The sequence below is a fragment of the Anomaloglossus baeobatrachus genome, chromosome 4, assembly GCF_048569485.1.
Source record: "Anomaloglossus baeobatrachus isolate aAnoBae1 chromosome 4, aAnoBae1.hap1, whole genome shotgun sequence".
NCBI lineage: Eukaryota > Metazoa > Chordata > Amphibia > Anura > Aromobatidae > Anomaloglossus > Anomaloglossus baeobatrachus.
The window spans coordinates 471,441,302-471,502,249 of record NC_134356.1 but is presented as its reverse complement, the minus strand read 5'-3'; the positions used below and the strand labels follow the sequence as shown (position 1 = coordinate 471,502,249).

At 49.0% G+C, this 60,948-nt stretch overlaps 1 protein-coding gene across 1 annotated transcript; it reads right to left on the bottom strand.

Annotated features, from left to right (window-relative positions):
- Positions 1-8,877: 8,877 nt before the first annotated feature.
- Positions 8,878-41,324, bottom strand: TM2D3 (TM2 domain containing 3). Its single transcript, XM_075342724.1, has 6 exons — positions 41,225-41,324; positions 34,463-34,555; positions 22,869-23,026; positions 15,560-15,740; positions 13,131-13,206; positions 8,878-10,468 (listed from the first exon to the last, which is right to left on the bottom strand). Exons 1-6 carry the CDS (start codon positions 41,301-41,303, stop codon positions 10,303-10,305), a joined length of 753 nt encoding a protein of 250 aa, XP_075198839.1. The 5' UTR covers positions 41,304-41,324; the 3' UTR covers positions 8,878-10,302.
- Between the last annotated feature and the right edge of the window lie 19,624 nt (positions 41,325-60,948).

The following is a 60,948-nucleotide window of genomic DNA, read 5'->3' as shown; positions in this document are numbered from 1 at the left end:
GAAGCAAAGTGTTGGGCAGTTCTATTCACCTGTTTGTCTGTCAGAGCTGTTCATATCGAAGTAATAGAATCTATGGACACTTCAAGTTTCATAAATGCACTTCGACGCTTCATCGCTATCAGAGGCCCTGTGAAGCACATTCGTTCTGATAGAGGCACGAACTTTATTGGAGCAGCAAGAGAACTCCAAATCCCTTCCAATCTAGACATTACAAATGTAGAGAGGTACCTAGGTGAGCAAGGATGCACCTGGACCTTCAACCCGCCACACTCTTCGCACATGGGAGGCACCTGGGAAAGAATGATAGGAATTGCACGCAAGATTCTAGATTCTATCCTCTTGCAAGCAAACACCAGACTTACCCACGAAAGCTTGACTACGTTCTTGGCCGAAGTTACAGCTATCATGAATGCTAGGCCATTGACAGCTCTTTCTGGAGATTCTGGAGACTCAACAGTTCTTACTCCTGCCATGTTACTAACACAGAAAACCTGTGTCCCAGGAGCTCCACCTGGATAATTCACCGAGAAAGACTTCTACAGAAGACAATGGAGGCAAGTACAAAACGTGTCCAATGCCTTTTGGGACAGATGGAGGAAACAATATCTCTTCACTCTGCAAACCAGAACAAAATGGCAGAAAGACCATCCAAACATCAGACTTGGCGATGTGGTACTTGTAAAGGACAGTCAATCACACCGAAATGAGTGGCCACTCGGCCTGGTCACCAAACCCTTTCCCAGCAAGGGCGGGAGAGTACGCAAGGTAGAGGTCAGAGTGAGCAAGCTCGGAGAGAACAAACTGTTCACCAGACCAGTCACTGAACTTGTGTTGTTGTTATCCCCTCAGGAGTCCAATAGTGGCATTGGTTAACGCCAAGCGGGGAGTGTTCTGTCTTCTATTCATTAAATAGGATAAGGGTAATATCGTTTGTTGCCCACAAGAGGTCACTGTTGGCTTTCTTATGTTTTAAGTGTTTTCCTCATACATCTCCACAGTATTTCTGTGGGTTGGAGCCTGTTGCTTTAAGGAAAAGATACTTCCTTGGACTGCCCTTTTCCCTTCCCTTCCTGAGTTGGAGACGCAGATGTCTTGGTGCCTCCATAGGATTCAGAGGTGCTATAGCTGGCTCCAGTTCCTTTTCTTCAATCGTTCCTCCTGACTAGTGGTTCCCGGTAGGAATCATTGTACTAAACTACATATTTATGTTAGTATATGTGTACAGTTGTTATGTAGGCACTGTGAAGTAACAGTGGGTCTACTCAGATTACATAGGCCGTGATACATGCAGAGCAGGTGTAGGGCAGCATCAGCAGTGTAAATGTTGTATTCAGTCATATGCATTGCTCTCTATGTTATGCAGATTCTGTAAATACCAGTACTACTATGTATGTCATTCTGTTATTTGTGATATGCCTGTACGGATTTGGATTTGTATCTTTTATTATAGTTTTTACCAATTAATCATCCATTTCTTATGATCATCCACCTATCCATCATCATTTAATAAAAACTTAAAGGCAACACAGTCTGTTTATTGAAACAGTGGATGAAGGTTAGCTGTATGCCGGAGTCCACACAGCTCACACGTGGACGAAGGCAGAACATCTAGTGTTAAGCACTGGAAATGCATGTAAAACGCGGTCAAAAACACAAGAAAAACGCATGCGTATTTCCTGCGTTTATGTGGTCAAAACCAAGTTTGACAATGACAAATTCTGCCAGAGGATGCGTTCATTTCTGCAAGATACTGAACACAACGTGCGCACATGGCCTAAGGCTATGTGCCTACGTGGCGTATTTTCATGCAGTTACGCTGCGATCTGCACCGCAGCATATCTGCATGCGTCCTGCGTCCCCAGCATAATCTATGAAGATTGTGCCTAATCCATGCCCACGTGGCGTATTAGAACGCAGCGCTTCGGCTGCTGCCAAATCGCTGCGTTCTAAGAAGTGACATGTCACTTATTCCGTGCGCTTTGCATGCAGCTCCCACTCTGGCTATGGGAGAGGCTGCATCCCGAGCGCATGAAATCGGCAGTCACCGAAGCTTCAGAACGGAGCTTTTCAGCTGCGCTCTGAAGCGCACTTGCAGTGGCGTTACGCAGCAGTCACACACGTGGGCACATCGCCTTAGACTGTCTCTTGTTCAGGTCAAGAGAACAAATACAGATCAGTCTCTAATGGTAGTAAGAAACAGACTTTTGTATGAGTACAGAACCCAAAAAAATATATTACATATCACATGTATACAATAAACAATATCCCGTGTTATACATTCAGCTATTTTCTCAGAATAAACGCTCTATTGGTATGTATATTACATAGCACAGAAAACAAAACAAATTGTCTGCTACTGGTCAAAAACTAAATTGAGCGTGCCTATTCCAATTTGGAAGTCAGAAGTGTTGAAACACATTAAGGAATTTTGTTCTGCATAAGTTTGCCCAACTTATTTTAGCAATTGAAAAGCTTTGAATAATTTGCATAGAACGCGTTTTACTCGAACATTTACCTGACCTACGTCAACGTTTTCGCAGTAAATAGTATATGGAAAATATAATGGAATAACAATTTTTAATGTCTCATATTCCAGTTTAAGGCTATGTGCGCACTAGAAAGAAGAAGCAACATGCTCATTAATTCCGTAGCGGAAAATCCGCGGGTATAAAAAAAAAAAAACAACGCAGGATGCGCACAGCATTTTTTAAAACCCATAGGATTTGCTGGGGAATGACTGCAGCAATGTTAGACACATTTTCTGCAGCAAATCTGCGGTAAATCTGCAGCGTGCGCACATAGCCTAAGTCTTACTTGAGCAGTGCCCAGTACAGGTAAAGGTGCTCCAGGCATCTGCTTTGGCACTTGTGAGCAGTCATATTTGCATGATGCAAAAGAAGGGAATTTTGTTACTTACCGTAAATTCCTTTTCTTCTAGCTCTTATTGGGAGACCCAGACGATTGGGGTATAGCTACTGCCCTCTGGAGGCCACACAAAGCACTACATTAAAAGTGCAAGGCCCCTCCCCCTCTGGCTATACCCCCCCCGTGATATCACGGGTTCTCCAGTTTTAGTGCCAAAGCAAGAAGGAGGAAGCCAATAACTGGTTTAAACAAATTAACTCCGAATAACATCGGAGAACTGAAAAACCGTTCAACATGAACAACATGTGTACCCGCAAACAACAAAAAAACATCCCGAAGGACAACAGGGCGGGTGCTGGGTCTCCCAATAAGAGCTAGAAGAAAAGGAATTTACGGTAAGTAACAAAATTCCCTTCTTCTTCAGCGCTCTATTGGGAGACCCAGACGATTGGGACGTCCAAAAGCTGTCCCTGGGTGGGTAAATAAATACCTCATGTTAGAGCTGCAAAACAGCCCTCCCCTACGGGGGTGTCACTGCCGCCTGCAGGACTCTTCTACCTAAGCTGGCATCCGCCGAAGCATAGGTATGCACCTGATAATGCTTGGTGAAAGTGTGCAGACTGGACCAGGTAGCCGCCTGGCACACCTGTTGAGCCGAAGCCTGGTGACGTAATGCCCAGGACGCACCCACGGCTCTGGTGGAGTGGGCTTTTAGCCCTGAAGGAACCGGAAGCCCCGCAGAACGGTAGGCCTCTAGAATTGGTTCTTTGATCCATCGAGCCAGGGTGGCTTTAGAAGCCTGCAACCCCTTGCGCGGACCAGCGACAAGGACGAAAAGTGCATCGGCACGGCGTATGGGCGCCGTGCGGGAAATGTAGATTCTGAGTGCTCTCACCAGATCTAGCAAACGTAAGGCCTTTTCATACCGGTGAACCGGATGAGGGCAAAAGGAAGGCAAGGAAATATCCTGATTAAGATGAAAAGAGGATACGACCTTAGGAAGAAACTCCGGAATGGGGCGCAGCACAACCTTGTCCTGGTGGAACACCAGGAAGGGAGCCTTAGATGACAGAGCTGCCAGCTCAGACACTCGCCGAAGCGATGTGATCGCAACAAGAAACGCCACTTTCTGCGACAGCCGAGAAAAGGAAACTTCCTTCAGAGGCTCGAAGGGCGGCTTCTGGAGAGCAACTAGTACCCTGTTCAGATCCCATGGATCTAACGGTCGCTTGTACGGGGGCACAATATGACAGACCCCCTGCAGGAACGTGCGCACCTTAGGAAGACGTGCTAGACGCTTCTGAAAAAACACGGATAGTGCCGAAACTTGCCCTTTAAGGGAGCTGAGCGACAAGCCCTTTTCTAACCCCGATTGCAGGAAGGAAAGAAACTTGGGCAATGCAAATGGCCAGGGAGACACTCCCTGAGCAGAGCACCAGGACAAGAAAATCTTCCACGTTCTGTGGTAGATCTTAGCCGAATTCGACTTTCTAGCTTGTCTCATTGTGGCAACGACTCCCTGAGATAATCCAGCAGATGCTAGGATCCAGGACTCAATGGCCACACAGTCAGGTTCAGGGCCGCAGAATTCTGATGGAAAAACGGCCCTTGGGACAGTAAGTCTGGTCGGTCTGGCAGTGACCACGGTCGACCGATCGTGAGATGCCACAGATCCGGATACCACGACCTCCTCGGCCAGTCTGGAGCGACGAGTATGACGCGGCTGCACTCGGATCTGATCTTGCGTAGCACTCTGGGCAAGAGCGCCAGAGGCGGAAACACGTATGGGAGCTGAAACTGCGACCAATCTTGAACCAAGGCGTCTGCCGCCAGAGCTCTTTGATCGCGCGACCTCGCCATGAATGCCGGGACCTTGTTGTTGTGCCGGGATGCCATTAGGTCGACGTCCGGCACTCCCCAGCGGCGACAGATTTCCTGAAACACGTCCGGGTGAAGGGACCATTCCCCTGCGTCCATGCCCTGGCGACTGAGGAAGTCTGCTTCCCAGTTTTCTACGCCTGGGATGTGAACCGCGGATATGGTGGATGCTCTGTCCTCCACCCACATTAGAATGCGCCGGACTTCTTGGAAGGCTTGCCGACTGCGCGTCCCTCCTTGGTGGTTGATGTATGCCACCGCTGTGGAGTTGTCCGATTGGATTCGGATCTGCTTTCCTTCCAGCCACTGTTGGAAGGCCAGTAGAGCAAGATACACTGCTCTGATCTCCAGAACATTGATCTGAAGGGTGGACTCCTGCGGAGTCCACGTCCCCTGAGCCCTGTGGTGGAGAAATACTGCTCCCCACCCTGACAGACTCGCATCTGTCGTGACTACTGCCCAGGATGGGGGCAGGAAGGATCTTCCCTGAGACAATGAGGTGGGAAGGAGCCACCATTGTAGAGAGTCTTTGGCCGTCTGGGAAAGCGAGACTTTCCTGTCCAGGGACGTTGACTTCCCGTCCCATTGGCGGAGAATGTCCCATTGAAGTGGACGCAGATGAAACTGCGCAAAGGGAACTGCTTCCATGGCTGCCACCATCTTCCCTAGGAAATGCATGAGGCGCCGCAAGGGGTGCAACTGGCCCTGCAGAAGAGATTGCACCCCTGTCTGTAGTGACCGCTGCTTGTCCAGCGGAAGCTTCACTATCGCTGCTAGAGTATGAAACTCCATGCCAAGATACGTTAGTGACTGAGTCGGTGATAGGATCGACTTTGGAAAGTTGATGATCCATCCGAAAGACTGTAGAGTCTCCAGCGTAGCATTCAGGCTGTGCTGACATGCCTCCTGAGAGGGAGCTTTGACCAATAAGTCGTCTAGGTAAGGGATCACCGAGTGTCCCTGAGAGTGCAAGACTGCTACCACCGCCGCCATGACCTTGGTGAAGACCCGTGGGGCTGTCGCCAGACCAAATGGAAGAGCTACGAACTGAAAATGGTCGTCTCCTATCACAAAACGTAGAAAACGTTGATGTTCTGTAGCAATTGGCACGTGGAGATAAGCATCTTTGATGTCTATTGAGGCAAGGAAGTCTCCTCTGGACATTGAGGCAATGACAGAGCGGAGGGTTTCCATCCGGAACCTCCTGGCGTGCACATGTTTGTTGAGCCGTTTTAGGTCCAGAACAGGACGGAACGAGCCGTCCTTTTTTGGAACCACAAAGAGATTGGAGTAAAACCCTTGCCCTTGTTCCTGAGGAGGGACTGGGATCACCACTCCTTCCGCTCTTAGGGAGTCCACCGCCTGCAGCAGAGCATCTGCTCGGTCTGGACGTGGGGAGGTTCTGAAGAACCGAGCTGGAGGACGAGAATTGAACTCGATTCTGTACCCGCGAGACAAAATGTCCGTCACCCACCGGTCTTTGACCTGTGACATCCAAATGCCGGAAAAGCGGGAGAGCCTGCCCCCGACCGGCGATGCGGAGGGGGGGGGCTGGAAGTCATGAGGTAGCCGCTTTGGAAGCGGTACCTCCATTTGCTTTCTTGGGGCGTGTGTGAGTCCGCCACGAATCTGAGTTTCTTTGCGTCCTCTGAGTCCCTTTGGACGAGGTAAATGGTGTCTTGCCCGAACCTCGAAAGGACTGAAACCTCTGCTGCCACTTTTTCTGCTGAGGTTTGGATGTTCTGGGTTGTGGTAAAGAGGAGTCTTTACCCTTTGACTGCTTAATGATGTCAGCCAATGGCTCGCCAAACAGTCTATCTCTAGACAAAGGCAAACTGGTTAAACATTTTTTGGAACCAGCATCTGCTTTCCAGTCCTTTAACCACAAGGCTCTGCGCAAAACTACCGAATTGGCGGACGCCATTGAGGTGCGACTGGTAGATTCTAGGACCGCATTGATAGCGTAAGACGCAAACGCCGACATCTGCGTGGTAAGGTGCGCCACTTGCGGCACTGCTGGATGTATGATAGCATCCACTTTTGCTAAGCCAGCTGAAATAGCCTGGAGTGCCCATACGGCTGCGAATGCCGGAGCAAACGACGCGCCGATAGCTTCATAGACAGATTTTAACCAAAGGTCCATCTGTCTGTCATTGGCATCTTTAAGTGAAGCGCCATCCTCCACTGCAACTATGGATCTAGCTGCAAGTTTGGAAATCGGGGGGTCTACCTTTGGACACTGTGTCCAGCGCTTGACCACCTCAGGGGGGAAAGGGAAACGCGTATCTTTAGATCGTTTAGAGAAACGCCTTTCTGGGTGAGCGTCGTGCTTCTGGATTGATTCTCTGAAGTCAGAGTGATCTAACAAAGCACTCAATTTACGCTTGGGATAAAGGAAACGAAACTTTTCCTGCTCCGCAGCCGCCTCTTCTGCTGAAGGGGCTGGGGGAGAAATATCCAACAGCCTATTGATGGCTGAGATAAGGTCGTTTACCATGGCATCCCCATCCGGGGTATCCAGGTTGAGAGGGGTTCCAGGAGTGGATTCCTGATCACTCTCATCAGACACATCACAGGGAGACTGATTGCGCTGAGACCCTGAACAGTGTGAAGACGTCGAGGGTCTTTCCCAGCGAGCTCGCTTAGGGTGGCTGGGGCCATCATCTGAGTCATAATCCTCGGCCTGTGAAGCCGGGGACCCCCCTGTGGGCTGGATACATTCCAAGTAAGGGGGACCTGAGGACAGAGGCCTCGCCGTGCCCAGGGACTGAGCCCCATGCATAGATTGCAAGGTTTCAAGGATTTTTGCCATAGATACAGACATGTTATCTGCAAAAACTGCAAAGTCCGTCCCTGTCACCGGGGCAGAACTTACAAGCGTCTCAGCCTGGGTCGCTACCTCTCCCGACTCCGGCTGGCGAAGCAGCACCGGGTCGGAGCATTGCACACAATGGGGGTCATCGGAGCCTGCTGGTAGATTAGCCCCACATGCAGCACACGCAGTATACACAGCCCTTTTTGCCTTGGCCGCCTTGCGTTTTGAGGATGACATGTTGCTGCTTCCACAGAGCGATCTGGGATATGCAGCCAGAAGCGCACCTCACAGTGCAAGAAATACAATATCTATATATCTGTACCCAGTACACTGATACACAGTGAGGCACTAGAGGGACCAGCACAGAAAAATCGCTTACCGCCCGCTTAAAAAGCGGGTGTGTGGTCGCCAGATAGCCCCTAGTCCAGGTCTCCCAGAGCCTTGCGTCCTTCCTCCAGCCAGGCATGCATGTAATGGCTGCCGGCGTCTCGAGAGAGGAAGGGGGGCGGGCCCTGGGCGTTCCTGGCCAAGAGCGGGAAGCCTGCTTCCCTCTGTGCCAAGTGAGAGGGCTGGAGCATGTAAAACAGGCTCCAGCCCTCGTCGCTGCTAGCGAACAGCGTCTCTCCCCTACCCTGAATGACAGGGTGGGGGCGGGAACGAAACGGAGCTGCCGGCGTCCTAGGCCCAAAAAGCCGGGGACTAAATTTATAACCGCCGCCGCCGTAAAAGCGCGGACGGCGGATCCCCGGCGCACCACAAGTCACAGCAGCGCCGCCCGGTCCAGAGGGGGTCGGCGCTGCGTTCCCAAACACAAACAATCCCCCAGTAATCTGTAGGGACACCAACTCCACGTTGCGGTCCCCGGCGCACTACAACACCCAGCCAGCCCGGAGTGTGTCTGTGCCTGCCGGGGACACAGAGTACCTGTATGATGCAGGGCCTGTCCCTGATCGTACTCCTGCTCCGTCTCCATCAGGTTCTAATGGGTCTGTGGATGGAGCCCGGCATCAGAGCTGAGAGGCCGGCAGGATCCCACTTCCACAGAGCCCTACAAGGGGATGTGGAAGGAAAACAGCATGTCAGGCTCCAGCCCTGTACCAGCAATAGGTACCTCAACCTTACAACACCATCCAGGGGTGAGAAGGGAGCATGCTGGGGACACTATATGTGTCCTCTTTTCTTCCATCCGAAACAGTCAGCAGCTACTGCTGACTAAAATCTGTGGAGCTATGCATGGAATGTCTGACCTCCTTCGCACACAAAGCTAAAACTGGAGAACCCGTGATATCACGGGGGGGGTATAGCCAGAGGGGGAGGGGCCTTGCACTTTTAATGTAGTGCTTTGTGTGGCCTCCAGAGGGCAGTAGCTATACCCCAATCGTCTGGGTCTCCCAATAGAGCGCTGAAGAAACCAGCAGTAGCCTTTTGCTTTCCATTACATAGGATGCAGATCACTTGGTGTGTCGCTAACGCCAGACTTAAGTTGTTGAGCCTCGTTGTAGAAAATTCCATTGCCGAAGTCTAGAAACTAGATCAGTAGTTCCCAAACTCCAGTCCTCACGACCCCCAACAGGTCATGTTTTCAGGATTCCCTTAATATAGCACAGGTGATGCCTTGATAATGATTCCATCACCTGTTCACTAGTAAGGAAATCCTGAAAACATGACTTGTTGGGGGTCGTGAGGACTGCAGTTTGGGAAACCCTGAGCTAGATAATGACAGATCTCTTACCAGATCATCTAAAATCGGATTAGCTCAGCAAGTGCATCTGACCTTCTGGTTGTTGTGGATCAGGAAATACATCATGCCAATCAACATCTTCTTCATGAGGATCAGAACCGTTAGGGGCAGCCACTGGTTTCTGTACATTGTGTGGTACTGGTATAAGAACAGACTCACAAAATACACAATTTGTGACTTGATTCTCTGAATTTCCAGCGATCATGCAAAAATTAGTCTGAATGAGGATTTTTCTGCTCACGTCAATTACTGACACTGCATAAACCATTCCTTTCCTTTTACCATTCAACCACTGCATTAGCCCAGAGCAACAGTGCAACAAACAGGAGGTGCCCAGCTTTTCTCTTCATCTCCACTTTGACAGTTAAAGACTTATAAGCAATATACACTCACTTTGTCAGATTCATGCATTGATCATAAGTGGTGGATTTACCGCATATATAGCAGAATTTGTCATCACATTTGCATATATCCATCTTGAGTTTCAAAACTGATAGCACTATACCAGATCATTTTATCAAACTTTATCCAGCTTGCCTTCTATACTTACTGCTGACATGAGCCGATAGACCTGTCAGTGCATTCGGGCATATCTGTTGGAATATTCCTAAAATATAATGCATTATGATATGTGAATAGACTTTGCATGTATAACTTAAAATCTATGTGTCAGGGAAATTCACAGTTCATATATGGCATCAGTGTGTTCAATTTAGTATGAATCACATGTTTTTCTCTCAGTAGCAAAATCATTGTGGAGCGGTGTTATGGTATAGCACATTTACACCAACCTAGCAAAAAATATGGTGTTTTTTATAGAAAAAAAACAAAAAAAACCCCAAAACAATTAAGATGACAGTGAGTGATAAAATTGCTTGAGAAAGCCAACCTTAGGAAAAGGCAGATTTAGTACAGATACTGTACATTACAGAAAAAATATACAAACAGAACAAGCAGAGGCTCCAATGTTCAGGAATGCTTGTTCTCCTGATGTCAGGCTCCATTAGATATATAGAGACCCATCTGCAGGTCCTACGTATCCCACACAGATTAAAAACACATCAATCAGTGTCCAAATTCCAAGTCCTCCAAAACTGAAGAGCTTTCCGAGTCCTTCTCTCCACTGGCCCAAGTAAAACCGGTCAGCCCCAAAGCCCCCGAGGGTGATACTGGAGGGAGAGAACAAAATACATATTACACATGACCCTGCACACCACATACTCAGAAGTCAAGATGTAAATATTCACACTACAACAACTATATAAAAGAGCTGACTGTGGTGGGGTATCATGTGCCGTGCACTGTGGTGTCTGATGAACGATCGGGCAGTTTGTCAGTGAAGCTACAGTATGATGAGGTCAGTGCAATCTGAAAGGAACAGCTGTCAAGTAACCGGTCAGGGAGATTTTATGAACTAACAGAGCTCCGCTACCTCCATCAGTCTCAGAACTGGCAGTGGAGGGGTGCATGCATGATCACTGCTCCATTCAAAAGGGGGTAGGGGCATTATAATAATTGGTGAGCATCCCAATGAATACAATACAAACTCATCCCTCAAAACACAAAGCTCTTCACAGCTCTGCACCACCATATATCTAATCCCTTATCTCTGTCTATCATCCTACCCGCCCCCTTCGTTCCACAAATGATCTTAGACTAACATCCTCCATAATACGAACCTCACACCTCAGTCTCCAAGACTTTTCTCGTGCCACACCATTTTTCTGGAATGCACTACCCCAAAGAATGCGACTAATATCCAGCCCCCAAGTTTTTAAGCGTACATTAAAAACACATCTCTTCAGACAAGCTTATCATAATAACTTACTAACCTAACTCTCCCCCGTCCCACCTACTAAATGCTACTCGTAACCTTCTCTCTGCTATTTCTGTCCTCACATCCTACATACAACCAATAGCACGTAACGGCACCCAAAAGGTTACTGTCTAAAGACCAGATCATTCATCTTTATATGTAGCCAATAAACTAATATAACGATGGCCGGCCAGATATACAAGTGTCCTTCACCTTTTGTGTCCTCTTTTTCCCCATAGATTGTAAGCTTTCGAGCAGGGCCCTCATTCCTACCGTAGCTGTTGAATTATGTACTATTTTGCTTTGGTCTATACAACCCCCCACCAGATTGTAAAGTGCTGCGGAATATGTTGGCGCTATATAAATAAACTTTATTATTATTATACTTAACTAACACCTTTGTCCAACCCCAGGTGTGTGACAGCACTTCTGTATTAATACAAAATGTAGCTCCCATTTCTCTGCACTATGGCAGCATGGAAGAGAAGTAGTGCCCAGCAGCCGTCACTCTTAGGTCGGAATCACACTTGCGAGTGCCTCGCAAGTATCACGCCTGAGTCTCACATTGCATCACCCGGCATGGCCGCACACTCTCCTGAAAGGAGCAGGTCGGTTGCATGTATCTCTATGCAGCTGAGATGCTAGTGTCTGGAGAGCTTCAGACCATGCCGGGTGATGCGATGTGAGACTCGCGCGAGTTACAGGAGAGGCACTCGCAAGTGTGATTCTGGCCTTAGGAGTAGACCCTGGTGAAGTATTCCCATATCAGGCAGGGCAGATAGCAAGCATTACAACTGAAGATGAGCGAATCGACCATGACCCAGCATTCAGGGCAGTATTCCAGGTCAAAGGATGGAAGCGCTGCACTTCCAGCTACCCTCGATTAGTCAGCGTGATGAGACATGCGTACGTCACAAGAAAACGACTACTATGTCGCACCAGGCTGAGTAATAAAAATTTGTGCATGGGATGCACAAAAGGTACGAGGCGGTTCACAGGCGTCCTGTCATGGAATAGTGACTATGATATCGTACCAGGGTTCTGCAAATCAATTCACTCATCTCTAACTACAACTGCTACATCTGAGGTCCACCATATTAAATATTGGTGCAAAAAATGGCCTCAGAGGAAATTAGTCAAACTTTCACTTTCGAAAAGTAGCTCCTTTTTCCCTTTGCAATCCTATACATAGAAATCTTATGTCAAGGGAATTCATGTAATCGCAGTGTTCACAATGAATGTTTCTACCCAATCCATTATACAAACACCAGTCCTCATATGGGGCCCTCATATTAGAGCATGATTGATAGAAGTCTAAAAAGGACAAATATTTGGTCTCAACATGAGAAAATGTTATAACTGCCTCTCATGAGGAGCACGTGAGGCACTGAATAGACCTGAAAGACAAAACACTCAGAATGGCCTTGGCAAGGTTTACCCTGAGCTCCAGAGGCGCCACATACCTTGTTCCGGTCTGTACTCTGGCTTATATTTTTTACTAGCTGTAGTACTCAGTGTTGTCCGGGATAGTAACTGTCTCTCTGTCTCTATGTCTCTTTTTCTGTCTCTCTCTATCAGTCTCTCCACCGACATCATATTACCTCACACATAAGCTTCTTATACTAACTATTTTGTTCCTAAAAGCAACCACTGACAGTTGCTATTTATAGCATGTAGCTCCCACCTACATTCAGTTTAATAGAGGCAGAATTTTTGGGGAGTAACTGTAAAGCGCGGGGTTAAATTTTCCCGCCCAAACATAGTCTATGACGCTCCCTGAGTCACATGGGGTGTCTGTGCAAAATTTCGTGATTGTAAATGAAAAGGTGCAGATTCCTTTAGCGGACATAGACACACACACACACACACACACACACACACACACACACACACACACACACACACACACAGCTTTATATATTAGATTGTAAATGAGCCCACAGACTGTATGATTCAGTTCTTATTTCTTGCTCTATGACTAGATGAAGCTACACATATCATGTAGCAGGCCTTACCTGAGGGTTAGGGCCGTGGACCACTTGTAGCCTCCTGTCCAGTTACAGTACAGCATCTTGAGAAACACACGGTTACCTGCAATTTAAAGAATTTCCAATTACTAGAGATTTACCAAAATACCATAAATACATAAGGGTCGATTCATTAAGACTGACACAGAGCACACCAACCAGTCTTACTGAAGAGCTCACTGCAGTACACTGACCAGATTCATTACATGTGATCGTCACTTAATGAATCAGGCGCGTCTGGTATCCAGTATACGGCACCGCTGCCAGTAATGTAGAACTTTAGTGGCATAACTTATGATAAATTTGATGGACAAGCCTGACCATTCCCAGTCCCACCCACACCTTGCCTATACTGGTGTAGCTGGCAGGGACTGGCATGCAAGAGACAAAAGTCACAATATTTTGAACAACTTATTAAAGGGGTTTATGTCAGATTTTTAGCATAAGCACCTTGATGAATCGGCCCCATAATCCTTTTCGATAAAGTCTTCACATTTTATTTAGCCGTTGTTCAAAGATTCTGATTTCCAACACAGGAAATGCCCTAATTCAATTACAGCGCCACATAGGCAGACGGTCACATGTTCAGGCCCAGTAATTACTATAATGTAATTTATGATTTTTCAAAATAGATTTAATATCCTGTCCTGAATGGCAGACCCAAGAAGCACGTTTAGGCCTCCGGCTGCCATAGCAATCACATCGGTGCCACGTGATCACCCTGCGGGGTCAATGGGGTGACAAAGGGGGCATGTGTGCCCTGTGAGGAGTTAACTGACCAACTCTGGAAACAGACATGACATTCCCTGCTGTTGTATGTGTGCGAACGACATGCAATAAACGGTTAGTAAGTGAGACACAAAATCACAGGTCCAAGTAAAAAATGCAGGTTGTGAAAAGATAATGTAGTGACAAAAGCAATATTTCTTTTGGCAACATTTACCATATATACCCACTATGAAGAAGCTGCACCCCCATCCCCAGGGGTTCCACTCTATTTTACACTATGCCGCCAAACTGATAGCTCTGATCATGGAGGATTAGTCCCTTAGATCAGGGCTGACAGCACGTTTTGGATGGTTGAAAGTTATAGTCAGCAGAAATGTACCCAATGTGACTCCAGCTTTAAAAGAAACATATTTAATCTTACATACGGGGCTACCATTTTACTGAAATGCTAATGGCCATTTCTGGAAGTCGTAATTCTACTGACCCATAGAACAACAATGTCTTTATTATGTGATCGCTGTAAAAAAAGAAACTCAAACTAAGTTTTGGAATTTGTATCCCTGTGGATTCCACTTCGGTTGGGCAGTTAAAAGGGGATTTTTACCCCCCAAATGAGACTAATTGTGTCAAAATACAAATTCACTGCAGAAGGTGAACCTGAGATTACTTGTGGATTCTCTGGAAAATCAGTGTGCGCACATACCCTAAGGGGTGCTTCACATACAGCGAGATCGCTATCGAGATCGCTGCTGAGTCACTGTTTTTGTGACGCAGCAGTGACCTCATTAGCGATCTCGCTGTGTGTGACACTGAGCAGCGATCTGGCCCCTGCTGTGAGATCGCTGCTCGTTACACACAGTGCTGGTTCATTTTTTTTGACGTTACTCTCCCACTGAAGCACACATCGCTGTGTGTGACAGCGAGAGAGCAATGATCTGAATGTGCAGGGAGCCGGCGTCTGGCAGCCTGCGATAAGCTGTAAACAACGTAAATATCGGGTAACCAAGGGAAGCCCTTTCCTTGGTTACCCGATATTTACCTTCGTTACCAGCGTCCACTGCTCTCAGGCTGCCAGTGCTGGCTCCCCGCTCCCTGCACACGTAGCCGGAGTTACACATTAGGTAAATAAGCAAATGTTTGCTTATAAACCCGATGTGTACTGTGGCTAGGAGTGCAGGGAGCCAGCGCTAAGCGGTGTGCGCTGGTAACCAAGGCAAATATCGGGTAACCAAGCGCTTAGTTACCCGATATTTACCTTAGTTACCAAGTGCAGCGTCGCTTCCACGCGTCGCTACTGGCTGGGGGATGGCCACTGGTGAGATCTGCCTGATTGACAGCTCACCAGTGACCATGTAGCGACGCACCAGCGATCCTGACCAGGTCAGATCACTGGTGGGATCGCTAAAGTGTGACGGTACCCTTAGTGAATGAAGCTCCTACAAAAAAAACATTCAGGGTAAATAGAGATATCAGCTTTGTCTTGGTTTGTACTATTTCGCTGAACAGCAGACATAAATAGTCGCTATTCTGGAGCCAGGCTCAGCAAACTGATAGTAAAACTTGCCACTACATTACTGATAGACCAGCTGATGATTGGAAAGGCCATGTAGGATGCAGAGTACCTGTAACAACAGAAGAGCTTCTGACAGGAGTAACAAAGTACAATGCATGTCCTTGAAGACACGTACCTAAGCAGTGGACGTGATCCCGTACAGTGCACGTGGCATTATAACGCTGCCGAGGACAGGATACAGTCATGCAAATACTAGAATTGGATTTACTACACTCATACTCCGATGGAGGGAGCTGCCAGCAATACTGACAAGTCATGTTAAAGGTGAAATTTTCTTGTCGTTGATGGTTGTCATCCTGTGTATAAAGCAAAAAGAAGTATGAGAAACAGAAATAAAGAGAATTTTGTTTACTTACCGTAAATTCTTTTTCTTATAGTTCCGACATGGGAGACCCAGACCATGGGTGTATAGCTTCTGCCTCCGGAGGACACACAAAGTACTACACTAAAAGTGTAGCTCCTCCCTCCGGGCTATATACACCCCCTGGATGACAATCTAACCAGTTCAGTGCAAAAGCTGAAGGAGGACATCCACCCATAAGTAGAGACAGAGTAAAACTCGGAAAAACCGGAACCTCTGTCTACAACAACAGCCGGTGAAACACACGGAACAAGAACTGCCAACAGGCAACAGGGAGGGTGCTGGGTCTCCCATGTCGGAACTATAAGAAAAAGAATTTACGGTAAGTAAACAAAATGCTCTTTTTCTTCATCGTTCCTTATGGGAGACCCAGACCATGGGACGTCTCAAAGCAGTCCATGGGTGGGAAATAAACAGAACTGAGAAGTAGGTAAAACCTAACTTCACAAATGGGCGACAGCCGCCTGAAGGATGCGTCTGCCCAAGCTCGCATCTGCCGAAGCATGAGCATGCACTTGGTAGTGCTTCGAAAAGGTGTGCAGACTAGACCAAGTGGCAGCCTGACAAACCTGTTGAGCCGTAGCCTGGTGCCTGAAAGCCCAGGAGGCACCGACAGCTCTGGCCGAGTGCGCCTTAATCCCTGGCGGAGGGGGCACCTGAGAACACTGGTAGGCATCAGAGATGGCCGACCTAATCCAACGAGCTAGGGTCGGTTTAGAAGCCAAGAGACCCTTGCGCTGACCCGTGGTTAGCACAAAAAGTGAGGTGCACCGCCTAAAAGCGGCGGTGTGTGACACATAGATTCGGAGCGCCCGCACCAAATCCAAGGTATGCAACGCCTTCTCAAAGCGATGCACAGGGGCCGGACAAAGGGAAGGCAATGAAATGTCCTGGTTAAGGTGGAAAGAAGACACCACCTTAGGGAGAAACTCCGGAGTCGGACGGAGAACTACCTTGTCTTGGTGAAACACCAAAAAAGGTGACTCCGAAGAGAGCGCAGCCAAATCAGAGACTCTCCTGAGAGAAGTTATGGCTACTAGAAAAACCACTTTCTGTGAAAGTCTAAACAAAGGAACCTCCCTAAGAGGCTCAAAGGGGGGTTTCTGTAAGGCCGTGAGGACCAGATTAAGATCCCAGGGATCCAAAGGCCGCCGGTAAGGAGGAATGATGTGAGATGCGCCCTGCATGAAGGTGCGCACCTGAGCCAGTCGGGCGATACGCCGCTGGAATAATACCGACAGAGCCGACACCTGTCCCTCAAGGGAATTGAGGGACAGTTCTAACTGCAGACCGGACTGTAAAAAGGACAGAATGGTCGGCAAAGAGAACGGCCAAGGAGCATGGCCGGAAGAGCGACACCAGGACAGGAAAATCTTCCAAGTCCTGTGGTAAATCTTGGCCGAGGAAGACCTCCGAGCCTGAGTCATAGTGGAGATGACCTCAGAAGGAATGCCTGAAGCTGTCAGGATCCAGGTCTCAAGAGCCACGCCGTCAATCTGAGAGCCGCAGAATTCTGGCGGAAAAACAGACCTTGAGAGAGAAGGTCTGGGCGGTCCGGGAGATGCCACGGCATTTCTACGGACAGACGGAGCAGATCTGGGTACCAAGCTCGCCTGGGCCAGTCCGGAGCAATGATTATGACCCGACGGCCCTCCATTCTGATCTTGCGCAGAACCCTGGGCAAGAGAGCCAGAGGGGGAAACACAGACGGAACTGAGACCAATCTTGAACCAGCGCGTCCGCTGCGAAGGCCTGAGGATCGTGGGAGCGAGCCACGTAAACCGGGACCTTGTTGTTGTGCCGGGATGCCATTAGATCCACTTCCGGAGTGCCCCACTTGCGGCAGATTGACCTGAACACTGCCGGATGCAGGGCCCACTCGCCGCTGTCCACGGTTTGACGGCTGAGATAATCGGCCTCCCAGTTTTCTACGCCTGGGATGTGGACTGCGGATATGGTGGACTTGGAGTCCTCCGTCCACTGAAGGATTCGTTGAACCTCCAATATCGCCAGGCGGCTGCGAGTCCCGCCCTGGTGATTGATGTAGGCAACCGCTGTCGCGTTGTCTGACTGGACTCGGATGTGCTTGCCCGCCAACAGGTGGTGAAAGGCTACGAGAGCTAGAAGAACAGCCCTGATTTCCAGCACATTGATCGAGAGGGCTGATTCGGACGGAGTCCAAGTGCCCTGTGCTCGGTGGTGGAGAAATACTGCTCCCCAGCCGGAGAGGCTGGCATCCGTGGTGAGGATCACCCAGGACGGAGTCAGGAAGGAGCGTCCCTGTGACAGAGAGAGGGGCCGAAGCCACCACTGAAGAGAGCTCCTGGTCTGCGGCGACAGAGCCACTAGCCTGTGCAAGGAAGAGGTCTGCTTGTCCCAACAGCGGAGAATGTCCAGCTGCAGGGGTCGCAGATGGAACCGCTTCCATTGACGCCACCATCTGACCCAGCACCTGCATGAGGTGCCTGATGGAATGACAGCGGGGCTTCAACAGAGAGCGCACCGCCAGATGAAGGGACTGCTGTTTGACTAAGGGCAGCTTCACAAGTGCCGGCAGAGTCTCGAATTGCATCCCTAGGTACGTAAGTTCCTGGGTCGGGGTCAGAGTGGACTTGGGCAGATTGACAAGCCACCCGAATTGAACAAGCGTGGCGAGAGTGAGCGAGACACTCCTCTGGCAGTCTGCACTGGATGAGGCCTTGACTAGAAGGTCGTCCAGGTAGGGGATTACTGCCAACCCCTGGAGATGCAGGACCGCAACCACTGCTGCCATGACCTTGGTGAAAACACGAGGGGCAGTGGCTAACCCGAAGGGGAGAGCCACGAATTGGAAATATTCCTCTCCGATTGCAAAGCGTAGCCAACGCTGGTGTGAAACCGCAATAGGCACATGCAGATAGGCATCTCTGATGTCGATGGATGCTAGAAAATCTCCTTGGGTCATTGAGGCAATGACCGATCTCAGAGATTCCATGCGAAAGCGCCGCACGTGAACATGCTTGTTGAGAAGCTTGAGATCCAGGATGGGCCGGAAGGAACCGTCCTTCTTGGGGACTAGGAAGAGGTTTGAGTAGAAACCTCTGAACCGTTACCGGGCGGGAACCGGAACAATTACCCCGTTGGCCTGCAAGGATGCCACGGCCTGTGAGAAGGCGGCGGCTTTGGAGCAGGGGGGAGCGGACAGAAAAAATCTGTTTGGCGGGCTGGGAGAAAATTCTATCCTGTAGCCGTGGGAGATGATATCCCGCACCCACTGATCGGAGACGTGTTGAAACCACACGTCGCCAAAGTGGGAGAGCCTGCCACCGACCAAGGACGTTGCTGGCGCAGCCAGATAGTCAAGAGGAGGCTGCCTTAGTGGCAGCGGCCCCTCCGTTCTTCTGAGGACGCGGCTTCGCGCGCCAGTTGTGTTTTTACGATCCTTGGCTGAGGTAGCGGACGAAGCTGAGGGCTTAGAGGATGACCAGTTAGAGGAACGAAAGGAACGAAACCTCGACTGGTTCCTGCCCTGGACAGGTTTCCTGGTTTTAGTTTGTGGCAAGGAAGTACTCTTCCCGCCAGTAGCTTCCTTAACAATTTCATCCAGTTGTTCACCGAACAGCCGGGACCCAGCAAAGGGGAGCCCAGCAAGGTACTTCTTAGAAGAAGCGTCTGCTTTCCACTCTCGAAGCCACAAGATCCTGCGGATTGTGAGAGAATTAGCGGAAGCCACCGCCGTGCGGTGAGAAGCCTCTAGAATGGCAGACATGGCGTAGGATGAAAAGGCCGAAGCCTGGGAAGTTAAGGCAACCATCTCGGGTATAGAGTCCCTGGCGAGGGAATGTATCTCCGCCTTGAGAGGCAGAGACTGCCTTAAGAGCCCACACTGCTGCAAAAGAAGGGGAGAACGAGGCTCCTGCCGCCTCATATACAGATTTGGCCAGAAGGTCAACCTGGCGGTCAGTGGGATCCTTAAGAGAGCTGCCATCGGCCACAGATACGACTGTCCGGGCTGAGATTCTAGACACCGGAGGGTCTACCTTTGGGGACTGAGCCCACTCCTTAACCACCTCAGGTGGAAAGGGAAAACGGTCATCATAACTACGCTTTGGAAAGCGTTTGTCAGGACAGGCCCTGGGCTTGGAAACAGTGGCCTGAAAACTGGAGTGGTTAAAAAACGTACTCCTAGCTCTCTTAGAAGAGGTAAACTGGTGTATTTCTACCAGAGAGGCTTGTTCCTCTGACACTGGTGGATTGAGGTTCAGTACGGAGTTAATGGATGCAATCAAGTCACCAACATCCGCATCACCCTCAGATAAGTCAATGGGGTACATAGAGGTAGCGTCTGAACCCACAGTAAAAGTATCCTCCTCGCCCTGCACCTCAGCTCGTGAATCAGAGCCGTGGGACGAGGAAGGAGAAGGGTCCCTGCGTCTCCGTTTAGGAGGACGGGGTCCTAAAACATGCTCTGAGAGCTCTGCAGAGCTCAGAGCAGCAGAGGCGCCCTGAGAAGGGGGCTGATGCATGGTCAGCAGAGTCCGGGACAGCTGTCCCATGGAGTCGGCAAAAGACTGGGAGATAGATCTGGAAAAAGATGCTACCCAAGCCGGGGGTTCAGCCACCGGGGCCGGAGCAGCCGGGGGGACCCCTGAAGAGGCTCCAGGCTGAGGCACCACCATGTTAGAGCAGGCATCACAATGTGGATCGTGCTCGGCTCAGACAGAATGAGCTTACATGCAGTGCATATAGAGTACAGCTTAGCAAACTTGTCCTAGTGACAGACATGCTGCTGAGGTGGAGGCTCTGCAGTAAAGAATACACTCCTATAGAATGATCCCCTGAGAGTGTATAATAAAGCCCACAACCAGAGGTTGTGGCTTACCAGACCGCTTATTTTGTGTGCCCTCCGGATTCCACAGCTCGGACCCCCAGTGGATGCAGCAGCTGCAGCAGCCAGCTCCGATCAGTGTGAGAACGCTGATAAAATGGCTCTGGAGTGAGGAGGGGGGGGCGGGGATTAGCCCAAGAGCGGGAATCCGGAGGGCCAAGGAGAGATACAGGGGAGGGAAACATCTCCTCAGAGAGGAGTGTCCTCCCCTCTGCTGATCGGCCGGTGGGCGGCGCCGCACTGTTCCCCTGCAAGGCTGACATGCAGAGGGAATGAAACCGAAACTAGGCCGCAACTGAAGCCGGGGCCTAGATTTTTACATGCGGCCGACGAGCAGGCACCCTCGGCGCGGTTCTCAGGAAAAACCCAGAGAACCGGCCGGAATTCACAGCAAAGTCAAAAGACACACTCTCCCCACAATAAATATACCCGGGACCCCTGAAAAACGTCTCAATACTTAGCTTTTGAGACGCAGGGCCATGTCCCGGGGGGGGGGGTTACACGCTCCGTCCAGCAGCAGGATCCTGACAGGGCTGCGGATGGAGACCGGTCTCCTGCAAAGCAGAGAGGACTGTGATGGCTCCCACTTCAAGCCAGAGCCTCAGAGGATGGTGAAGGAGCACGGCATGTGAAGGCTCCAGCCTTGTAAAGTCAACCTTAACAGCACCGCCGACACAGTGGGGTGAGAAGGGACATGCCGGGAGTCCAGACTGGACCCGCTTTTCTTCCATATCTTTGAATCAAAAATCTTAAAAATGAAAAATCAGAGAATGCATGTGTGTGTGTGTGTGACCTCCTGGAACACAAAGCATTGAACTGGTTAGATTGTCATCCAGGGGGTGTATATAGCCCGGAGGGAGGAGCTACACGTTTGAGTGTAGTACTTTGTGTGTCCTCCGGAGGCAGAAGCTATACACCCATGGTCTGGGTCTCCCATAAGGAACGATGAAGAAAAGTTATTATATTGCTTTAATGAGTTAGGACAGCATGAAATAAGCAAGTTTGGTATCAGATAGAAAAAGCAAGTCAATAGCATTCCCCTCAGAGCTTTTACCTTTTGTACTGAACATGGGGCTCGGCCACTAGCACCTGCCCAGAACCTGGCCGAAAGTGTGCAGCAACTCCAGGCAAACATCAGCCAACTCGCTCCAGCCCACTGATCTCTATACAGCCAGAGGCGTAGCTAGGTGTTCGTCTCGGGAAAGAAGGGTGGGGGGGGGGCAACCTTCTGAAGGGGCCCCTAACCAGGTAACCATGCTTACCCCTGTTACAGTTTGCACCCCCCGTCACAGCCTGCCCCCCCTCCCAGTGTCTGAATCCCAGTTACACCCCTCCGTCTGCTCTCCACCTCTGTCGCACCCCGCCGCCCCTCATGTCCTCCTCTTCACTTATTACCTGTAATGTGCCGTCATCTGCTACAGCATCTCATTTACCTTCTGGCTCCTCCCACAAGTGTCATGTGGGCATTAAGTAATCGCAGGTCCTGCACGGGAGCAGATTAGAGCTCCCCTGTCTCTGCAGCGCTCATGTATTAAATCCCCTCTCCCCTTCCTCTTGAAAAAAAAAAAAAAAAAAAAAAAAGGCGGATTTGCTAGTTGGCAAAGGGGAATGGGGGTTTAAAACAAAATAAAAAGAATGGCGTCTTAACATGGCCCTGGGAGGCAGTAGCTCTAAGTGGGCCCCTTTAGGTCATGGGACTTGTATGGGTGCGAGAGAAAACAAATTGGATTCCACCTGCAGCATGCTGCAATTGTTTACTCGATCCAATTAGTAACATTAGTATGAGTGGCATGCGCTTTACTCGCCATGTGCCCTTAGCCTTATAGTTCTACAGCTCAGCTTCTCGCCAGAAACATGAAGTTAGGAGACTGCAGAGCGGAGCGCTGCTCATGAGAACACTTGAGAAAAACCCTTTAACAACGCAAGCACACAGGATGATATTATGCGTATGCCGATAACCAAACAGTTTTGATCAATGGGAATTTGGCCCAGGAGTTGCTGTAAGAGCTGAAACTGTGTATTCACCTGCAGATAGGGACTATTTATTTGCATTGCAATTAGCTGATGTATGCCTCATTAAGGAAAGGTGCCTCTATCATGAGCGTCACATAAAAACTGCAGATTTACGCAAATCTATACTAAAACCACCTAAAGAAACAAACATAACGAGAGTGCCGATTCAGGACATTCGCTTACCACACACATGACTTGGGGCTTGGCCTTACAGTCGAACGTTACAGGTTTGCCATAGATGCAGGAGTGATTTGTGTGACAGGTCATACAATCCGCTGGTAATTTGATGCAGAGTCCATTGCTGGGACATTTGGATAAGTAATCAGGCGTGGCAGTGGTTTCTGAAATAAAACAACATGTCTTAAAAGAATTTACAATATGACAAAGACCCATAACATCATCTGAATTAAACTTGTAAGCCAGAAGTGAATAATTTAGGCCCCTTTACATACGTCTAATGAGTCAGTGTTTCTCTCCAGCCTAAAAGGAACCGAATGCCAAAACTGATCCCATACTTTCCTATGGAAGCACTTATAATATGGCGCCTGATCTACCAGAGTACATTCTTCCACATGCCAACTAGTGGGCACACCAAGCATGTGGAAGAAGGCCCTCACTCGTGGTGCGGTCATGGGAGAGGGAAAAACAAACAGTCACACAATTACTGGTGTATGTGGAAGCATGGCAAACTTATCTAAAAAGGACGCACAGATAGAAAAATGGAGCTCTGTCAGGAACGTTAAAACGGTCTTTGGCTGTAAGAGGTTAAAAGACTCAATTATAAAGTTAACCTGGATATTTCCCTACTCTCTATAACATGTTTACAGCAAACTAAGATCAACGTTACATGTTTCCTTAAAGGGAAAATGTCACCAGTTTTTTTAATGTATGAGCGAATCCCACCACCGTCCTTAGCACCCACGCTGCATTCTAAAAAAAGTGGTATAGTATGCCCTGACCCCCTGCATATCCCCAAAATGGCCCCCCTGACGAAGGCTCTTCAGCTGAAACGGTCGTTGGGGTGGACGCCATTCCATATGGTTACTCTATCCAGTCCTCCAGGTGAGTGGTTGTTCTTTAGGACATTTCATTCTAATATTCACTGCCTTCCTCATTCTGGTGTTAAAATTCCTTTGTGGATTATCTTTAATTGGCAACTGGTTTTCTTATGGGGCATCCTATACCATATAAATATCTGGGCCATTATTTTAAAGGGAACCTGTCACCAGAATTTTCACAATTAAACTAAAAGAATCCCCTTCTGCAGCTCATGGGCTGCATTCTATAAAGGTTCATCTGGCTACTGGCCCCCCTTTCAGACCTAAATAACTTTATAAAATATTACCTTTTGCTATGGTAATAAGGTTTGTTGGCCCTGGGGGTGGGCTGTAGTTCGTCTGGTATCCCCCTCCTGCCGCTGTTCGCCATCCCCCCAGTGTTCATTTACATAGATGAGGCCGCCGCTCTCATCTTCCTCAGTGCTCTGGGAGTCTTGCGCATGCGCAGTGCCACTATCGCGGGTCTGAGCACTGTTTTCAAAAAAAGGTAAACGGGGATGATAAAAATAAGCAATGGCCAGCGCAAGCGCATAAAATGGTAGGGCTAAAAGCTCAGGCAAGAGATTATGGACGGGTACTTGGATGATACTGGTGATGACATTCACAGCGCCGCCCATAATCTCGCGCCTGCGCAATAACATCACCGGCGCTCGCCGGTGTTGAAAACAGTGCTCATGGTAAAATAGCTGCTGGGAAACCACGGCTAAGGACAGGCAACAAGCAGAAGAGACTTGTTTGGGCTAAAGAACACATGGAATGGACATTGGACCAGTGGAAATCTGTGCTTTGGTCTGATGAATCCAAATTTGAGATCTTTGGATCCAACCACCGCGTCTTTGTAGAAAAGGTGAACGGATGGACTCTACATGGCTGGTTCCCACCGTGAAGCATGGAGGAGGAGGTGTGATGGTGTGGGGGTGCTTTGCTGGTGACACTGTTGGGGATTTATTCAAAATTGAAGGCATACAGAACCAGCATGGCTACCACAGCATCTTGCAGCGGCGTGCTATTCCATTTGGTTTGTGTTTAGTTGGACAATCATTTATTTTTCAACAGGACAATGACCCCAAACACATCTCCAGGCTGTGTAAGGGCTATTTGACTAAGAAGGAGAGTGATGGGGTGCTACGCCAGATGACCTGGCCTCCGCAGTCACCAGACCTGAACCCAATCGAGATGGTTTGATGTGAGTTGGACTGCAGAGTGAAGGCAAAAGGGCCAACAAGTGCTAAGCATCTCTGGGAACTCCTTCAAGACTGTTGGAAAACCATTTCCGGTGACTGCCTCTTAAAGCTCATCATGAGAATGCAAAGAGTGTGCAAAGTAGTAATCAAAGCAAAAGATAGCTACTTTGAAGAACCTATAATATAAGACATATTTTCAGTTGTTTCACACCTTTTTAAAGTATTTCATTCCACATGTTTTAATTCATAGTTTTGATGCCTTCAATGTGAATCTACAATTTTCAGAGTCCTGAAAATAAAAAAAAACTCTTTGAATGAGAAGGTGTGTCCAAACTTTTGGTCTGTACTGTACATGGATGTTTGATCACTTTTTTTTTTTCCCTTTTCGTCCTTATGCGATTGATGTGGATGGTACGCCCTGCGTCATCCACATAGCCGTACAACATCTCGTGCCGATGCAGGGAAATTGCGGTTCACGTTGGCACACTTTGCTTTGCACTGCTGCAAAATGCTGACGACACATGCGCAGTCAGGTTTCAGGTTCTGCTCGCAGCAGGGCAAAGCAAAGTGCGCCTGTGCAAACCGCAGGCACGAGATCTTGTCCAGCTATGTGGATGACGCAGGGCACATCATCCACATCAATCACATAAGGAGGACGGCGATTACCAGCAGGGAAGAGGGACAGGAGCCGCGGCAAAGACACCCATCAGATAAGACCGGCTGCATTTGCATACAGCGCAGGAGCTACTCAAAAGGTTTTTTGGGGATATGCAGGGGGTCAGGGCATAATATACCACTTTTTAGAATGCAGCAGAGGTGCTAAGGTGGGATTCGCTCATACACTAAAGAACTGGTGACAGGTTCCCTTTAAATTGAAAGAAGGGAATTTTGTTTACTTACCGTAAATTCCTTTTCTTCTAGCTCCAATTGGGAGACCCAGACAATTGGGTGTATAGGCTATGCCTCCGGAGGCCGCACAAAGTATTACACTAAAAGTGTAAAGCCCCTCCCCTTCTGCCTATACACCCCCCGTGCTCCCACGGGCTCCTCAGTTTTGGTGCAAAAGCAAGAAGGAGGAAAAAATTATAAACTGGTTTAAAGTAAATTCAATCCGAAGGAATATCGGAGAACTGAAACCATTCAACATGAACAACATGTGTACACAAAAAAACAGGGGCGGGTGCTGGGTCTCCCAATTGGAGCTAGAAGAAAAGGAATTTACGGTAAGTAAACAAAATTCCCTTCTTCTTTGTCGCTCCATTGGGAGACCCAGACAATTGGGACGTCCAAAAGCAGTCCCTGGGTGGGTAAAATAATACCTCATAATAGAGCCGTAAAACGGCCCCTTCCTACATGTGGGCAATCGCCGCCTGAAGCACTCGTCTACCTAGGCTGGCATCCGCCGAAGCATAGGTATGCACCTGATAGTGTTTCGTGAAAGTGTGCAGGCTCGACCAGGTAGCCGCCTGACACACCTGCTGAGCCGTAGCCTGGTGCCTCAAAGCCCAGGACGCACCCACGGCTCTGGTAGAATGGGCCTTCAGCCCTGAGGGAACCGGAAGCCCAGCAGAACGGTAAGCTTCGAGAATTGGTTCCTTGATCCACCGAGCCAGGGTTGATTTGGAAGCCTGTGACCCTTTACGCTGGCCAGCGACAAGGACAAAGAGTGCATCCGAGCGGCGCAGGGGCGCCGTACGAGAAATGTAGAGTCTGAGTGCTCTCACTAGATCCAACAAATGCAAATCCCTTTCACATTGGTGAACTGGATGAGGACAAAAAGAGGGTAAGGAGATATCCTGATTGAGATGAAAGGGGGATACCACCTTAGGGAGAAATTCCGGAACCGGACGCAGAACCACCTTGTCCTGGTGAAACACCAGGAAAGGGGCTTTGCACGACAACGCTGCTAGCTCAGACACTCTCCGAAGTGAAGTGACTGCTACTAGGAAAACCACTTTCTGCGAAAGGCGTGAGAGAAATATCCCTCATTGGCTCGAATGGTAGTTTCTGAAGAACCATCAGCCCCCTGTTCAGATCCCAGGGTTCTAACGGCCGCTTGTAAGGAGGAACGATGTGACAAACCTCCTGCAGGAACGTGCGTACCTGTGGAAGTCTGGCTAGGCGCTTCTGGAAAAACACAGAGAGCGCTGAGACTTGTCCCTTAAGGGAGCCGAGCGACAAACCCTTTTCCAGTCCAGATTGAAGGAAGGACAGAAAAGTGGGCAAGGCAAATGGCCAGGGAGAAAAACCCTGAGCAGAGCACCACGACAGGAAAATTTTCCACGTCCTGTGGTAGATCTTGGCGGACGTTGGTTTCCTAGCCTGTCTCATAGTGGCAATGACCTCTTGAGATAACCCTGAAGACGCTAGGATCCAGGACTCAATGGCCACACAGTCAGGTTGAGGGCCGCAGAATTCAGATGGAAAAACGGCCCTTGAGACAGCAAGTCTGGTCGGTCTGGCAGTGCCCACGGTTGGCCGACCGTGAGATGCCACAGATCCGGGTACCACGACCTCCTCGGCCAGTCTGGAGCGACGAGGATGACGCGGCGGCAGTCGGCCCTGATCTTGCGTAACACTCTGGGCAACAGTGCCAGCGGAGGAAACACATAAGGGGGTTGAAACTGCGATCAATCCTGAACTAAGGCGTCTGCCGCCATAGCTCTGGGATCTTGAGACCGTGCCATGAACGTCGGTACCTTGTTGTTGTGCCGGGACGCCATTAGGTCGACGTCCGGCATGCCCCAGCGGCAACATATCTCCTGAAACACGTCCGGGTGAAGGGACCATTCCCCTGCGTCCATGCCCTGGCGACTGAGAAAGTCTGCTTCCCAGTTTTCTACGCCTGGGATGTGAACTGCGGATATGGTGGAGGCTGTGGCTTCCACCCACAGTAGAATCCGCCGGATTTCCTGGAAGGCTTGCCGACTGCGTGTCCCGCCTTGGTGGTTGATGTATGCCACCGCTGTGGAGTTGTCCGACTGAATTCGGATCTGCTTGCCTTCCAGCCACTGCTGGAACGCTTTTAGGGCCAGATACACTGCCCTGATCTCCAGAACATTGATCTGAAGCGAGGACTCTTGCTGAGTCCACGTACCCCGAGCCCTGTGGTGGAGAAAAACTGCTCCCCACCCTGACAGACTCGCGTCCGTCGTGACCACCGCCCAGGATGGGGGTAGGAAGGATTTCCCCTTCGATAATGAAGTGGGAAGAAGCCACCACCGAAGGGAAGCTTTGGTTGCCTGAGAGAGGGAGACGTTCCTGTCGAGGGACGTCGGTTTCCTGTCCCATTTGCGTAGGATGTCCCATTGAAGAGGACGCAGGTGAAACTGCGCGAAAGGGACTGCCTCCATTGCTGCCACCATCTTCCCCAGGAAGTGCATGAGGCGCCTCAAGGGGTGTGACTGACCTTGAAGGAGAGATTGCACCCCCGTCTGTAGTGAACGCTGCTTGTTCAGCGGAAGCTTCACTATCGCTGAGAGGGTATGAAACTCCATGCCAAGATATGTCAGCGATTGGGCCGGTGTCAGATTTGACTTTGGAAAATTGATGATCCACCCGAAACTCTGGAGAGTCTCCAGAGTAGCGTTGAGGCTGTGCTGGCATGCCTCTTGGGAGGGAGCCTTGACCAGCAGATCGTCTAAGTAAGGGATCACCGAGTGACCCTGGCAGTGGAGGACCGCGACTACTGTAGCCATGACCTTGGTGAAAACCCGGGGGGCTGTCGCCAGGCCGAACGGCAGTGCCACGAACTGGAGGTGTTCGTCTCCTATGGCGAAGCGCAGGAAGCGCTGATGCTCTGGAGCAATCGGTACGTGGAGATAAGCATCTTTGATATCGATCGATGCAAGGAAATCTCCTTGGGACATTGAGGCGATGACGGAGCGGAGGGATTCCATCCGGAACCGCCTGGTCTTTACGTGTTTGTTGAGCAGATTTAGGTCCAGGACAGGACGGAAAGACCCGTCCTTCTTTGGAACCACAAGCAGGTTGGAGTAAAAACCGTGACCCTGTTGCTGAAGAGGAACAGGGATCACCACTCCTTCTACCTTCAGAGTGTCCAACGCCTGCAGAAGAGCATCGGCTCGCTCGGGAGGCGGAGATGTTCTGAAGAATCGAGTCGGAGGACGAGAGCTGAACTCTATCCTGTAACCGTGAGACAGAATGTCTCTCACCCATCGGTCTTTTACCTGTGGCAGCCAGGTGTCGCAGAAGAGGGAGAGCCTGCCACCGACCGAGGATGCGGTGTGAGGCGGCCGTAAGTCATGAGGAAGCCGCCTTGGTAGCGGCACCTCCGGCGGTCTTTTTAGGGCGTGACTTAGACCGCCATGAATCTGAGTTCCTCTGATCCTTCTGAGGCCTTTTGGACGAGGAGAATTGGGCTCTGCCCGCACCCCGAAAGGACCGAAACCTCGACTGTCCCCTCCTCTGTTGGGGTAATTTTGGTTTGGCCTGGGGTAAGGATGTTTCCTTTCCCTTGGATTGTTTTATGATTTCATCCAATCTCTCACCAAACAAACGGTCGCCAGAAAATGGCAAACCGATTAAGCACTTTTTGGCAATCGAATCTGCCTTCCATTCCCGTAGCCACAAGGCCCTGCGTAATGCCACCGAATTGTCGGCTGCAACCGCCGTACGGCTCGCAGAGTCCAGGATAGCATTAATAGCGTAGGACGCAAATGCCAACGTTTGAGAGGTTATGGAAGCCACTTGCGGCGCAGACGTACGTGTGAGTGCGTCAATTTGGGCTTGACCCGCTGAGATAGCTTGGAGTGCCCATACTGCTGCGAATGCTGGAGCGAAAGACGCGCCGATAGCCTCATAGATGGATTTCAACCAGAGCTCCATCTGTCTGGCAGTGGCATCCTTGAGTGAAGCCCCATCTTCAACTGCAACTATGGATCTAGCCGCCAGTCTGGAGATTGGAGGATCCACCTTGGGACACTGAGTCCAGCCCTTGACCACGTCAGGGGGGAAGGGATAACGTGTATCCTTAAGGCGCTTGGAAAAACGCTTATCTGGACAAACTCGGTGTTTCTGGACTGCCTCTCTGAAGTCGGAGTGATCCAGAAACATACTCGTTGTACGCTTGGGGAACCTGAAACGGAACTTCTCCTGCTGAGAAGCTGACTCCTCTGCTGGAGGAGCTGAGGGAGAAATATCCAACATCTTATTTATGGACGCAATAAGATCATTCACTATGGCGTCCCCATCAGGAGTATCAAGGTTGAGAGCGGCCTCAGGATCAGAATCCTGATCAGCTACACCTCCGCTTCATCATACAGAGAGTCATCTCTCTGAGACCCTGAACAATGTGATGAGGTCGAGGGGATTTCCAAGCGAGCTCGCTTAGGCGGTCTGGGACTGCGGTCCGTGTCAGAGACCTCACCCTGGGATCTATGAGACACCCCGGGGGGACATTGTTGTTCCAACTGAGGGGGAACTAGGGGGCAGTGATTCCACAGTGCCCATGGTCTGAGATACCGGTCTGGACTGCAAAGCTTCTAGTATTTTAGCCATAGTCTCAGAAAGTCTGTCAGTAAAAACTGCAAACTCCGTCCCTGTCACCTGGACAGTGTTAGCAGAGGCTCCGGCTGAGTAAGTGCCACAGGGGCCGAGCAGTGCACACAATGAGGGTCAGTGGAACCTGCCGGTAGCGAGGTTGTACATGCGGCGCAGGCAGCATAGTAAGCCTGTGTTTTGGCACCCCTGCTTCTTGTGGGCGCCATATTGTTGTCTCCTTTGAGCAACACAACAGGGTATATAGCCAGAAATCAACTGTGCACCATACAGTGTAAAGTATAGCCTGTAAACATATAAACTATAATCACACTTCTGCACAAGTGGGGCCAGCACCTCAGGTGCTGCTTACCGCCCGCTTAAAGCGGTTGTGTGGTCACCAGAATCCCTGCCTGGGTCCCCCAGAGTTTGTCTCCCCTCTGCAGCGTCCTAGGAGCTGACAGGAATGGCTGCCGGCGTCCTGAGGAGAGGAGGGAGCCGTGGGCGTGACCCAGAAAGTGCGGGAGCTGGTGCCTCACTGTACACAGTGAGGGGGGTGGAGTATGCAAAGCATGCTCCAGCCCTCAGTGCTGCCGTGCTGTACAGCGTCCCGCCCTTCCCCTGACTGGCAGGGCTGGGGGCGGGAAGAAAAAGAGACTAGGCCCAAAAGCCGGGGACTCGAGTTATAAGCGCGGCCGCCGTATAAGCGCGGCCGGCGCAGAGTCCCCGGCGCACTAACAGTCCCAGCCGCGCCTCAGTAAAAACAATGGCAGCGGCGGTCAGCGCGGTAGTCCCCATACACAAACACACTCAGCGACGCTGCAGTGTATAATGGCACAAACGCGGTCAGCGCCGCGGTCCCCGGTGCACTAGCACACCCAGCAATGCTGGAGTGTTGCTGTGCGCGGTCCCCACGGGGACACAGAGTACCTTAAAGCAGGGCTGTGGAGTCGGTAAGCCAAACCTTCGACTCCGACTCCGACTCCTCAAATTCTCTTGCACCGGCTCCGACTCCGACTCCGACTCCGACTCCTCAAATTCTCTTGCACCGGCTCCGACTCCGACTCCGACTCCTCAAATTCTCTTGTACCGGCTCCGACTCCGACTCCGACTCCGACTCCTCAAATTCTCTTGCACCGGCTCCGACTCCGACTCCTCAAATTCTCTTGCTCCGACTCCGACTCCGACTCCTCAAATTCTCTTGCACCGGCTCCGACTCCGACTCCGACTCCGACTCCTCAAATTCTCTTGCACCGGCTCCGACTCCGACTCCGACTCCTCAAATTCTCTTGCACCGGCTCCGACTCCGACTCCGACTCCTCAAATTCTCTTGCTCCGACTCCGACTCCGACTCCGACTCCTACATATATTGCTTATAGTTAGGTGAAAAATTTATTGTAGTACATGAATATGTGTATGTGAACATCAGACATTTAATAATTTTTATGATACAATAATCAAGATATTTGGATAGAACATAAAATATATTTATTGGAATACAACTTTAGAACACAAAAAACTGTAATAAATTGTAAATATGTAATACACTATGTAATATACAGTAGATTACATATATATCTTGTGTGTGTATATACACTGTATATATATATATATGTATATACAGTGTATATACACACACAAGATATATATGTAATCTACTGTATATTACATAGTGTATTACATATTTACAATTTATTACAGTTTTTTGTGTTCTAAAGTTGTATTCCAATAAATATATTTTATGTTCTATCCAAATATCTTGATTATTGTATCATAAAAACAATTAAATGTCTGATGTTCACATTGTACTACAATACATTTTTCACTTAAATATAAGCATTATACTAAATGTTATTATTTAGTAAAATATTCAGCACATTCTGCATTGCACTCCTGTCCCCAATTTATTATATATTTTAGGAGTCGGAGTCGGTGCATTTTATACCGACTCCGACTCCACCAAAATGAGCTCCGACTCCGACTCCACGACTCCGACTCCGACTCCACAGCCCTGCCTTAAAGTAGCAGGGCCATGTCCCTGAACGATACCCGGCTCCTATCCAGCAGGCTCCTCAGGAGTTGTGGATGAAGCACGGTCTCAGTGCCTGGAGACCGATAGGATCCCACTTCACCCAGAGCCCTAAGGGGGATGGGGAAGGTAAACAGCATGTGGGCTCCAGCCTCCGTACCCGCAATGGATACCTCAACCTTAACAACACCGCCGACAAGAGTGGGGTGAGAAGGGAGCATGCTGGGGGCCCTATATGGGCCCACTTTTCTTCCATCCGACATAGTCAGCAGCTGCTGCTGACTAATCTGTGGAGCTGTGCGTGCATGTCTGCCTCCTTCGCACAAAGCAAAAAAACTGAGGAGCCCGTGGGAGCACGGGGGGTGTATAGGCAGAAGGGGAGGGGCTTTACACTTTTTAGTGTAATACTTTGTGCGGCCTCCGGAGGCATAGCCTATACACCCAATTGTCTGGGTCTCCCAATGGAGCGACAAAGAAATATATAAATACACAGACATTGGGAAGAAAAACAGGTTATGTTTCTGGGGATTACATGTGGAGCCCTTTACCATCTTCCACGCTTCACACATTTTAATGGGGTGCAAGGCATACTTGATATTTTGCAATACACCCCAGTGCGGACCACATGCACAGTAAATGGCAAGCCTTTTTCTTGCAGACAAGCCATCAGTGGGGGTGATAAACATATCAAGATATATCATGTTTGCAGTAAGGGGTACTTCTCACATAGCGAGATTGCTGCTGAGTCACGGTTTTTGTGACGCAGCAGTGACCTCATTAGCGATCTCGCTGTGTGTGACACTGAGCAGCGATCTGGCCCCTGCTGTGAGATCGCTGCTCGTTACACACTGCTCTGGTTCATTTTTTGACGTTGCTCTCCCGCTGATAAGCACACATCGCTGTGTGTGACACCGAGAGAGCAACAATCTGAATGTGCAGTGAGCAGGGAGCCCGCATCTGGCAGCCTGCAGTAAGCTGTAACCAAGGTAAATATCGGGTAACCAAGCGAAGTGCTTTGTTTGGTTACCCGATATTTACCTTGGTTACTAGCGTCCGCCGCTCTCAGGCTGCCAGTGCCGGCTCCCTGCACACGTAGCCAGAGTACACATCGGGTAAATAAGAAAAGCGGTTTGCTTATTAACCCGATGTGTACTCTGGCTACGAGTGCAGGGAGCCAGTGCTAAGCGGTGTGCGCTGGTAACCAAGGTAAATATCGGGTAACCAAGCGCTTGCTTACCCGATATTTACCTTAGTTACCAAGCGCAGCATCGCTTCCACGCGTCGCTGGGGGCTGGTCACTGGTCAGATCTGCCTGATTGACAGCTCACCAGCGACCATGTAGTGACGCAGCAGCGATCCTGATGAGGTCAGCTCGCTGGTGGGATCGCTGGAGCATCGCTAAAGTGTGATGGTACCCTAAGGAAGAGAATTCCTGATTGCTGAAGTGGACTGCTTCCATGTTCTCGCCCCCAAACTCTAGAAACCTGCAGATTACCTCCATATCTGACAGTTAATAGCGGTTTTTGTTTTTCACATGACTGCTACCTTTAAAGCTTGGACAAAACTGACATTCTTTACATCAAGTAACTGGAGTAGTGGGAGGGGAAGACAGATCTGAGTAATGCCCTGTTTCAAAGTGTTTTTTCCTCTAGGTCCCATTCTGTGGATATTAATAAGGATTAGTTCATTAGTGTACAACCCTTCTAAGGATGATATGTATGGCTTAAAGCAAGCCCTGAGGATCACATCAGAAAACGCATCATTTTATTATTGAGTTGCGCTGTAATTCCTGACCTAGAATGGCGCTGTTCTGTACAAGTGTGTGAGAAAGGGCCATTGTCATTTCAGGCATCAGTTGGAGTTCTAACATTCAGCCCCCCACCAGACACTCATGGTATACAGTGAGTAAGATGGCCGCAACGAAGGTTTTAGTTTTGGTTTTTTTTGGGGGGGGGGGGGGAGGGTTCTAAATTGAAAAACTGAAGCATCCACACTGAAAATAATTACCAACTACTTTGATGCTTGGGAGCGTGGTAGAAGATGAAGGTTGGTCTTCTACAAGTTGTGCCGCTGCTTTAAATTGCTCCAAACTCATAGATCCTGGGAGGGAAAAAAAAAATAAATTAAATATTAAAAAAAAGACAAAAATACACCACTCAATAAAAGCTAAGGGTATTTGGCTTTCAGGTGAAATTTCAGGACAATCCTATGATTATCTTATTGTGACCTTCTCTACTCTTCTGAATGCACATGTCCAACTGTTCAATGTTTCAGGACTTTTTTGCACAACTTGCTGTTCTCTAACATGGCGCTTAATGGCAAAATTCCCAACAAGTTTTTGATCCATGAATCAGCCAATACATTTCGGGCTTCAATTAGACGTCATGAGACCAAGACAACACCTAACAATGGATCAACAGTACCTCACCATTGTGAGGCTTCAAGCAGGATGTTCTCAGACGGAAGTGGCCACTGACCCTATAGTGTCATCAGCAGGTTGCAACACAGATACAGAGAGACTAGAGAGTCACAGAAAGGCAGAGAAGTGGATGTCCTTCGGCCACATCCCACACTAATGACCGCTTCATTGCGAGCAATGCTCTTGGGAACCTCATGATGAATGCCACACAAAGACATGCACATTTAATGGAGGCGAGAGGCACCCAAGTGTCACATCAGACCATTTGAAACAGTTTACTTCAGCATGGTCTGCGTGCTAGACGACCTGCAAGGGTACCTAACCACACCATCAGGCATAGACAGCATCAACTTGCATGGGCCAGGGAGCATATACAGTGGTACCACCATTTTAGAAGTTGTGGAACGGATCGTCAGCATTGCAATGATTTCCTATGGGAAATCTTGCTCTACTGAACAAGTACCTTGATTAACAAGCACAGTCCCAGAACAGATTGCTCTCGTTAAGCAAGGTTCCACTGTACACTGGACGAGGGACATAGGGGCCTCTGTGGTGGTCACTGATATGAACAGCAGAAATGATGACCACCAACAATGTTGGAGGTGGTGGTGTTACAGTGTGGGCAGGTGTGTCTGGCAATACAGAACTGCTCTACACTTTGTGAATACAGTGAAACGCCTTAACTACTTGAATAACATGATTAATCCAGTCATTGCGCCTCTGCATGAACCACACAGGCCTAATTTCATCTCATATCTGACAATGCTTCAGCTCATCGAGACTGCATCATTAGGGAACGGCTGATGGAGACTTAAGGTACCGTCACACTAAGCGACGCTCTAGCGATCCCACCAGCAACCTGACCTGGCAGGGATTGCTGGAGCGTCGCTACACGGGTTGCTGGTGAGCTGTCACACAGGCAGATCTCACCAGCAACTAGTGACCAGCCCCAGCCAGCAGCGACGCGTGGAAGTGATGCTGCGCTTGGTAACTAAGGTAAATATCGGGTAACCAACCCGATATTTACCTTGGTTACCAGCGCACACCGCTTAGCGCTGGCTCCCTGCACTCCTAGCCAGAGTACACATCGGGTTAATTACCCCATGTGTAGTCTATGTGTGCAGGGCGCAGGCACTGACAGCGTGAGAGCGGCGGACGCTGGTAACGAAGGTAAATATCAGGTAACCAAGGAAAGGGCTTCTTGGTTACCCGATATTTACATTGGTTACCAGTGTCCGCAGAAGCCGGCTCCTGCTGCCTGTACATTCAGTTGTTGCTGTCTCGCTGTCACACACAGCGATGTGTGCTTCACAGCAGGAGAGCAACAACTAAAAAATGGCCCAGGACATTCAGCAACAACCAGCGACCTCACAGCAGGGGCCAGGTTGTTGCTGGATGTCACACACAGCGACATCACTAGCAACATCGCTGCTACGTCACAAAAGTCGTGCCTCAGCAGCAATGTTGCTAGCAATGTTGCTTAGGGAGACGTGGCCTTTTCTCCAGATCTGAATCCCATTGAAAACCTATCTGATTAGCTGAGTTACTGTGTAGAGGCTCCTAACTCTGTACTCTAGAACCTCAATGACCTGAGGGCCACACTTCAAGAAGAGTAGGACGCCATGCCTCAGCAGACAATGACTCGACAAGTGAAAAGCAGGAGACGTCGTCAAGCCGTAACTGATGCTGAAGACCACAGTTATTGCGACACTGACATTTTTTGCTATGGTATACGACCACTATTTTTATTTATTTTTTTCAATAAAGTTGTTTGAGATGAGGAAATCACCATTGCTTGCTTCCACTTAAAGGGAATCTGTCACCAGGTTTTGGCTCCCCCATCTGAGAGCAGCATAATGTAGAGACAGACCCCGATTGCAGCGATGTGTCACTTACAGAGCTGTTTGCTGTCATTTTGATAAAATCTATGTTTTCTGTGCTGCAGATCTAGCCGTTGTGTATACAGAGCTCATGAATATGCTGGACTACCTAGCAGCACGCAAAGTAGTCCTCTAATGATAATCTACTGTTGATTAACAGGGATTTTATCAAATCTGCACTAAGCAGCTCAGTAAGTGACATCGCTGGAATCAGGATCTCTGCACCTAAATTATGCCATGCTCAGATTGAGTGACAAAAACCTGATAGATTCCCTTTAAATGCTCTATTTTCAAGATAAAATATCACTGTAAGGTGAACCTATGTTTTACATAAATGTCACCTGAAAGCCAAATATCCCTACCTTTTTGTGATTGAGTGCACATTAACAAAATGCGAGCAAGAGTTTCACAATGCTGACATTTGTGGCATCAAATCAAATCCCCAAATCTTAAAAGGTAATTTGTCACAAGGATTTAACCACCTAATCTGAGAGCAACATAATGAAGAGACAGAGATCCCGATTCCAGTGATGTGCGACAAACAGTGATTTTATCAAACTGACAGGAAGCAGGCAAGTAAGTGACACATTGCTGGAATCAGGGTCTCTGTCTCTACATTATGCTGCTCTCAGATGGGGGAGGAAAAACCTGGTGACAAGTTCTCGTTAAGAGTAACTAATATTGATGAGTGAGCACTACCATGCTCAAGTACCTGGTACTCAAAATAAGCAGTCTGGACGGACTCGACTTGAGTACCAAGTATAATGGAAGTCAATGAAAAACTTTAGCTTTTTTCTCAGAATTTCTTCCAGAAAGATGATAGTGTTTTCTATTCACTTCCAAGTTACCAAGTACTCAAGTCCAGCCCGTCCAAGCATCTGACCTGCTTATGTTGAGTACCAGGTACCCAAGCATGGTAGTGCTCACTCATCAGTAGTAACTAAACCTTTAACAATATTTGATGCACTTTAATTGCTTGTAGATGGGGGGGGATAGGGGCAGGTCCTGAGAACCCCACGGATTGCCCAAATACAAGTGCTGTGCGCTCCTGTCATCCAAGCTGCTCTCTTTTCAGCTGTCGTTTGAGCAATAGGTGGGGGTCTCAGAAACTGAACCCCCTCTGACCTGCAGGCAAATAAAGGGAACCTGTCAGGTGCAATATTCACCCAGAACCACGAGCAGATCTGAGTGCATATTGCACCTGACAGGTTCCCTATAAAGTGTGAAATGCTGTAAAATGACAAGTGTTTAGTTACATCCTATGGCTCTGTTTGAAAGGAAAACTGCAAGGATACACCCACAACCCATAATATTAGAGCTTTATTGTGTAGCTCCTTCTCGTGCTGCCCCAAAAACGGCTCTGACTCCTGGAGGAATGTTCTCCAAAATCTCTCTGAAGGTGTGCTGTATCTCACAGTGGCCAGTACTTCCAAGTAAAGCCATGTAGTTATACGGGCCCGCATAGTGCAAGCTCAGGAGCGGAGCCTGTGCCGTCCTGCTTTACAAAGAGCAGGTGCATGGATGCAGAAAAAAAACCCCAAAATATACACACTCTATATAAAGTGAAAGCTGCACACCAAATTCAGAGAAATATAGACAAGCATAACTGCTTTATGATACATAAGGAATGAAAAATACAACTAGCCATATGAAAAATGGAAAAACAAATTTTTGTGATATTGCATAACTGCTGAGGATTATTTTGAAAAAAAGAGATATTTAGCTAATGTATTGATCAATTCATTACTGCCCCATAACCAACTTCACGGTAATCTCTTATTTATGAGGTCCCTAACCAAATATTACCTCTATGTGCGGTTAAAACCTGCTTGTGTGCATGGGTACCTAACTAAATGTTACCTCTATGTGCGGAGGTTTTAACCTCCTTAGGCCTCTTTCACACGTCAGTGATTCTGGGACGTTTGTGCTTTTTTTTTAAACGTACCAGAATCACTGACATACGCAGACCCATTATAATGAATGGGTCTGCTCACACATCAGTGATTTTTCACTGCACGTGTCTCCGTGCGGCGTACCCGCGTGTCCGTGATTGCCGCACGGAGACATGTCCATTTTTTTCTGGCATCACTGATGTCCCACGGACCACGCAGTGGTGTGGTCCGTGAAACACGTGCCAGAAAAAAACGTGCTTTTAAAATAAAAATCATTTTTACTCACCCGGCTCCAGCGACGCTCTCTGCAGCCCGTGCAGCCTGCTGCTTCTGAGCCGGCTCATTACTGTCACGCACATTCATGATGCAAGACATAGCCAACCCGTAAGCAGCTGCTGCGGGGGTCAGCGCCGACCGGATGCTGCACCGCGAGAGCGATCAGCACCATGGAGAGCGGGAGCGGGTGCAGGTGAGTTAATCTCTAAGTGCAATCACGGGCCACGGAGAACGGAGCCCGGATTGCACTTAGACAACCCACGTGTGCTGTGAATCACGGCACACGGAGGGACATGTGCGTGTTTTACACGCCAGTGAAAAACGTCTGTTTTTCACTGACGTGTGAAACGGGCCTTATACTGAGGCTGAACAACCAATTGCTTCCCACTTTGTTGTGTATTTAATCTGGAACCCAGCTGACCACTTGTTACCATTCACATTGGAGTTTTTGATAGACACAAGTCAGGTATGTATAATGGTCTTAACTTTAGTTGGTTAGGGACCGTCCCAGATGGGTACACCGTGACGAGGTGGGTGGCTTCTTACCTTTTTGCAAAAATGTATATACTAAGTACCCTGCACTTGCATTTTATTTATTATTATTCAAGGTATTTTTCATACAATTTTTCTCTTGGTTTTTCCTTGTCTAAAGGCTGCCATTTACATGCTTGGAACGTGCACTTTTACTGGTTTCTTTTGTTACAGCTCAGTTTTTTGGTGTTTTTAGGTTTTAACCGCATATAGAAAAAATATTTGGTTAGGGACACCATAAATAAGAGATTACCGTGAAGTTGGTTATGGGGCAGTAATGAATTGATCACTACATTAGCTAAATATCTCTTTTTTTTCAAAATAATCCTCAACAGTTATGCAAGATCACAAAAAAATTTTTTTTTCCATTTTTCATATGGCTAGTTGTATTTTTCATTCTTTATGTATTATAAAGCAGTTATTCTTGTTCATATTTCTCTGAATTTGGTGTGTAGGTTTCACTTCATATAGATTGGTTGCAGAAAAACACTACATTTTGAAGTGTGCAACAGGGGCGGTCTTTGTGGGTCGGGTACTCTGCATTTATTCTTCCGCCTGCGTCCTCCTGGCTTGTCCCCTTTCCTTTATTTGAATCTTGCGCCACTATTGCTGTTGTTGGCGGTACATGTGTATTGCCACAGTGAATCTGTCTTCATTAAGATGGTGCCACAGATTGTGGTTTGTGCATGCATGGACTCTGGTGCCATTTTAATGAAGACAGAATCACTGTGGCAATACACATGCACCGCCAACAGCAATGGTGCGAGATCCAAATAAAGGAAAGGGGTTAAGCCAGGAGGATTCCGGATGAGGAATAAACCCATCGCTGCTCCATCTCCCCTAAAAACCCAAACATAACGTGCCTATGGGATGCTATGGCAGTGGGGGTCTTCTCAAGAAGCCTGGGCCTGACATGTCTGAAGCCCTGTGAAAATATGAAATCAAAAGCTAAAAAATTTAATCACTGTTCTTTTTTGCAAATTAAAAAAGGATAAAAACATGAGAAAATAAAAATAGCGGCACCCATAAAAGTCTGATCGCAATATAAAAATATTTAGATGTAGACAGTGTGGAGGGAATAAAGCTGAAGCCAAAAATGAAATTGTTCGGCTATTGCAAAAAAAAGAAAAGAAAAAAAAAAAAAAAAAAAGCTAACAAAAAAGTGAACAAAAAATGAAAAAAAAAAAAAAAAAAAAAAAATACCCAATGCAGCTCAATTACAAGAGAAAAAAAAATACTGGGATTTTTTTTAGACCAAAATAAAAAAAAAAAAAACCCACAACAGCCCTCCCTGTAGGTGGTGATCCGGAGAATCAGGACCAGGTCACTCCCTGTAGGTAGTGACCACACAATGAACATTGGAAGAACCCCAGCAGTAAATGGTAGCACGGCCGCCATTCTCCAGCTCCCACATCCCCCCTTTTCTAGGGCATTGCAGGCTGAGCAGATGGACAGATTATATTATGGCTCTTGTAAAAATGTGATTAAAAAATAAACTAACTATGGCTGTGGCAGGAAGGGGTTAACCCACTGTACAGCCAGCAATGGAAATACCCCTGTATGGGAAGTCCAGCTCTGAGGTGCTGAGGTGCAGCAGCCGGTGGGGTGTGAAAGGGCCATCATTATCTATGGGAGCTCGGGTCTGCCCCTCTGCATACTAGGGCCGCACACGTGACCCCATCTTCTGTCAGCATCCTCTTCATTACTCGGCACCAGTCACACAGCACAGCAGTCATCACCGCACCCCAGACATGTCTGCCCTGACACTCACCACGACCGGAGAACACATAGAGCTGCGACAGGAACAACACCACACGGACCAGCCGCTTCAGCGGTGACAACGCCGCCATGTTTCTCAGTGCAGCAGAACTTCCTCTATACTGCGCAGGTGCCGCAAAGTGCAGACGCTCCACCCTGCGTTCCAAGTCTCACTGTCACAACCAGCCCCGCCCACACAACCTGGTCCGCGCTGTGATAGGATGATCAGGCTGCCCCAATCACAAGTCACTATCATTTACAGCGCATGCGCCCTTGACTTGTGTCGGGATCTACCTACTGCCTGCAGATTGGACAGTGATTAGTCATAGATCTATATTTAACCCCTTCAGCCCTGGGCGATTTTCCGTTTTTTTCCCCACTTCCCTTCTTCCAAGAGCCGTAACTTTTTTTATTTTCCGTCAACCTTGACTTCTAAGGGCTCGTTTTTTGTGGGACGAGTTGTACTTTTCAATGAAACCATTAGTTTTACCATATAGTGTACTGGAAAACAGAAAAAAATTTCAAGTGTCACAAAATAGCAAAAACAGTGTGACTGCCTGATTGTTGTTGGGATTGTTTATTCACCGCGTTCACTATATAGTAAAACTGATGTCAGTAGGATTCCTCAGATCGGTGCGAGTTCGTAGACACCAAACATGAATAGGTTTACTTTTATTTAAGGGGTTAAAAAAAATTAATGTTTGTCCAAAAAAAGTGGCACACTTTTTGCGCAATTTTCCGTGATATGTAGGGTTCTCATTTTTCGGGATCTATGGCTTAGTGACGGCTTATTTTTTGTGTCTTGAGCTGACATTTTTAACGGTATTATTTTTGCGCAGATGCTACGTTTTCATCGCCTGTTATCGCATCTTGTGCAAAATACGCGGTGAGCAAAAACGTAATTTTGGCGTTTGGAATTTTTTTTTTGCCGCCACGCCGTTTACCGATCAGGTTAATTGATCTTATATTTTAATAGATCGGGCATTTCTGAACGCCAAATATGTGTATATTTTTTTATTTTTTTAATCCTTTAATTTTCAATGGGGGGAGGGTGACTTGAAATTTTAGGTTTTTTTTAATCTTTTAAAACTTTTTTTTTTATTTTACTAGTAACCCTAGGGGACTATAAGGATCAGAAGTCTGATCGCTCTTCCATTTCTCCAGATCACAGCTACACAGCTGAGCTCTACAGAAAAGCAGCTCTCCTATTACACACCGCAGTTTGCTGGGTGTAAGAGGAAGTAACTCATGATAGCTACAGGAGTCATCACATGACCCTGTGCTACCATGGCAACCATCGGATCCAAATGATCACGTCACATGACTTCCGATGGCGCCGGGTAAGTGAATGTTTACTGCAGCACGCGGTTTCATCTCGCTGTCACATTTTGACAGCGAGATGCAAGGGGTTAACAGACGCAAGTGGAGAGTGGATTTAATCGTGCTTGATAGCTGCAGACGTCAGGGTGTCCACCTGCAGAAAGTGTATATGCCCGAAAATGGTGCAAGACAACACACGCTGACTCAGTTTGCTCCATTATAGTGAACGGCCCCATTGGCGCTTACATCCGAAACATGTTTTGCACTGGTGTTCAGACAGAAGCTCCGACAGGACCACTGAACATAGGTAAAAATGAAATGTGAAAGCGGCCGTATACTCACCCTCTGGTATCTTCATCTTATCAGCGCTGTTCCAGTAGTTTTTCTCCAGTTTGTGATGTGCCAGCAGCTCAAGTGTTTCATGAAGCGCACTGGAGGTCACAACTCAATAAAAGTCTATAGGAGCCTCGTTCTGGCTCTCATAGACTTGCATTGAGTGATTGTGACGTAACTACAGATTTTCTGCCAGTCAGAAGTTACAGGCAGAAGGTGGTGCTGCGGGACCAGAGTGAAGCTGAATAACGGTGAATACTTACTAGGATCATGCACCTAAAAATTTAACGTACCACTCCAGTGCTGAAAAAATTCAGCTGAAGTAGGGCTTTAAAAAGACGGAGCCCCACAGAATGAGGGCGGCGACAAAAAATAGCAGGAGGAGATAGGTTAATACTAGGCAGACACAAAATGCATTGCATAGGTAAGCATCATGTGACCAGGGCCATATTTGCCACTAGGCACCAGAGGTCCGTTGTGTAGGGCAGCATCAAAGAGGGAGAAAAAATGCAGTGCGATGAGGTCACCTCACCACATTACAGAAGTCACAGGAAGACACCACGGAGGACGACACCGGAGCAGGAAAGCGCTCATAGAGCTGAATATTCAGAGGGGGGGCTAATGCTACAGACTGGGGATTAGAGGTTGAGAGGGGAAGGCTAATGCTGTGGACTGAGTATTAGGGGGGAGGGGAGGCTAATGCTATAGAGTGGAGTTTGGAGGGGAGGCTAATGCTATAGTCTTGGATTGGGAGGAGGGGGTTAATGCTATAGACTGGGAAATAGGGTGTCTATTACTAAAGACTGTTAGTTGGGGGCTTATTTCTGTAAACAGGGGTTAGGGGGCTATTACTATACCATAGTTTTTAGAAAGGCTATTACAATAGGCTGGAGTTTATGGGGAGGCTATTACATTAGCATGGAGTTTATGGGGGCTGTTATAATAGACTGGGGTTTAGGGGGGCTATTGCAATAGACTAAAGCTTAGGGGGCTATTAATGTAGACTGGGGTTTAGGGTGGCTTACAGAGTGAGTGACAGTGCTAGGGACCAAATGTATGGGGGACAGTGCAAGGACTCAGTATGGTAGGGGGACAGTGTGGGGGGCTCAGTATATAGAGGGGGGCAGCATGGGTGGGCTCAGTATGGAGTGGCGCAATGTAGGGGACTTAGTATGAAGAGTGGGGCAGTGTGGGGGTCTCTGCAATAGGCGTGAGGTAGCGGGATGGTCTCAGTATGATAAATGGGGCAGCATGGAGACCTCAGTATGGAAGGGATGCAGCGTGGGGGTCTCATTGTATAAAAGGAGCAGCATGAAGGGGTTCAGTATAGAGAAGGGCAGTGTGAGGGCACAGTATGGAGAGGGGCAGTGTGAGGGCACAGTATGGAGAGGGGCAGTGTGAGGGCACAGTATGGAGTTGGGACAGTATGCGTGTGGCATTGTGAGGATGGGGCAGCATGATGTGAGGACAGTGTGGAGATCATAGTCCATAATCTATATATATAATTGCCTTATTCTGTCTGTCTGTCTATCTTGCTCCAAAATTGTGTCACCGTGACAGTGTCACCGTGACAGTGTCGTTAGAGTGACAACTGTCGGATTGGCTGTTGGGCTCGGCATGGCCCCTCCCACCATTGGCCGCTCGCCTCGGTCTGGCCCCGCCCCCCGCATGGATTAGCCGCTCGCCCCGGCCCTCCGCACGCATCGCCCGCTCCAGCGTACACCGGCTCCCAGTACACATGTGCAGGGAGCCGGCATACGCTGACGCCTCGCCCGCTCGCCCCTGCCACACGTTGGCACGCTCGGCCCCGCTGGGATCGTGACCGAGCCGGTGTACGTTGGTAACCATGATACACATCGCGTAACTATAGGAAGCGCTTCCCTTAGTTACCCGATGTGTATCATGGTTAACAGCGTACACCGGCTCCCGGTACACATGTGCAGGGAGCCGGCATACGCTAACGCCTCACCCGCTCAGACCCGCCCCCGGCACACGTTGCCACGCTCGGACCCGCCCCCGGCGGCCCCAGCATAGGGGATGGAGCCCGATGGGGGGTGTGCAGCATGGAGGATGGAGCAAGATGGGGGGTATGCAGCATGGAGGATGGAGCAGGATGGGGGGTGCGCAGCATGGGGGATGGAGCACGATGGGGGGTGCGCAGCATGGAGGATGGAGCACGATGGGGGGTGCGCAGCAAGGGGGATGGAGCACGATGGGGGGTGCGCAGCATGGGGGATGGAGCACGATGGGGGGTGCGCAGCATGTCGGATGGAGCACGATGGGGTGTGCGCAGCATGTCGGATGGAGCACGATGGGGGGTGCGCAGCATGTAGGATGGAGCATGATGGGGGGTGCGCAGCATGTCGGATGGAGCACGATGGGGGGTGCGCAGCATGGGGGATGGAGCACGATGGGGGGTGCGCAGCATGGGGGATGGAGCACGATAGGGGGTGCGCAGCATGGGGGATGAAGCACGATAGGGGGTGCGCAGCATGGGGGATGGAACACGATGGGAGGTGCGCAGCATGGGGATTGAACACGATGGGAGGTGCGCAGCATGTCGGATGGAGCACGATGGGGGGTGCGCAGCATGTCGGATGGAGCACGATGGGGGGTGCACAGCATGGGGGATGGAGCACGATGGGGGGTGCGCAGCATGGGGGATAAAGCACGACGAGGGGTGCGCAGCATGGGGGATGGAGCACGACGAGGGGTGCGAAGCATGGGGGATGGAGCACGACGAGGGGTGCGCAGCATGGGGGATGGAGCACGACGAGGGGTGCGCAGCATGGGGGATGGAGCACGACGAGGGGTGCGCAGCATGGGGGATGGAGCACGATGAGGGGTGCGCAGCATGGGGGATGGAGCACGATGAGGGGTGCGCAGCATGGGGGATGGAGCACTGTTGTGAATGTTAGTTATGTCTTGGCTGCTGGGAGACTCCCTCTGGTGGCCAGGAAAGGTTTGGACAGAGACCAGGTGTGTTGTGCAGTGGGTGTTTCCTTTGCTAACTCTCTGCTTATTTAAGTCCTGGTCTGATTGCAGGCTTTTGCCGGATGTCAGTTGTTCTTTGTATCTCTAGCCTGCTTAATCCTGCTTTACACCACATCTTCCCCAGATAAGTGCTTGCTCTTTATTTATTATCTGGTTCTTTTGTTTATCTGGGTTTGTCATTTTGCTGTGGTTATTTTCAGTTTATTTGTTTGCAGGGATTTTCCCCATTAGTGGATTGTTGAGGAACTCCCTGCAGTTCTGTGTGGAGTATAGCTCCTTTGGGTCCATGTGTTTTGTGGCTTGTTGACTTTGTTATGATTCTTGTTTTCTGTTCATTGGTATGACAAGGGCACCTGGTATAGGACGGAGTTCAGATCGAGCGATCTGAGGGCCTTTTTGTACTATCAGGAAGTTGGTATTTTGCAGGGTTTTTCTCTGGCAACCATCAGCCCCTTTCCTGTCCTTTCCTATTTTAGTCAGCGGGGGCCTCACCTTTGGCTAATCCTGTCATCTACCTGTGTATTGTGTTTTTCCTATATCACCGCAGGCTTTGAATGTGGGGGGCTTGCTATTCTTGTCTATTTTCTGAGGCAGAGAGTTATTCATCTTTCCTACCTTTAGGATAGTTCGTTCTCCGGCTGGGTTCGCGGTGCACAGGATGTTAGTTCACCCCTCGGCTACTTCTAGTTGTGATGGTTAGTAAGGGGATGGCGGCCAGATTAGTTGCCAAGGCTCTTGTCACCTTTTTGCCAATGATGTGTGGTGGTCTTCCATGGTTCCGGATCATAACAGTACATCCGGCCAACCAAATTTAAACGGTACTCTTAAGAAGGGGAAAAAAAAAAAAATTCTGCTGAGAATTTTTTTTTTGGTGTTTTTCCTCTTCTTCTTTGGGTTCTGTGGAAGATTTCTTTTGTCTAGCATGGATGAATTGGGTGAGCGTGTTGCTCATCTTGATGCTAAGGTTCGTCGTATAGAGTCTTTTCTTGCACAGTCTCCCCTTGCAGAGCCTAAGATTCCTGTTCCTCAATTTTTTTCGGGAGATAGGTCGAGATTTTTGAGCTTCAAAAATAATTGTAAATTATTTTTTGACCTGCGCCCTAAGTCCTCAGGGAATCCCGTACAGCAGGTTAAGATTGTCATCTCCTTGTTGCGTGGTGACCCTCAGGACTGGGCCTTCTCTTTAGCGTCTGATGATCCGATTCTCAATGATGTGGACTCCTTTTTTCAGGCCTTGAGATTATTATATGACGAACCCAATATTGTGGACCAAGCAGAAAAGGTCTGGTTGTCCTTAACTCAGGGTTTGGATTCTGCAGAAACGTTTTGTCAGAAATTTCGTAAGTGGGCGGTCCTTACCAAATGGAATGATTATGCGCTTGCGGCTCTTTTTCGCAAGGGTATTGCGGATGCTGTGAAGGATGTAATGGTAGGATTTCCCGTCCCTTCTGGTCTTGATGCCTCTATGACCTTGGCCATTCAGATTGATAGGCGTTTACGTGAGCGCAGGAAGATACCTGCTGGTTTTGTGCCTGTGGAACAGCCTTTGGAGCCTATGGAGTGTGATAGGGTCCTTTCTAATGCTAGTCGGCAGGGGTTCAGACGGAAGAATAGACTGTGCTTCTATTGTGGAGACTCTTCTCATAACATCTCTGTCTGCCCTAAATGTGAAAGGAGATTGGCTACTTCTGTTACTGTGGGTTCTTTGCAACCAAAGTTTCTTTTGTCTGTCACATTGATTTGCTCATTGTCTTCCTTTTCTGCATTTGCCTTTGTGGACTCAGGGGCAGCGCTCAATTTGATGGATTTTGGGTTTGCTAGGGATTGTGGTTTTCCCATGGTTCCTTTGCAAACTCCTATTCCTTTAAGGGGCATTGATGCTACCCCTTTGGCAGAACATAAACCCCAATTTTGGACCCAGGTGCCTATGAGAGTTGCACCAGCGAATCAGGAAACTTGTACATTTTTAGTATTGCATAATCTACAGGATACCTTGGTACTGGGATTTCCGTGGTTGCAGACCCATAATCCGGTTCTTGACTGGAGATCCTTGTCGGTAGCTAGTTGGGGTTGTCAAGGTTTGCATCAGGACCTTTCCGTGTCGTCCACGTCTGCTCAGGCAGTTGATGTTCCAGCTTTCTTGTCTGATTTCTGTGATGTATTTAATGACCAGGAATCTGATTCTCTGCCCCCACACCGGGACTGTGACTGTGCCATTGAGTTGGTGCCCAGTTGTAAATTTCCCAAGGGGCGGATTTTCAACTTGTCTGTGTCCGAACATGATGCCATGCGGTCATACATCAGAGAATCATTGGAGAAGGGGCACATTTGGCCCTCATCTTCTCCTTTGGGTGCTGGCTTCTTCTTTGTTGCTAAGAAAGATGGTTCGTTGAGGCCTTGTATTGATTACCGTCTTCTTAATAAAATTACGGTCAAATATCAGTACCCTTTGCCTCTGATGTCTGATCTGTTCTCTAGAGTGCAGAGTGCCAAATGGTTTACGAAACTGGATCTCAAGGGTGCGTATAATCTCATCCGTATTAAGGAGGGTGATGAATGGAAGACGGCTTTTAATACTCCTGAGGGGCATTTTGAGTACCTAGTGATGCCTTTTGGGCTCACTAACGCACCTTCCGTCTTCCAGGCCTTCATGAATGATATTTTTCGGGACCTTATTGGTAAATTTTTGATTGTGTATTTGGATGACATCTTGATTTTTTCTGAGGATTGGGACTCTCATGTTGGGCAAGTACGGGAGGTTTTTCAGATACTTAAGGATAATGCACTGTACGTTAAGGGGTCAAAGTGCCTCTTTGGGGTGCAAAGGATTTCCTTTTTGGGCTTCATCCTGTCTCCCTCCGCTATTGAAATGGACCCGGTTACGGTTCAGGCTATTTACGACTGGGTGCAACCGACTTCTCTAAAATCCCTGCAGCGGTTTTTGGGGTTTGCTAATTTTTACCGTAAATTTATAGCCAATTTTTCTGCCATTGTTAAACCTCTGACAGATTTGACAAAGAAGGGAGCTGATGCTGAGCATTGGACCCCTGAGGCTATTGTGGCCTTCCAGGAGCTTAAAAGGCGATTCACTTCTGCCCCAGTTCTGCAGCAACCTGATGTCTCTCGCCCATTTCAAGTTGAGATCGATGCCTCAGAGATCGGAGCAGGTGCTGTTCTGTCTCAACGAGACGCTACTTCAGGTAAACTTAAGCCCTGTGCCTTTTTCTCTCGGAAGTTTGCTCCTTCTGAACGGAATTATGATGTGGGGAATCGGGAATTAATGGCTATGAAGTGGGCATTTGAAGAGTGGAGGCATTGGTTGGAGGGGGCTAGGCATCAAGTTGTGGTGCTTACGGACCACAAGAATCTCATCTATCTGGAATCGGCCAAGAGGTTGAATCCTCGGCAGGCCAGGTGGGCTTTGTTTTTTACCCGGTTTAATTTTGTGGTCTCTTTTTTGCCTGGCACCAAGAGTGTTAAGGCCGATGCCCTCTCCAGGAGTTTCTGCGCTGACTCTTTGGAGGTTGTCGAACCGTCTACTATCCTGAATGATGGTGTAGTTTTCTCGGCTATTTCGCCTGATCTACGGTTAGCACTGGCGGAATTTCAGGGTGATAAACCTGAGAGATGTCCTACAGGGAAACGGTTTGTCCCAGACCAATGGAGAGACCGAGTTGTCTCTGAGGTTCATTGCTCTGTTTTGGCGGGTCATCCTGGCATTTTTGGCACTCTGGATCTTGTGAGACGCTCTTTTTGGTGGCCTTCCCTGTCTCGAGATGTCCGTCGTTTTGTGCAGTCGTGTGGAGTTTGTTCTAGGTCCAAGCCCTGTTGTTCACGTTTTAGTGGGCTATCATTGCCTTTGCCTGTACCTAAGAAACCTTGGATGCACATCTCTATGGATTTTATTTCAGAGCTTCCCGTCTCTCAGAAAATGACTGTGATTTGGGTGATCTGTGACAGATTCTCCAAGATGGTCCACTTGGTTCCCCTATCTAAGTTGCCGTCTTCATCAGAGTTGGTGCCTTTGTTTTTCCAACATGTTGTTCATTTGCATGGTATTCCCGAAAGCATTGTTTCTGACAGAGGGGTGCAGTTTGTATCCAGGTTTTGGAGGATTTTTTGCTCCAAATTGGGTGTTCAGCTGTCTTTCTCCTCGGCGTTTCATCGTCAGACTGAAAGGGCTAACCAGACCCTGGAGACCTATTTTGGTGTTTTGTTTCTGCGGATCAGGATGACTGGGTTTTGTTTTTGCCTTTGGCTGAATTTGCCCTTAACAATAGAGCTAGCTTTACCATGTTGGTGTCCCCCTTTTTCTGCAATTTTGGGTATCACCCTAGGTTCCTCTCAGGGCAGCTTGAGGCGTCTGACTGTCCGGGGGTGGATTCGATGGTCAACAGAATGCAGCAGATTTGGGGGCAGGTAGTGGATAAATTGTTTTAGTCCCAAGAAACTGCCCAAAAGTTTGCCAACCGGCGTCGGACTGTTGGTCCCCGGTTTAAAGTAGGGGACATGGTGTGGTTGTCCTCTAAAAATATTCCTATGAGAGTTCCGTCTCCTAAATTTAAGCCCAGATTTATTGGACCTTATAAGATTTCGGAGATTATTAATCCTGTATCTTTCCGTTTGACTCTGCCTGCGTCATTTAAGATTCACAATGTCTTCCATAAGTCCTTATTGAAGAAACATGTGGAGCCAACAGTTCCTGCAGCAGCGCCTCCTGACCCAGTTTTGGTACAAGGGGATCTGGAGTATGAGGTTCAAAAAATCCTGGATTCCCGTCGCAGTAGGCGTCAGCTTCAGTACCTTGTGAAATGGAAGGGTTATGGGCAGGAGGATAACTCTTGGGTTGTGGCTTCTGACATTCATGCGGACAGGTTGGTTCGCGCCTTCCATCATGCTCATCCCGAGCGACCCGGTGGCATGGGTGAGGGTTCGGTGACCCCTCCTCAAGGGGGGGGTACTGTTGTGAATGTTAGTTATGTCTTGGCTGCTGGGAGACTCCCTCTGGTGGCCAGGAAAGGTTTGGACAGAGACCAGGTGTGTTGTGCAGTGGGTGTTTCCTTTGCTAACTCTCTGCTTATTTAAGTCCTGGTCTGATTGCAGGCTTTTGCCGGATGTCAGTTGTTCTTTGTATCTCTAGCCTGCTTAATCCTGCTTTACACCACATCTTCCCCAGATAAGTGCTTGCTCTTTATTTATTGTCTGCTTCTTTTGTTTATCTGGGTTTGTCATTTTGCTGTGGTTATTTTCAGTTTATTTGCTTGCAGGGATTTTTCCCCTTAGTGGATTGTTGAGGAACTCCCTGCAGTTCTGTGTGGAGTATAGCTCCTTTGGGTCCATGTGTTTTGTGGCTTGTTGACTTTGTTATGATTCTTGTTTTCTGTTCATTGGTATGACAAGGGCACCTGGTATAGGACGGAGTTCAGATCGAGCGATCTGAGGGCCTTTTTGTACTATCAGGAAGTTGGTATTTTGCAGGGTTTTTCTCTGGCAACCATCAGCCTCTTTCCTGTCCTTTCCTATTTTAGTCAGCGGGGGCCTCACCTTTGGCTAATCCTGTCATCTACCTGTGTATTGTGTTTTTCCTATATCACCGCAGTCTTTGAATGTGGGGGGCTTGCTATTCTTGTCTATTTTCTGAGGCAGAGAGTTATTCATCTTTCCTACCTTTAGGATAGTTAGTTCTCCAGCTGGGTTCGCGGTGCACAGGATGTTAGTTCACCCCTCGGCTACTTCTAGTTGTGTTGGTTAGTAAGGGGATGGCGGCCAGATTAGTTGCCAATGCTCTTGTCACCTTTTTGCCAATGATTTGTGGTGGTCTTCCATGGTTCTGGATCATAACAGAGCACGATGGGGTGTGTGCAGCATGGAGGATGGAGCACAATGGGGGGTGCGCAGCATGGAGGATGGGGCACGATGGGGGGGTGCAGCATGGGGGATGGAGCACGATGGGGGGTGCGCAGCATGGGGGATGGAGCACGATGGGGGGAGCGCAGCATGTCAGATGGAGCACAATGGGGGGTGCGCAGCATGGAGGATGGAGCACAATGGGGGGTGCGCAGCATGGAGGATGGAGCACGATGGGGGTGCAGCATGGGGGATGGAGTACAATAGGGGGTGCGCAGCATGGGGGATGGAGTACAATAGGGGGTGCGCAGCATGGGGGATGGAACACGATGGGAGGTGCGCAGCATGGGGGATGGAGCACGGTGGGGGGTGCGCAGCATGGGGGATGGAGCACGATGGGGATGCGCAGCATGGGGGAAGGAGCACGATGGGGGTGCACACCTCCCCCCAAAACACACACACACCGCCACACGCACACCGCACAACACAACACACACACACACACACTGGGAACCACAAACACCGCCCTACACAGACACCCACACACACACAGTCAACGCCGCACACACACAACACCCATCACACAAACACCGCGGCATACATAAATATACGCACATACCGCGCAACACACACACTGCACAAAACATACCTCCCCCCAAAACACACACACATGCACTCCACACCCACACAAACCGCGCAACACACACAGCACCACACACACAGAACGCTGCAGACACACAGCGCTCCACAAACAACGCAACACACAACGCAACACACATGCAACACCGCTCTCACACACCCCCACCCAGACAACACCCATAACATGTACAGCGACCTACACAAACACTTGGTAACTACACACAACAACATCATTATATATATATATATATATATATATATATATATATATATATATATATATATATATATATAAAAACAAAAATCATACATTAACTACACAATACGTAAATTCTAGAATACCCGATGCGTTAGAATCGGGCCACCTTCTAGTAGTCTATAATTGAGGAAGGTGTGATTGGTTTAATTTAAAAGAGAGGACAGTGTGCGGTTTTAGTTTATTAGGAGGCAGTGTGATAGTACAAAAGGGTGGACAGTGTGGCAGTCATAGTATATAAGGGGGGCAATGTGGTGGCAATATTTTATATTAGAGGATTTCATGGAGGCCATGTACCACATGAGGAACATTGTGAAGTAATATTTTTTTGCAGGGAGCAGCAATTTTTTTTTAGGGGGCCACCATAGGGCTTAAGGCAAAGCATTGGTGGTTATTTTTATTCATGTACAGATTAGCTAAAAGGGGTTGTTGGGTCTAGAATGACAAGCCTCTAGTACTTTGTGTGACTCCAGACTTGTGAATCCTACGAGAACACTCACAGTGTGCTGCGAATATTCGCCAGTGTCTGCGCCGGGAACGGTGGTAAAGTATGCGATATGCAAACTCCCGGCTTGAACCCGTCTAGGCGGTGTATTGAGGAAAGCCACACCCGTAGAGGTGTTCTCACCAGGAGTTTGCATATTTCATACTTGACCACCATCCCTGGTACAAACACAGTCAGATCCTTGCAGCGCACACTGCGTGTGCAGGTAGGATTCACAAGTCTGAAGTCACAAAGAGTGCCTGCAGACTTGTCATTCTAGACCGGATAACCGGTTTAATTGCACCTCAAAGAGTAACTAAACTTTTAGGAGATTTTTCATTTTTTTATGCCAAATAATTGTGAGCAGATTGATGAGGAATCTGGTCCTGATACCCCAACTACAGCTGAAAAGTTATTTTAGAAGAGTGCACACATAGCAGAGCGGATGCAGTAGAAAGTTGTAGTACTGTCTCCTATCTATGTACTTTTAAGAGGTCTTTGAGCAATCTCTGTGGACCCACACCATTGTGCTCAGAGTTAATGGGCCTAAAACATATAGTTCCCAAAAGTTAAGGTATTATATTGTGGTCACTGTATGATCGCAATCTGATGATGTACTGGTAACAACAACTCCTAGTATCTCCCTGCCATTGTTAAAGACATACTGGGAGCTGCAGTTCCATGCGATACAATCGTATGTTGGGTGAGTGGTGGTTTTGATGTAGTCATGTACTGACGATCGTTCTGGTGATGTAGTCATGCATTGAGGCTGGTTCTAGTGATTTAATCATTTACCAACAGTATTTCTGGTGATGTAGTTATATATTGAGGTTGTTTCTGGTGATGTAGTCGTGCATAGATGGTGGTTCTGGTGATGTAGTCATGTACCGATGGTGGTTTTGGTGATGTCGTCGTGTACCGATGGTGATTCTAGTGATGTGGTCATGACAATGTAATGTACTGATGCTCAAAAGACAATGTATGCACAGCAAGTGCAGCAGTTCATTCTTTTAGCATTTAATTAGGACTTTTTCAAGCTTGTACAGAGTAGATTGCACTTAAATAGATATCGTGTGCACATACTCATAGCTTGACTTGTCAGTAAAAGTCTTACCACTTAAAGTGCCTAGGTCACCATGAATACCAAACACGGCCCTGCATGTGACATACTGTATAACCTAAACTAGTATATCAGTGAAAAACAGTGAAGCTATAATACATCATAAGATACCAAAGCCACAATGGCAAAAAAAAAAAATTGTTTACTTACCGTAAATTGTTTTTCTTATAGTTCCGTCTTGGGAGACCCAGACCTTGGGTGTTTAGCTTCTGCCTACGGAGGACACACAAAGTACTACACTTAAAAGTGTAGCTCCTCCCTCTGAGCTTATACACCCCCTGGTGAGCCAGTCCCAGCCAGTTTAGTGCAAAAGCTGAAGGAGAATAGCCACCCACAAGTAGAACAGAGCAAGAGCCGGAACAACCGGAAACTCTGTCCACGACAACAGCCGGTGAAAACACGCGGAACAAGGAAATTGCCAACAGGCAACAGGGAGGGTGCTGGGTCTCCCAAGACGGAACTATAAAAAAAAGAATTTACGGTAAGTAAACAAAATTCTCTTTTTCTTTATCGTTCCTTTGGGAGACCCAGACCTTGGGACGTTCCAAAGCAGTCCCTGGGTGGGAAATAAACAGAAAAACTAAGAAGTAGGCAAAACCTAACTTCACAAATGGGCGACCGCCGCCTGAAGGATGCGTCTGCCCAAGCTCGCATCTGCCGAAGCATGAGCATGCACTTGGTAGTGCTTCGAGAAGGTATGCAGGCTAGCCCAAGTGGCAGCCTGACAAACTTGTAGAGCCGTAGCCTGGTGCCTAAAAGCCCAAGAGGCACCGACAGCTCTGGTCGAGTGTGCTTTGATCCCCGGCGGGGGAGGCGCCTGCGTATTCTGGTAGGCGTCCGAAATGGTCGACCTAATCAAACGGGCTAAGGTCGGCTTAGAAGCAGGGAGGCCCTTGCGCCGACCTGTGGTTAGCACAAAAAAAGAGGTGCACCGCCTAAGCGCAGCGGTGCGAGACACATAGATCCGGAGCGCACGTACAAGATCTAGAGTATGTAGAGCTTTTTCAAAGCGATGAACAGGGGCCGGACAGAAGGAAGGTAAGGTAATGTCCTGGTTAAGGTGGAAGGGAGAGACCACCTTAGGAAGAAAGTCCGGAGTCGGACGGAGAACCACCTTGTCTTGATGAAAGACTAAAAAAGGTGACTCCGAGGAGAGCGCAGCCAAATCAGAGACTCTCCTGAGAGAAGTTATGGCAACCAGAAAGGCCACTTTCTGTGAAAGAGGTACAAAGAAACTTCCCTAAGAGGCTCAAAGGGGGGTTTCTGCAAGACCGTGAGAACCAAGTTAAGGTCCCAGGGGTCCAAGGGCCGCCGGTAAGGCGGAATGATGTGAGACACGCCCTGCATGAAGGTGCGGACCTGAGCTAGCCGAGCGAGACGCCGCTGGAACAGAACTGACAGAGCCGAAACTTGTCCCTTGAGGGAGTTGAGGGACAGTCCTAGCTGCAGACCGGACTGTAGAAAAGACAGAAAGGTCGGCAAGGAGAATGGCCAAGGAGGATGGCCAGTAGAACGACACCAGGACAGAAAAATTTTCCAAGTCCTGTGATAGATCTTAGCGGAGGAAGACTTACGGGCCCGAGTCATAGTGGAGATGACTTCAGGAGGAATACCAGAAGCCGTCAAAATCCCGGACTCAAGAGCCACGCCGTCAATTTGAGGGCCGCAGAATTCGGGCGGAAAAACGGACCTTGTGAGAGTAGGTCTGGACGGTCCGGGAGATGCCACGGCATCCCTACGGACAGTTGGAGTGGGTCCGGATACCAAGCTCGCCTGGGCCAGTCCGGTGCAATGAGGATGACTCGACGACCCTCCATTCTGATCTTGCGCAGAACTCTGGGCAAGAGAGCTAGAGGGGGAAACACGTAGGACAGACGAAACTGGGACCAGTCCTGAACCAGAGCGTCCGCGGCGAAGGCCTGAGGATCGTGAGAGTGAGCCACGTAAACAGGAACTTTGTTGTTGTGACGGGATGCCAATAGGTCCACGTCCGGAGTACCCCATTTGCGGCAGATCAACTGAAATACTGCCGGTTGCAGGGACCACTCACCACCGTCCACGGTTTGACGGCTGAGATAATCCCTGGAATGTGGACTGCGGATATGGTGGACCCGGAGTCCTCCGCCCACTGAAGAACGCGTTGTACCTCCATCATTGCCAGGCGGCTGCGTGTCCCGCCCTGATGGTTGATGTAGGCAATCGCTGTCGCGTTGTCTGACTGGACTCGAATGTGCCTGCCCGCCAACAGGTGGTGAAATGCTAGAAGAGCTAGAAGCACGGCTCTGGTTTCCAGCACATTGATTGAAAGGGCTGACTCGGACGGAGTCCAAGTGCCCTGTGCTCTGTGGTGGAGACATACCGCTCCCCAACCGGATAAACTGGCATCCGTGGTGAGAATCACCCAGGACGGGGCCAGGAAGGAGCGCCCCTGGGACAGGGAGAGGGGCCGAAGCCACCACTGAAGAGAGCTCCTGGTCCGTGGCGACAGAGCCACTGACTTGTGTAAGGAGGAAGGCCGCTTGTCCCAACAGCGGAGAATGTCCAGCTGTAGGGGGCGCAGATGGAACTGGGCAAAGGGAACCGCCTCCATGGACGCCACCATTTGACCCAGCACCTGCATCAGACGCCTGAGGGTATAACGGTGGTGCCTCAGGAGAGAGCGCTCCGCCAACTGAAGTGACAGCTGTTTGTCTAAGGGCAACTTCACCAGTGCCGGCAGAGTCTCGAACTGCAGCCCTAGGTACGTGAGACTCTGGGTCGGAGTCAGAGTGGATTTGGGAAGATTGACAAGCCACCCGAATTGGGCTAGAGTGGCGAGAGTGAGCGAGACACTTCGCTGACAGTCTGCGCTGGATGAAGCCTTGATTAGAAGGTCGTCCAGGTAAGGGAGCACTGCCAACCCCTGAAGGTGCAGAACCGCGATCACTGCTGCCATGACCTTGGTGAATACCCGAGGCGCCGTGGCTAACCCGAAGGGGAGAGCCACGAATTGGAAATGATCTTCTCCTATTGCAAAGCGTAGCCAACGCTGGTGAGAAACTGCAATTGGCACATGCAGATAGGCATCTCTGATGTCGATGGACGCCAGGAAATCTCCTTGGGTCATTGAGGCAATGACTGATCGCAGAGACTCCATGCGAAAGTGCCGCACCCGAACATGCTTGTTGAGAAGCTTGAGATCCAGGATGGGCCGGAAGGTACCGTCCTTTTTGGGAACTAGGAAGAGGTTTGAGTAAAAACCTCTGAACCGTTCCCGGACGGGAACTGGTACAATTACTCCGTTGGCCTGCAAGGCTGCCACAGCCTGTGAGAAGGCGGCGGCCTTGGAATAGGGGGGAGTTGAGAGAAAAAATCTGTTTGGAGGGATGGAAGAGAATTCTATCCTGTAGCCGTGAGAAATGATATCTCTCACCCACTGATCGGAGACTTGTTGAAACCAAACATTGCCAAAGCGGGAGAGCCTGCCACCGACTAAGGACATTGCTGGAACGGCAGAGAGTCACGAGGAGGCTGCCTTAGTGGCAGAACCTCCTGCGGTCTTCTGTGGACGCGCTTTTGAGCGCCAGTTGGATTTCTGGTCCTTAGCTGAGTTAGCGGACGAGGCGGAGGGCTTAGAGGACGACCAGTTGGAGGAACGAAAGGAACGAAACCTCGGCTGAATCCTACCCTGGGTAGGTTTCCTGGTCTTGGCTTGTGGCATGGAAGTACTCTTCCCGCCAGTAGCCTCTTTAATAATTTCATCGAGCTGTTCACCGAACAGCCGGGAGCAAAAGGGAGCCCAGCAAGGTACTTCTTTGAAGAAGCATCTGCCTTCCACTCTCGAAGCCACAAGATCCTGCGGATAACGAGGGAATTAGCCAAAGCAGCCTCTAGCATGGCAGACATGGCATAAGAAGAAAAAGCTGAAGCTTGAGAGGTTAAAGAAACCATCTCAGGCATAGGTTCCCTGGTGAGAGAATGTATCTCCTCTAGAGAAGCAGAAATGGCTTTGAGGGCCCACACTGCTGCAAAAGTAGGGGAAAACGCGGCCCCCGCCGCTTCATACACGGATTTGGCCAAAAGGTCAATCTGACGGTCAGTGGCACCCTTAAGGGAAGTGCCATCAGCCACCGAGACAACGGTCCGGGCTGAGAGTCTAGACACTGGAGGGTCTACCTTTGGGGATTGAGCCCACTCCTTGACCACCTCAGGTGGAAAGGGAAAACTGTCATCAGAACCACGCTTTGGGAAGCGTTTGTCAGGACAGGCCCTGGGCTTGTTCACAGCTGTCTGAAAACTGGAGTGGTTAAAGAACACACTCTTTACTTTCTTAGGCGAGGTAAACTGGTGCTTTTCTGCCAGAGAGGGTTGCTCCTCTGATACTGGCGGATTGAGATCCAGTACAGAATTAATGGACGCAATCAAGTCACTAAGTTCTGAGTCACCCTCGGAAAGATCAATGGGGCACATGGAGTTAGTCTCTGAGCCCCCTGTAAAGGCATCCTCCTCATCCTGCGAGTCCTCTGAGACAGAGCCACGGGATGAGGAGGGAGAGGAAACCCTGCGGCACCTCTTAGGTGGACTCTGTGTCCTGATGAAGAATCCTCTGTGAGCTCCGGTGGACCAAGGCCAGAGGGTAGGGATCCTAAAGGACCCTTAGCAAGAACATTAGAGGCACCCTGTGAAGGGGGCTGATGCATATTCATCAAAGTCCTGGACAGAAGTCCCATGGACTCAGCAAAAGACTGGGATATAGACCTAGAGAAGGACTCTACCCAGGCCGGGGGTTCAGCCACAGGTGCAGAAGCAGCCTGAGAGACCACTGGGGGTGAGACTCCAGGCTGTGGCACCTCCACGTTCGAGCAGACCTCACAATGTGGATAGGTGCTCGGTTCAGGCAGCAGGAGCTTGCATGCAGTGCATGTAGTATAAAGCTTTGGAGCCTTGCTCCTCGTGTGAGACATGCTGCTGGAGTGGGAAAAAAGTAGCTTGTACAAGTAAATGAACCCCAGGGAGTACAATGCAGAGGTCCACAACCATAGACCGGCTTTGGCTTACCAGACCGCAGGAAGCGGTTTGTGTGCCCTCCAGATCCCGAAGCCCAGACCCTCAATGCACAGCACCTCAGCAGGGATGCAGAGTGCAGGATGGCCCAGCGCAGAATGAATCCTTCCAAGAAAATGGCCGCCGGAGCGAAGAGAGGGGGCGTCTCCTGTAGGAGAGCGGGAACTGGAGGGCCATAGAGGCCTGCAGGGGGGGGGGGGAGTCACCCACAAGTAGTGGGGAGTGTCCCTCCCCTGTGCAGGACGGCCGCCGGGAGGGGCCGCGCCTGTCCCTCTGCATGAGTGACATGCGATGGCAGGAAACAGAAACTAGGCCTCCGGTGAAGCCGGGGCCTAAATTGGAGCCGCGAGGCTGACGCGCAGGCACCATCGGCGCGGTTCTCGGCGAAAAGCGAAATGTCAAACAAGTACCACAAACACACTCTCCCCACACAATAAAGGACATGGACCCCAACATATGAAAGTCTCAGTACTTAGCTGCTGAGACGCAGGGCCAGGTCCCTGGGGATGAGTGCTCCGGTCCAGCAGGATCCTCAAGGGGCTGTGGACGGAGACCGGTCTCCTGTCAGGCATGAGACCGCGCTGGCTCCCACTTCAATCCAGAGCCCAGGAGGGATGGTGAAGGAAAACGGCATGTAAGGCTCCAGCCTTGGAAATCAACCTTACAACACCACCGACACAGTGGGGTGAGAAGGGATATGCCGGGAGTCCAGACGTGGACCCCATTTCTTCAATCTTTTTCCAAATAAAAATCAAAAATCTAGAAAAAAACATGAAAATGCATGTGTGGATGTATCCTCCTGAACACAAAGCAATAAACTGGCTGGGACTGGCTCATCAGGGGGTGTATAAGCTCAGAGGGAGGAGCTACACTTTTAAGTGTAGTACTTTGTGTGTCCTCCGGAGGCAGAAGCTAAACACCCAAGGTCTGGGTCTCCCAAAGGAACGATAAAGAAATGAAGTCAATAAAATAAAAACATTCCAGCATTACCCATGTGGTTCTCCTCCTGAAATGGCACCGGACCCTGATGCACATTGTGGCACTAGCCTTTGTCAGTGATCATTTTCAGTGAGCCCACTCCCTTGGATGAAAAGCAACACATAGTCGTTACTATATAACGGTATTATTCTGGGTCTAAATAATGCAATCTAGTTGTTATATGATGGTATTCTGCTGGGTCCATACAATGCAATGCGATTACTGTATTACGGTATTATGCTCGGGTTATACAATGCAATGTAATGTGGTTACTATATGGCAGTATTATGCTGGGTCTATACAATTGAGAGTAAAGGGTGGTCTTCCAGCAGCACAGAGCATTTCAGTAGAGGAGTGTTACTGACTTTAGGATAGGTCAGACAAAGTTTCATAATGGAAGTAGAAGGGTCTTCTGGCAGCACAGAGTATTTCATGAAATTAATCGCAAGATATTGCAGTAGGTCACAAGCTGGAAAGTGCAGGTTCCAGCCGCAGCACAGAGTATTTCAGAGGTTTCAGGACCCAGCATTTTCCAGCTTCCGGCTTACTGCAATTTCACCACATTCATTTGCTAAAACACTCTGCTGTAGGATTTGTTATGGTTTTGGAAGTTGTACTGTGCATGAAGTTGTGGTGGGACACATTCCATGCATTGCAATTTTTCATTTTCTTATATATAACTTTTTGATATAGCGCCAACATATTCAGCAGTAAATTGACATC

Excerpts from the sequence above, each read along its gene's own strand:
- TM2D3 (XM_075342724.1), bottom strand. The coding sequence starts at position 41,303 with ATGGCGGCGTTGTCACCGCTGAAGCGGCTGGTCCGTGTGGTGTTGTTC. Across the intron at positions 13,207-15,559 it reads GGATCACGTCCACTGCTTAG|GTAACCGTGTGTTTCTCAAG; the intron begins GTACGTGTCTTC and ends TTTAAATTGCAG. Across the intron at positions 10,469-13,130 it reads TCCACGGCCCTAACCCTCAG|TATCACCCTCGGGGGCTTTG; the intron begins GTAAGGCCTGCT and ends CTCTCCCTCCAG.